The sequence below is a fragment of the Coenobita brevimanus genome, chromosome 17, assembly GCF_032717465.1.
Source record: "Coenobita brevimanus isolate Jiangsu-jjx chromosome 17, ASM3271746v2, whole genome shotgun sequence".
NCBI classification, from domain to species: Eukaryota; Metazoa; Arthropoda; class Malacostraca; order Decapoda; family Coenobitidae; genus Coenobita; species Coenobita brevimanus.
Window position 1 is genome coordinate 30431130 of NC_136970.1, and position 72089 is coordinate 30503218.

The following is a 72089-nucleotide window of genomic DNA, read 5'->3' on the forward strand; positions in this document are numbered from 1 at the left end:
GTCTTATATAAAGTTGAAACGGGTGTAATGTTTGCAGGAAAGTACTGTATAAGTTGAGAAATAGTGTAAGTTGAAAGAAGTGATATCAAAACTACATCCACTGTGTAAATCTACGAAAATATGATGCTCAGTATAACACTCTGGTCAGTAAATATGTGATAGCAAGAATATAAAGTGGAAATGGGTGTAATGTTAGCAGGAAAGTAACGTATAAGTTGAAAAATAGTGTAAGTTGTAACAATTGATGTCACGAGTACACCCACTGTGTAAATCTGCGAAAATATTACGCTCAGTAGAACATTCTGGTCTGTAAGTATGTGATAGGAATGATATAAAGTGGAAAAGGGTGTAATGTTAGTAGGAAAGTAATTTATAAGTTGAATACTAGTGTAAGATGAAACAAATGATATCGCGATAACACTCACTGTGTAAATATGCGATAATATGACGCTCAGTAGAATAGTAAGGTCTCCAATTATGTGATAGCAATTATATCAAGTGGAAACATGTGTAATGTTAGTGGAGAAGTATTATATAAATACAAAAATAGGTTGTAAGTTGAAATAATACTCATAGCAACTTCACCCTCTGTGTTATTATGCGCTATTATTACGCTAAATATTTACGTAAGGCCTGAAACTATCTCAAAACAGTTCTCTAAAGTGGAAAAGTGTATAATGTTATTAGGAAAGTATTATGTAAGTTGAAAAAACACAATACGAGTTGAACCAACAGTCACAGCGAGTTCACTCACTACGTAAATAAGCGCTAACATTACACTAAATGTTATTGAAAGGCCTGTGAATACGTAAAAACAGTTCAATAAAATGTAAAACGGTATAATGTTATTGGAGATGTATTATGTCAGTAGAAAAAATGATATGTATCATTATTCAGCAATGTTAGCGATTCATCATGAACAGTTTGGCCGATTTTGCTCGGTTCGCACGATGGTACAATGCTTATTTCGCCTCTATTTTTGTATAAAAACCAATTTACTCTTGTATCACATGTTTTTATGTTTGTAATAAATACAGACTTATAATACCATAGAAAACGTGAGAGCCTCAGACCACCTACAGAGAACACGGTACCAGGTGTGACGAAGGTATACCTGTTTTAGACCACTTATGGACCCCGATGAACATTTTCTTCGTGATTGACCATTGTTTCTGACCAATAGCGAAAGTTTTAGCAAAAAAAATTTGGGTCCAAAAATGGTCGGGATTGGGGGGTACCAGTGGTGAAAAAGTGGTTGGGACGGGGCGGGTTAATTAAGCACCAAAAGGGATAAGATAAAGTTTGCAAGAAAACTAACTTAACTTTACTGTACACTATAACATACACAACCAAAGAAGAAACCAGGGTTCGTTTTACATGAGGGAGGATTCATATACGCCTCAGAATACAAATATAAAACTAGTTATTTCTTACCTAACCAGAATACACTCAGTGGAGGCTAAGTACTCACAAAGCTCGAGGAAACGTGGAGACTTCGAAGGTTAAATCCAGATATAAATCACACACTAGTGTAAATGGAGGGGTGAACCAAAAATGGGAAATAGTACACAAACAGTGTTTTGTAATCAAAGTCACGTATTAAGTAGTGTTGGGGAAAAGTGCAACACAATGTGACAAAAGTGTAAAGTGACAATAAATGTGTACAAATGTGTACGAATGGCAAAATGTGTACAGGGATGTGTGTACAAAAAGAGACAAAAATGTGTACAGGGATGTGTGTACAAAAAGACAAAAATGTGTACAGGGATGTATGTACAAAAAGAGACAAAATCTGTCTCTTCACACTTTCCTGGAGCTTATAAAGGAGACTTACTCCACCTTTCTGAGCTAATTAACCACTAGGCTGTCTTAAAAATAATCTCTGTCCATACAGAAACAATAGAGGCACCTGCTACCAATGAGGGCCTCATACACTCCACACAGAACCAATTGTATGCCATCAAGAACGTGACGAAAGCGCCATTTAGGCTTCTAATTGGCAAACATCCCTACTTTGCTCCTCCCACATTATTATGTCACACCCACAGTTCAAGGACAAGAGGAACTTTCTGGGTTATTTGTGAGAAAAACATCTGGTGTGTTATCAGTTGAGAAGGCAAAAATTTGCCACTGGGTAAACACAGCAGGGGACTCAGGTTACCCTTACAGCCCGCAAAACTGATAAGAAAAAGATTTTTGTTCTTAACGGCTCGCTTCTCTCTCCTTTCATTATCATCTTATCTTCTATAATATATATATATATATATATATATATATATATATATATATATATATATATATATATATATATATATATATATATATATATATATATATATATATATATATATATATATCCCATTGGATCCGAGGGGTGCTGTGCGAGGCATTGCACTGAGAGGGTACTAAGCATACCACCCTCCGCCTATCGGCTTATCGTCACGAAACTCATAGGTCCCTGCCCCGGGGTTCCCTACTTCATAAAGACTTGAAAAATCCCAGTTCTGTCCAATACTCGGGACACTGGACTCCAATGGGTTATATATATATATATATATATATATATATATATATATATATATATATATATATATATATATATATATCAGCTGCTGAATGACAGCAATTAATGCTTTGGGACGATGTTAACCAAACTTTCCTATTTGGGCAAGTTGTGTGAAGCGATGTAAAAATTTAGATGTGTCTGAAATTACCTGCAGAGTCGAAGTAATTTTTGGAACATACTTTGGTATTTAAAAGCTAGATGTTCGAGAAACAAAAATATTCATCCAATAGTATTGGAATTCTGGTTGATGTGTCTCGCCAGGCACACTGTATACTTATCACAAACTATATTATGGCTCAGTATTAAGTGCAGTATATACCCTGATTGTGTCAGCAGACATTCAGATGCATAAGAAATCATGCCCATATTGATGGGCACAATAATACATATTGTTTATGATCATGGGTGTTCAAAAGGATGCAGCGGTTAATATTCAGTTGTATGAATTCATAACCGATTCTGTACTCAGAGACCTTCCCACTCATTGACAGTGTTATTGGTTGGCACAACCAGCATGATTAACTCTGATTAGCGCTTCTATTTTGGCTTAAAAGAGAATGATTTTCTTATGTTCTTGAAGTGTCGTAATCTGTTTGCTTCGTCTTTAATACTTTAGTACCTGAGCTAGCAAATTTGCCTTGCTCTCTTTTACTACTTGGAAATGCCCCCTGGCTTATGCTACGTTTCCATATTGTGATCACCATTAGATAAGAATTATTTTATTCCATGATTATACCAGTACACAAGTAGTATGGCAGGATAATCGTTTATTCAGTGTGTGTGTGTGTGTGTGTGTGTGTGTGTGTGTGTGTGTGTGTGTGTGTGTGTGTGTGTTTAACAGCATAATTCAAGCAGATCAAATTTAATCAACCTGGGTTGGAGGTCTAAAGGTCAAACAGTTAAGTCTTAGGACAATTTGGCCATTGGTCAAGTGTAAGGTCAGCGCAGTTTTTGTCTGATTTATTTCAGACTTGGTACTCCGGTTAAGAGTAAAACGAGGACGATGAGATTCAACTTTAAAACCATCAAAGGCAACGGTAATAAACCTACATTTAAGGTCAAGACCACACCACAAAATCGATTTACAGGGCAATAATCAAAATAAAACCAACTTCATAGAATGGTTGAGGATTAGCCACGGACGAAAGCAGTCGATTCTGAAACTAGACAGAGGACAAAATCTCAGGTCAAGATCAAAGTGCGACTCTTGTGTGCCTGTGAACAAAATGACTAAAACTGTTTTGAAATGATTTGACTCCAACTTACTGGAGGGGTTGAGAATCATTCAGGGAGTTGACTTTCTTTTTCTAAGGGTAAAGGTCAATGTCACATGCCGAGGTCAGCTTAACAGATTTGATCCAATATAAACCAAACTCAATGGGAAGGTTGTAATAAAATCTGACAGTAAAGCACCTCGAACCCACCCACTCAGATGAGGGTGCTTTACGATATGAGATTCCTACCACCTGTGATTAATATACGTACATTACTGGACAACGTTTGGGTAATGCAAGGACTCGATAATGAGAGCAATCAACGAATGAGGTTACAGGACAGGGTCTATTGTTCGACCCTAGACTTAGTTTAAATTCCATCTACATCAAACTTGGTAAAATTGTTAAGGCCCAGTGAAGGATGAAGCGAGCTTATTTTGGAAACAATGAATCAAAGGTGAAGTGGAAAAGGCGAGGTCAACTTAAACAGTTTTATGTCGATATGAGGCAAACTAGGTGGAACGGTTGAACCGTAGGCAAGGATGAGGTAATTCACTTTTAAGAACAATCATTTGTAGGTTTAGGTCAAAACACACATTCAAATGTTCGGCCCGTTATTGCAGGACGTGGATGTCGTACTCTCTATGTGCTCCCTGTTGTTTCTTGTCTTAACAGTTCATTGCCCTGTTTACAAGCAAGCAGTCTAGTTGCATCTTTGGAAAACTGGACAATCCCTATGATTTACAGTATTTTCATATATTTGTTGTATTAGTTGAAAGCCGGGTACAATTATTCCCCCGTACAAAGGAATGGGAGAAAAGAGAAATGTGTGGTAATCATAATGGCATTTGTTTTCTTAGTGCAACAGGAAAAGTATATGGTAGGATCCTTATCGACAGCGTTAGGGAAATAACAGAGGAATTAGTTGGAGAAGAACAGGGAGGTTTTAGAAAGGGAAGAGGTTGTGTAGATCAGATATTCATTCTTAGATCTTTAGTGGAAAAGTTTCTCGACAAAGGAATGAAGTTGTATGCGACCTTCATGGATTTTTTTTTTTAATGCAAAGAAGAAGGAAAGGCTGAGCCCGGATACCAGTTTCTTGCAAGAAAAACAAAAACAACACAAAAGTGAACCAAATTCAAGATCCGTTCATTTCGAGATGCCTGGACACACTGCGTTTGAAAGACTGGAGATCATAGGAAGCAGGAAATACAGACAGAGGGAGACAGTTCCAGAGCTGAGCCGTTGCATAAATGAAGGACTGGGAGTAACGGTTAACTCTTGCATTAGAGAGTTGGACAGAAAGGGATGAGAGTTTGTTGCTAGATGGGTGCTCTGCACTCGTCGTAGAGGAGTAGGGATGCAAGCAGACAATTCAGAGGATCAGTGACCATTGAAGTAGCGATAGAAAAGAGATAAAGAGGCAACAGTGTGGCGAAGAGACAGGTTGAAGGAAGCCAGTAAGAGGAAGAGAGTTGATGAGACGAAAAGCCTTCGACTCTACCCTATTGAGAAGAGCTGTATGTGGGGAGCCTCCCCACACATGGAAATTGTACTCTAAACACGGGAAAATAAAACCCATGTATAAAGTCAACAACTGTGCAGGGATAAAGAAGGCACGGAGTCGGCTTAGCACACCTAATCTCTTGGAAGCAGATTTTACAAGAGATGTAATATGATCTTTCCAAGATAAGTTCAAAGTGAATGAAACCCCAAGCAAGTTTAAGGATGACGCAGGATTGAGCTGGATATTATTAAACATTAGTGGGTACTCCTGTGGAAAATTTTAATGGGTTGATAGGTGTAAAAACTGAGTCTTTGATGCATTAAAAACAAGATTCTTTTTTACCCTAGTCAGAGATACGAGACAAGTCAGACATTAGGTGTGCCATAGCCTCATCCGTTGTTTGCTGAAGTAACTGCTGAGATGGTCTTGAGGAAACCAAGTGGAAAGGTGAAGGGTGGAATCATCAGTGTATGAGTGGATAGGGTTAGATGTACAGCTTAGAAGATCAATAATAAATAAAAGAAAGAGAGTTGGTGATAGGACAGAACCCTATGGAACATCACTGTTGATAAATCTAGATTGAAGAACGATGGCAGTCTACAAGAGCAGGTATAGAATGACCAGAAAGGAAGCTGTAGATGAAGGCACAGAAAGAAGGATAGAAACCATAAGAGGGCAGTTTGGAAATTAAAGATTTATGCCGGACTCATCGAAAGCCTTTGAGATGTCAAATGCAATGGCAAAGCTTTCGCCAAAGTCCCGAAAGGAGGATGACCAGGAGCCTGAAAGGTAGGTGAGAAGATTGGCAGAGGAGTGTCCCTGACTGAACTAATACTGACGATCAGAAAGAAGGTTGTGATAGGAAAAAAGCTTTAAATTTTTTCTGTTAAGAATAGACTCAAAAACTTGAAACACAGGATGTTAAAGCAATTGGACGATAGTTAGAGGGTTGGGAGCGGTCACCCTTCTTTGGGACTGGCTGAATGATAGCAAACTTCCAGCAAGAAGGAAAGGTACAATTTGAAAGACAAAGGCGAAACAGTTTACCTAGGCGGGGTGTAAACACAGAAGCACAGTTCTTGAGGACAATAGGAGGGATTCCATCAGACTCATATGCCTTGTTAGTATTGAGGCCAGTGATGGCAGAAAATACATCAGCTGAAGAAATTTTAATGTCAGCCATGAGGAAGTCAGAGGAGGGAAGTGATGGAGGAACAGCACCGGAATCGTCTAAGGTGGAATTGGAGGAGAAAGTCTGAGCGAAGAGATCTGCTTTATCAGTAGAAGAAATAGCTACAGAGCCATCAGAGTAGAAAAGAGGAGGGAAGGATGATGAGGTAAAGTTGTTAGAAAGGTTCTTGGCAAGGTGCCAGAAGGAGCGGGAAGAATTCGAGTTGGAGAGTTGAGAGCATTTAGCACGGATGAATTTATTTGGAGAAAGCATATGACAGGGTGGATAGACAAGGATTGTGGAAAGTATTAAGATATTATGAAGTAGATGGAAAGTTGCTGAATGCCTTGAAGAGTACAGTATGTATGAGTGTGCTAAGGCTGCACTGCGTGTGAGTAGTGAACTGAGTGAATTCTTTTATTTGAAGGTTGGATTGAAACAGGGATGTGTCATGTCTCCATGGTTGTTCAATCTGTAGATGAATGGGGTAGTGAGAGAGGGCAGTGTTTGGAAACTCCCTGTACTATTGTTTGCAGATGAATCTGTGTTGTTAAGTGAAGATGAAGGGGAACTGCAAGGCTTGGTGGATGAGTTTGGGAGAGAGTGTATGAAACGGAATCTAAAAGTGAATGTAGGGAAGAATAAAGTTATGGTCTTCGAGAGAAGTGAAGCCAGTGAACGTACAGTGAGGTTGGATTAGGAGGAAATGGAATATGTGTATGCATTTAAGTACTTGGGTTGTGTGATGAGTAAGGATGGAAGTCTAGAGGGTGAAGTGCTTGGAAGGGTACAACAAGGAAGAAAGGTTGCTGGTTCCTTGAAAGCAGCGATAGGAAACAGGGAAGTGAGCATGAAAGTGAAAAAGTTACTACATGACAGTATTGTGATACCAACTCTAACGTATGGAAGTGAAGCTTGGACCTTGTTGGAGGGACATAATTCAAGAGTGACAGCAGTGGAATGAGTTATTTGAGAGGAGCTTATGGAGTCACATGGAGAGACAGACTGACAAATGAGGAAGTGAAGGAGCGTTGTGGTGTGGATGGGACTGTGATAGGAAACGTTAGGAGAAACATACTGAGGTGGATTGGCTGTGTGGAGAGGATGGAGAGTGAGAGACTGACGAGGAGAGTGTATTTGAGTGAGGTGGAGGGAGGGGGAGGCCAAGGATGAGATGGAGGGATGGAATGGAGAGGTACATGAGAGAAGGGTGTGTGAGCTGGGAGCAGGGCAGTGAAATGGCATTTGACAGGGCTACATGGAGGCGATTTGTTTGTGGCCACCCCTTACGGGATTAAGGCGTCTGAAAATAGATAGATAGATAAATAGTTGTATTAGTAACAAACAGAAAGTAATTTAGGTACAGTATACCATAAAGTATTTATATTCTTCCCAGTAGGTGCCGGAAATTGTGAGGGGGTGTGGGTTATCCTATCTACTGTACATATTGGTCCAAGTGGGCCCTCAAACATTTTACTGACACAGGGGGTCCGCGAAGATAAAACGGCTGCAAAACACATCCTGCAGATTGCCACTCAACTTCATATGCTACCTTGTGGATGTTAATGACGTTTGTCAAAGTTTTTTGGTGATATGCCATTAAATACAACCCACATTGTCTTCATGTTACCATTTACAGCTTCAGGTTAGTAATGGACTTTATTGCTCTCGTTCACTGGTGTAACGATACTGACATAATGAAGCCGATGCTACTGTAAATGACATCACCATTAGGGTAGACACTAGGGTCCGATTCTAAATGGCATTTTATGCTTCATAACTCTTGTATAGATGACAGTTTAAACCTTGTGACGGAGGCTGGTTCAGACCACGGGTTGGGGATTATTTTATCCCGGATTATACCCCAGGGTTTATCCATATTCAAGTCGCTGGATTATATCACAGATAATCAGTGACTTAGTAATCCGAGATTTAACCTCAGACTGAAGCACGCATTTCTACACGGTAATCACAGCCAATCAGCATGTGTTTCTTAAACAAACTGGGATTTGAATGTGGTGGGAAAACTAGCCTCTAAAAAAAAATAATCAGAGTCAGTCCGTCCCCAGTTAGTGCATTAATATGGAAAAAAAAAAAAGCCAGTATATAAAGCAATAACGCTATAACACAAATGTATTTTTAAAAATTTATAACTTCATGAAGAATGCAGTTAGTAAGCTTTAGTGGAGTGCATAAAAATTTACTATTTGAAGTTCATTATTTCTGTTTTACCACGTCAGCTATCACCATCTGCCATACGTGGATTTAAGAACCATTCGTCTTATTTTGACAGTCATGATCAGTTATTCATTACTGATACATGTGCAGGTGACATGTAGAGGTGTGTGGTACGTAGGAGGGCTACTGGGCCTTGAAAGCAGGCTGTGAAGCCTATGCTCAGAGTCGGTCACATAAAAAAAAAAAAAAAAAAAAAGTATGAAGTTGAAGCAAACTGTTTAAACCATTTCGATCTAAATCCACTACGGGGTAAGGAGGATTTCTAAACAGCCTTTTTATATGTGGACTACCATTACTTATGCTTCTTTGTATCAAAACAAATATAAATTTCTGATAAAACATGCGTTTATTGGGTACTAGAAAAGTACACTATATTCGTTAATGAAAATGATTATATTGCAAGAAGATGGTAGGCACCATTTGTTCAGCTGGCTGTTTTATTATACAGAGGTGGGGTAGACTTTTTCCGCCCAATGTTCACCGTGTGACTGTGGAAGCGCTCTAGGCAGCGTTGCCACTTACCAGATTTTTCAAACGGGGAATGAGCCAAAGAGGCCAACTGCTCTGTTTAAAAAGGTAAAAAAATGTACAGTAAAAAAGACTAGCCTACAAATATTCCACTCTTCAGCCTAGAGAAATATTAAGGAAAAGAGGATACATGTGTTAAGAGGCGGGATTTGCCAGTTACGTGCTCCAGAATCTTCTCAGCATTTCCCATAAGGTAGCTCCGGTACAGGTACGAGTCAGAGTTGCCAGTTTGCCTGATGTTTGTGAGCGTAGTTTTTACGTGAGTTGTACATTAATTTTTGTGCTCATTTTCTTTATAATGTTTTATTTACCGGTATGTGATTCGTTGTTAAATTATGTAACTGAAATTAAGTTTGTGCGGTAAATAATTTATAGTGTTATGTAATGTAAGAAAACTCTAGCATGTTTTGGTTGTCTCCAAGTTGGTAACTGTGTTCTCTGGAATACACAAGAACTGTGGAAAAATGTAGATAATTCTAGAACAATGCAAGCTTATATATGAATGAGGAGGAGACTAGAGCAAGTTTTAGTCGGTTTTCAGTTCAGTTTGAGTGTAGTGCATTGTCAGTGCAGTGAAGTTTGTGTATTTTCGGTACTTGTGAAAACAGTGAAGTGTTGGCAAACAGTGAAGTGTTACTAAAGTTCGTATATCATCAGTACTCGTGAAAATGGTGAAGTGTTGTCAAGCATTAAGTGCAATTGCAGTCAGTAAAGTTTGTATAGCTCCAGTGCTTGTGAGAATAGAGAAGTGAAGTTGGAAAGAATTAAGTGCAATTATTTGGAAAATAAAGACAGTGAACTTAAGAAGCCAGTGTTTATTTACAATGCCTGAGGTGATCTTGTGTACTGTACACCTAAAGGCTTACCATAGAAAGAACAAATCACTGGGCAACGTCCTTCCTATGTTGGAGCCTGTGGCACTGTGGGGATGGGGACGTAACACTTGTGTCAGGAGTGGGATTATTCAGGGCTGCAGTGAGGCTAACCTTCGACACAGAAGCAGCTGTGCAGACAAGGTCTCGAGCTGGACAGGGTGTACTGACACCTCTGCGATTCAGACTTTTACGTGGTCAAAAGGGGCAGAGATCAGGTCACTTGTGATGACCACTGTGTGCTGGAACGGTCGGGAACTCAGATTGATGGAGACTCTCTCCCAATAGCGGTCTCTTCGGTTGCGTTTATTACTTTTCAAGTGGCCAAGTTAAGAATGGTAGCATGCCAATATGACGGGTCAGTCTCCAACTCGGCCAACCCAAGCCCAACCTTCGCAATTTCCCCCAAATGCTTCTATGGTTACACATTAACAAACTACTAGGTAAGCTCTATACCACCAGTTCTCAAGGGTTATACAAACAATAAAGTTCAAGTGGGAGGAAATGTGTATTAACAAGACCAAAAAAATTAGTAGAAATCTTCCCATCTACTAGCCTTACAGATTAAACCTGAATCAGTTGGCACTTTATAAAAAAAAAAAATTATATATGGTCCTAATGTCAAATTCCACAAAACTTAGCACCTTCGTCCCAGGCTCAGTCCAGTGTGGCTCCCCATAACCAGCCCTCAGAGCTCATAGTTCACTGGTCCAATCTTCTCATATTCTTGGCCTTGACTTCCACACTGGGACCTTGACCTTGACTCACTCACTGGGACCAACCGCCACACTTCGACCCGCTAGAAGTTAATATGTATAATGAATAACTATTCTCCCTAATGCAAGTAATCCCCTCATATGATCAAGAAAGTCTCATAATAAGGATACATGAGTTACAATACTTGACATCTCAGTTAATAACAGAATAACACATGGCACTACAGACACAGAGGTCTGTGCAAAATAATACTTATTGTAGGGATAACATGGAAGAAAAAGTACTATAACAAATAAGCATGATGAACTCTAACCATGAAACTCATCATTGCATCGATATCATGGTGCCTCACATAGTAATTATGTGAACATTAACCCACAACTAACACAGCCTAATAAGTACTGAATTGCAAAGTCATCTCAACACATATTAACAATTTACAGTTCCAGGGCACATGATATTTGGCCCACAAAAATCACCCATTTATCTGAGGCTCGTATTCCAGTTACACACTAAATAATAATATAAAGTACAGTACACAAATATATGGGAAATACCTCACTATTCAGCTCACGGAATACATAAGAAGTGAGCGGGAACTCTGGACTCGGGCAATGGCGTCACCTCTCATGATCAAACACTTCCTGAGAAATGACAACATTTAACACTACCCGAGTCTATTTCTTTATTTCGTCACTATTATCAGTCGTGGAGTATCACTTATTCATGCTTCAACCTACCAAACATAACATTAACCCGCCCCGTCCCGACGACGTATGGGTACGTCACCACGATTTGCATTTGCCAGTCCCAGCGACGTACCAGTACGTCGTGCAATTGCAATGTGCATAATTTCGACAATTTTCAAATTTCGCGCTTGATTTGCGGTACGTACCCTCGCCTGACCTTCCCTTACCTGCCACCAGGCGGGGACACTCGGCGACCTTGCGCGACCCGCGCTAGCCCGCCACTCGTCCACTCACCTGGTAGCCACGGTCCTGCTCAGACATGGCTAAGAGAGGTCTCTCAGAGAGCGAAATTCAAGTCGCCCTGGACACCTTTACCGGCAACAGTGATTCCCCACTGGATGACGAGGAGATGGACAAAGATTATGTGCAGCCAGAGGAGGAAGAAACCACCAGCAGTGACGAGGAAGTTCCGTCACCAAGGAAGCGGCAGTACGTGACTTACCATGCTGCTAGAGAGGGGCAGGAGGCAAAGAAGGCACGTGGTATGTCATATCCCTATCCCCAGCGTGCCTTGGAAGCCGAATTCGAGGTCGAGGACGAGGACGAGGACGAGGACGGAGACGTGGGACGTGCTGCCACGTGGTATGGGCGGGAGGTGATTACGCATCGTGGCCCAGAGCGCACACCACGTCGTCTAAGCAGGTATGGGCCTAGCATTCTGTTTGGGGCGGTAGGAAGTGAAGTGGAGGGAGTGGGGAGTGAAATGGACATTCCTGGGATTAGGGAAAGTGAGAGTGAGGTGGGTGAGTCATTGCTCTCCCTACGCAGTGTGAGGCGGCAGAGTGGATCACGTGGGCCAGTGCGGGTGCGTTCCTTATCACGTGGGGTTGTGAGGGAGGGGGAAGGTGGGGAGGAACCACTCCAAAGCACGTCTTATGCTCCCCAATATCCCCTAACACGTGGTCGAGCAAGGTTGCGTGAGAGAGCACGTGGTGTGGTAATGGAGGGGGAAGGTGGGGAGGAACCACTCCCCAGCACGTCTTCTGCTCCCCAATATCAAACTATTTCATCCCCACAGCCCCCTAATGTTCCTCAAGGCCGTAAGGGTAAGGGAAAGGGAAAGGGTAAAGGGAAGAGGAGTGACAGTGGGGAAGCCCTCCGTACTCCTTCTCCCCAACCTCCCCAACCAGGATCTCCTCCCCACCCAGACGAAGGCGGTGATGGGGACGAGGGATTTGTGTCGTGGGATTGGGAGGATGGGAGTGATTTTTCTCCCCTCATTCACCCCTTCACTGAGCAGGGGCGATCTGGCTGCATTGCACCAGGTATTCACTGTAATTCAAGCAGGCTGGATTTTTTCCACCTGTTTTTCAGTGAGGCCTTCGTTGATCAGATCGTGCTTCAAACAAAGCGGCCAGCGGCTAGAAAGTGAAAGATTGGGAACAAGGAGTAGGCATTCAATGATTTATGATTACCCTGTCTCCATTCCAGAAATGTTCTTATTTTTTGCCCTTGTCCTTTTGATGGGTATAATAAGAAAAAATAGAATTCCTGCTTACTGGACTAGGGACCCTGTTATGTTTACCCCCATATTTGGTCAAGTGATGAGCCGTAATCGGTTTCAACAAATTCTAAGTCGCCTCCATTTTTATGATGCTAATGACCCTGCAAATGCAAACAACACGGACAAAATGAGGCGAATTAGGCTGGTCTTTGATCACCTCAGGCAAACCTTTCGATCCTCATTCTATCCCTATAGAGATCTCGTCATAGACGAGAGTCTCGTGTTGTGGAGAGGCAATATTTCATTCAGACAGTATATACCCAGCAAAAGGCACCGTTTTGGGTTCAAGATCTTTGTTATGTGTGACTGTAGGACTGGATACGTGCAAGACATAGTCTTGTACACCGGTGCACAGACAGACATAATAGAAGATCGAAGTATAGGACTTTCTGGAGCAGTGGTAAAGACGATGATACAAGACTACCTTCATCGTGGTCACGTTCTCTATCTCGACAACTGGTACACTAGCCCTCTTCTCGCTCGTTATCTTCACAGACATGAAACGGGAGTCTGTGGAACCGTAAAGGTGAACCGGCGTCACATGGTCAAGGTAGGGCGGAAACTTGCAAGGAGTGAGGTTGTCTTCTTCAAAGCAAACAACATCCTTGCAACAATGTGGAACCACAACAGAGAAGTAAGCCTCTTGTCCACGGTTCACCGCCCCTTGATGCACCGTACTGATTCTGTTGATTACCATAGCGAGAGCAGGCGTCGTGTTTGGAAACCTGAATGTGTCATGGACTATAATATAAACATGCGCCTCGTGGACCAGTCAGACTCCATGATATCGACGGTAGAGTGTGCCAGGACCACGATGAAGTGGTATAAGAAACTGTTCTTTCACTTGCTAGATATCACTGCTCTGAATTGCCACCACCTTCACGCCATGACCACAGGAGTTCAGGAAATCTCTGAAGGGTTTGTGAGGGAGCTCACACGAGAAATCTTTGCAAAATATGCGGTTGAAAGGCCCCAACAGCGCCTCCGCACTGCCCCTATTACCCACACTCCCCAGAGAATATCCGCCCGCCATTTCCCCACTCCTATCCCGCCCCAGCCCAACAGACCTAGGCCCCAGCGCAGGTGTCACGTGTGCAGTCATTCCCAGGTGAGACTCACGACACAGAGGAAGGACACCCGCTATGAGTGCGTGCAGTGTGACGTGGGTCTGTGTATTCACCCATGTTTTAGTGAATACCACACGTTGCTGCAATTTTAGCATGGTGTGATTGCGAAAGGACGCAGAAATTATGATGTAAATGCGACAGACAGACGCTCTGTGAAAATATCAGTCATGTGGATCGCCAAATATTAGTATAAAGTGCCTACGGGTAGAACATAAGTGCAAACATTGGGTGTAAGTATATAAATCTGCCCTAAGTTGAAACTTACATAGAGAGGGTTGTTTGATGCGATATTCTGTCGCTCAGTGCAATAAATACGGCCCCTTATTATAAATTTTCTATTATGTGACATTCTTACGGGTATAATATAAGTTCAAATTATTGTATATGATGATGTATTTCCTAAGTCAAATATTCATAGCGTGTCTATAAAGATAAGATTTCCTGACGCCTAGTCGAATGATAAGGCACGTATTAGTCAAAATAAAAGTCAGCAAGTGATAAAGTGAATAATTAGTATATAAGTGTGTGCGTGAATTAGTATATAAGTGTGTGAGTATTATGTATGACGTAACATTCCTTGCGAGGGTATTTTCAGGCGATATTCTCACGCTCACTTGAATAAATAATGGCAGTAAGTATGTACAGTGCATTGGAGGGGTGTAAACGTGTGTAATGTAAGTGGGAAAATATAATTGGAGTGAATAAATAAAGTAGATGATGAAACACGAGTGTTTGAGATCGTGGTTGCTACGTGAATAGGCGCTAGCATATCGCTAAATGCCCTCGTAATGAATGAAAATAATTGAAAACCTTCACAGTGGTGGGGGAAAGGTTCTATGTAAATGGGAAAATAATTGGAAAGTGATAAAACAATTTGGTATGTTGAAATACGAGTCATAGCGAGTGCGCTTACTAAGCTGATGTGCGCTAAACTTATGCTGCATGTCATCAAAATGAATGAAAACATCTGAAATCACTTACAAACAGTTGTAATTAGTAAATTGTCATTGAAACAGAAGTATACAAGTAGAAAAAATGATCGGTAGACTCATAACAGAAAATTAGCAGATAGCATGTTACGACTCGGACCTAACTCGCTATGCTCGCGCGATGGTACAATGCTTATTTTTCCTATATATGTGTCTGAAATACATTATATTGTTACTGTTATTGTTTATTAGTACAAATTCAATAAATGTAGAGGTGTTGTGTGTTGTTTGTCCCATTACTCCTTACCATAGAAAACGTTTACGCATATCCAGCCCATTACAGAATACGATACCTGCGGGGGGAAACCGCACCTGTATAGACCACTTATAGACTGCAGAGACCACTTTCTTCAAGATTTTCCATAGTTTCTCGACCTAAGCGGAAGTTTCATAAGAAAAAAATTTTTTCCAAAAAGGCTCGGGACTGGGGGATGTCATAGGTGCGGAAAGGCTCGGGACGTGACGGGTTAAATTACTTACAGAATTCCTTGGGGGAATGGGAGGGAGGATGACGATGATACTGACCATCTGCCACGTTTCACGGCCGGTGAGCGAGTGAAACAGGCAAACACTACGTGATGGAAAGGGGGAGGGGGGGGGACTGCTTACGCAGTTTAAAATTTTCATTAGTATAGACTCGTGATAGACTCATTGTAATGCCTTTCCCCTTACAATCGATTGCCTGAAAAAAGTGACATTCTCTAGTTACAATAATTACTCACCAACACCACTCTCTTTATACCCTTACATCGAAATACAATAAAAATCATCGTGCCTTACATCCCTTTGCGTATGCGTACCTTGTGCTGGATTACATGACCATAGGCACATGTTCCTTCTCACTCGAGTTTTTATATTATAAAGAGACTTAATACTAGTAAGTTACAGTAGAAAAAAAATTACTTAGCAACTAGGTAACTTAATCTACGTTCTGATCATGTCCTCATGGAAACAACTATACCCTGGCCACTCTCTCTCTCACTTAACCGAACTTTTGGTCGTAAAATAAGCTAGATACAACTCACTATCACTTCCAGGCACTACAAGGGGGAGGAAATATCCCTGGCGACAATTGTAAAGCTATTACAGGAACAGAAGAAAGAACTCAAAGAACAGTTACAAGCACAAAGTGCTCAACTACAGGCACAGAGTGAAGAACAGAAAGAGCTCAGGAACAAAATCAAAGAGCAGTTGCAAGAACAGAGTGAACAACTAAAGGCACAACGGGAAGATCAAAACGAAAGATATGAAGAACTTCAAGAGGCATTACAGGAGCAACAGAGGGAAGTACAACAGAGGGTGCAAAGACAGCTAGATGCATTCATGGGGGAAATGAAGGGGGAAGTAGATGCCAAGCTAGAGCAGCAGAAGTATGACATAAGCAATAATGTGATGGAGTGCAGACAGCATGTAGATGACCAGCTGATGCGTGTAGACAACCAGTTGAAGACAATTAGTGAGGGATTTGTGATGGAGTGCAGACAGCATGTAGATGACCAGTTGATGCACGTAGTCGACCTTGTGAAGATAATTAATGAGAAAATTGAGGCTGTAGATAAATATTTCACTGCTGAGCCCCAGGTTAGTGTACAGGGACCATATGAAAGGGAGGGACAGTGTATAGTGAATCTCGATGGATCCCAAGCATGAAAAGATAGCATTACAGGGTTCAACAATCATAATGTAGAAGTTTTAAGTCCTGGACTTAATTATGATGCCCCAGTTTTAAGCCCTAAATCAATGAAGTGCATGGCTATAATGGGAGTCCAATTAAAAAGAAACCTCAGGAATTTGATGGTAGAGTATCTTGGGAAGTTTACCGTGAACAGTTTGAGTTACTTGCAGATCAGAATGGATTGAATGATAGGCAGAGATCAGTGCAGCTTGCTACTAGCCTTAAGTGTGCTGCAAAGGAAATCTTGCGGCAGATGTCAGTGACGAAGAGGAAAAGTTATCAGCCTCTGGTTGAAGTGCTGGAGTGCAGATATGGAACCATCTACCAGGCTGAGGTTTACAGAGCAAGATTCAGCTGCTGTGTATGGGCTTGAGGAGAATCCCTACAGCAACTTGCTTATTACCTGGAGGGTATGGCATATAAGGCGTACCCTGGAGGAGCACCTAACCTGTTAGCTATTCTTCTGAAAGGCGTAGGTATGGGATGTGGAAATTTTTAAAGAAAGGTGCTGGTACTGTGAAAAGCCAGGACATCGGAAAGTGGATTGGAAGAAGTGGTAGAGAACAGGAGAAGATCAGAGGAGGTTGCTGCTTGTGGGGGAAGCTGGGACACAAGAAGGTGGATTGTTACAAATGGAAGGAGCAAGAACGGAAAAGTGCAAGGAAATCTCAGCTTGCAACAAATGGGTGTTGGACATGTGGTGAGGTGGGACACTTCAGTTATGTGTGTCCAACTGAGAAGGATGAGGGTGTGAAGGCTGGTGACGAGAGGCAACAACCAGCCAGTTTTTCCCAAGAAGCTCCACCACTGAAGAAATGCAGAAGAACCTTGATGAAAAGTGTGCGAGAGGACGGAAGAATAGACGGCACGCAGTGTATTAGAACTGGGAATCTTGGCAAGAATTGCCGCCGTATGGTTGTTACAGGGCCAGCACCAGATGCACAAGACCTGAAGAAGATGCAGATGGAGGATATAGATTTACAACAAGTGCTGGAATGGCTGCAGCGGACTACAGTGTGACAATCTTGGGAAGAAGTTTCCAGATTAAACCCTGCAACCAAGAGCTACTGGAGTCAGTGGGACCTACTTTGTTTGAACAATGGACAACTGGAGCATCGGTAGAAGACACCCGATGGCCTCAGCAAGTATTGACAACTGGTGGTTCCAAAGGAGATGAGGTCTGAGATCTTGAATGAGTCTCATGACTGCAACAGAGGTTCTACTAGACTGGCATGCGCCAGGATGTTGAAGAGTGGTGTCGGCCATGTGATGTGTGTAGTGCCAAGAAGGGACCCAAGAAACGTGGTTGCTCCCCTCTTTAGCTGTACCAGGTGGGTGCACTGATGGAAAGAGTCGCAGTGGACATTGCTGGACCTTTGCCACTCATTGAAAGAGGAAACCGGTATATATGTGTCGCCAGGGACTACTTCACAAAGTAGCCTGAAGCCTATGCTATCCCAGATCAAGAGGCTGCTACTACTGCTCAGGTGTTGGTTGATCAGTTCTTCTGCCATTTGGGGATGCCACAAGAGCTAGATTCAGACCAGGGTAGAAACTTCGAGTCTACTGTGGTCTGTGAGTGCTGCAAGTTATTGGGAGAAGACCAGGATGACCCCACTAAAGCCACAGTCAGATGGGATGGTGGAGAAATTCAATTGGACCCTAGGACAAGAAGTGGCCAAGTCTGCGTAGATGGACAAACAGAATGGAACCAGAAATTACCTGCAGTGCTAATGCCATATCGGTCTACATCCACACACACCAAAAAAAAAACAGCAGAAGACAGGGTGTGTGTGCTGGGCGGCCTCTCAGGACCCCGCAGGCCCTGTCTTCCCCCTGACTATGGAAAAGCTCACCCCCACCAACCGGGCTAATGTATGGCTCAGCCTTTGCTATAGGTGGAGGGAACCTTAAACCGAACGAACGAATGGTCTGCATCCCACGAGTCTACTGGCTACACTCCTGCAAAACTTATGTTGGGCCATAAGTTATGCTTACCTATTGACTTGTTAATGGGAAGACCACCTGGTGATGAGCTGCCTACAGACACCTCCAGCTATGCTAAACATCTTCAGGAAAGGCTGGCTGTGGTACATCATGAAGTGCGAGGAGCCCTCAAGTTTTCAGGAGAAGTGATGAAGTGTATGATGCCAAGGCAAGTGAGGTGAGCTTCAAGGATGGTGACCAAGTTTGGTTATACAATCCTCAGCGAAAACAGGGATAGACACTGAAGCTGTAAAGACTGTGGGATGGGCCTTACTGTGTTGGATCACCTATCAGATGTAACGTATCAGATTCGGGGAGGCAGGAAGTCTCGCCAAAGGTGGTACACGTGAATCGTCTGTGGCAGTACCATGGGCCTGGATGGTACAGCTGGGACTTCTCCAAAGAATCGTGCTTTCCCGCAGCCAAGGATGTTGAGGATGACCCCGGAGCTGGAGTGCAAGATGATGGTGACAGTTTCTCGAGGGAAGAAGTGAATCAGAAAGAGGACCAAGACCTTCCAGAAGGAGTGGACTGTGTGGGGGAACAAGGACATTGTTGGAAGCGACATAGAAGTGGACCTCATAGTTTGAAGGATTATTTTGTGTATAGTTTGATGATTCATTAGGAATAATTATGCTTGTATAAACTGTGTAGTTTTGTTAGGATGACAAAGAACTAGGCAGGGGGTAGTGTTAACCCTGGAACAGTAAACCTATTTGCGCCTATACATCATTAGAACACCTGGGTCTCACAGACCCACAAAAAAAATACTAGTGTTTTATTTATTGAATCCTTGACCATTCTACAACCTTGTCAGCTCAATTTACTATGCAATAATGAATATATAATTAAAATTAACTTATTTTATGTATTTTAGGCAATTAAAAAATCTTTACCATAAAGTTCAGTCTCTGTTTACATGGACCCTATAATAAAAGAAATGATACAATGATGCTTGCACTGCTGTCAAAGCTAGTGGTATGGTCTTCATGGTGTGGAGAGGGCAATGGAAATGGTGCAGAAATATGCATCACATAACAGTAAATTACAGCCCCGCTAATCCACTATACCTGGGTCTCACAGACCCAGCTGCTAGTGTGTTATACACCAAAACAGAGAGAGACCTGGAAAACCACACACTCTCCCTTAGCATTGGCACCCAAATCTAGGAAGCTATTGAGGACAGGGATCCCTGGCATCTAGAAGTTCCTAACCAAAAATTGGCCGGGTCTCTCAGACCCGGGTGTACTGTTCTAAGGTTATGAAGCGGGATTTACCAGTTTGATGCTCGGGAAGCTTCTCGGCATTTCCCGTATGGTACTGTAGTTCCAGTACCAGTATGAGTTAGAGTTGACAGTTTGCCTGCTGTTTGCGAGCATAGTTATTTCATAAGTTGTACATTAATTTTTGTGCTCATTTTCTTTATAATGTTTTATTTACCGGTATGTGAGTGTTTGTTAAATTATGTAATTGAAATTAAGTTTCCATGGTAAATAATTTACAGTATTATGTAATGTAAAAAAAACTCTTACATGTTTTGGATGTCTCTGAGTTAGTAACTGTGCTCTCTCTCTCGCTGGAATACACCAGAACTGTGGAAAAATGTAGATAAATCTAGAACAAAGCAAGCTTATATTAGGATGGGGAGGAGACTAAAGCAAGTTTTAGTCGGTTTTCAGTTCAAGTGGCAGTGCAGTGAAGTTTGTATATTTTTGGTACTTGTGAAAACAGTGAAGTGTTACTGAAGTTCGTGCAGTATATCATCGGTACTCGTGAAAATGGTGAAATATTGTCAAGCTTTAAGACAGTGTAATTGTAGTTAGTAAAGTTTGTATAGCTCCAGTGCTTGTGAGAATAGTGAAGTGAAGTTGGAAAGCACTAAGTGTAATTATCTGGAAAATAAAGCCAGTGAACTTAAGAAGCTAGTGTTTATTTACAATGCCTGAGCTGATCTTGTGTACTGTACACCTAAAGGCTGACCACAGGAAGAACAACTCACTGGGCAATGTCCTTCCTATACTGGACTACTGCTGTTGGAGCCTGTGGCAGTGTTGGGATAGGGACGTAGCACACGTATGAATGCATTTTTATGCTTCTCAAAGTATTAAAATTCAGAGAGGGAAAAAAATCTGGAAATCATAGCTATATGAATAAACATTATATTCCATTTAAGCCTGCACATAATGGGCAATGGCATTAGTGGCATATTTATAATAAACCCCTACTTCCATTTACATAACAAACTCTTTTCAGGTACTGAATCTTTAACCCATCGCATCCCAACGACGTATGGATACATCACAACTTTTTATCATGCTGAGACCCAGTGACATACTGGTACATTCTGCAATTGCGAGGTCCGTTGTTTGCACATTTTTCAAGTTTCGTGGGTGATTTTTGGTAGGCATATGTGGGAGACCTTCCTCTACCAGCTGCCAGGTGGCAACACTGTCTGATCGCGAGTGACCCCCGCATGCCATTGTCTCGGCAACTCACCTGTTAGCAGTGGCCCGGCCAGTAAAGACATGTTGCGCCGCAGTCTTTCAAACGAGGAAATTCAAGCTGTCCTTGATGCTTTCATAGGTGAGAGAGATTCCCCAATCAATGATGATGTGAAAGACAAAGATTACATGGCGCAAGAGGAAGAAACAAGCAGCAGTGATGAGGAGGTACTGTCGCCAAAGAAGGTGTGGTATGTTGATGTGTTCGGTGAGTAAAACATCACCTATACTGTTGTGTGAAAACCAGTCTAATCTTGTACAACACATAAATTCGTACCAAATGAATAAATATCTACCTGTTCTGAGTGGTTTGTAATGGTTACCCTTACCGTAGAAAACGTGACACAGCAGCAAGTGGCCATAGAAGATGGTACCAGGTGTTTGCAGGGACACCTGTATAGCACACTTATAAACTCAGGTAAGCACCTTTTTTTGTATTTTCCATTGTTTCTCATAAAAAGAGGAGGTTTGAGCCAAAAAAAAAAAAAGGAGTTTTCAAAAGTATGCCGGGATTGGGGAGAGGGGTCATTGGTGACATATCTGCCAGGACGTGGCGGGTTAAATGAACATGAAATTTCATGAAACGAACTTAAGATTTATTTCACTACAAAACATACCGATAATCAGATCACCTGATTTGTAGTTGTATAACCTGCTTACCCTTATATGTCACAAACATATTCATAAATGCCATCCCTAGGTTCATATTATACTGTCAGTGTGCTGAGTAATTTAATTAACTGAATATTTAATTTGATAGAACAAAAGAATTGAATCTCTTCTCTCACCATAAAACATATCAAAAATCAAATCACCTGCACTACGTGCATAATTATATGTACGTGATCATGCACGTCCCTGTGACTGTATTTCTCTTAAACACAAATGAAAAATATGTTAGCCTACTTATAATCCTGGAATACTTTTAAAATGTACCCTTCAGTGCAGTTACATGAATACTTTTATCAAAAGCTGTTCCATTATTCCATTATTCATTATATCGGTAAAAATTTAGACCACTATCTTTGATCTTGGTTACAATGACCTTGGTAACTAAGGAAGTGAATCTACAGTTCAAACATAATCAGTTACATCGTCACTTAAATGACTGTTTTTTTCGTTCACCTTGATACATGTTGGCAGATGAAAATTGGCAGAATATATCAGAGGATACGAAAAAATCCTTGCAACACAAAACCACTAAAGAATACGTGGGTTCTGTTATGAATATGGCTGCTAGTATTCTTGTACTCATTCTTTTTTTTTTTTTAGTTTTAGCTTAACTGTATAAACATGGGAGAAGATGCATTCAACAACAGCATCATTGACTGATGTGACAAGAGTGGACAAATGGTGTTTTGCCAGATCTAGAAAAGGTTTGCTACATATTGTACCAGTGATCACCTACACCTATCCAGAAGTGAACAATCTCATCTGATATTTTGTTGTCAAATACACCCTCTTCACTCAAATTTGCATGTAATATATTGAAATACTGCTATTCAGTAGCATCAAATTTGTGTGCTCGAAGTTAAGAGTGGTAGATCCATAAATGCAGTCCTACCTGTCTGACTCAGAAATTTGTATGTATGGAGGCTACTGTTATTTATATATATATATATATATATATATATATATATATATATATATATATATATATATATATATATATATATATATATATATATATATATAGACAGTATATTCCCGGTAGTAGTCGTATCTCAATTGATAGATTCCATGAGAAAGTTGTGAAAACAGGCCTTGACTTCCTGCATGGACGTTAGGAAAAGAATGGATTTTATAAGAAAATTTTATTGCTAAGTTGAAACTTATATCAATAAGTCATGCAAGTTTAAACATTAAATGACATAATAGCCATTTATACAACACCGTAGAAGCTGAAGTCAGACGTCAGACCTTGACTACATGTCACAGATCACCATAATAACGAGATCAAATAAACACATTATTCACCTTAATGTGAAACTTTATTTGTTTTTCTACGGGAAATCATTTTGTATCGCGGAATTAAAAAAAAATAAAAGCCAGTATACGAGTACCGTAACAGTAAGGTTACCAGGGAAGTAGCGAAGGGGGGAGGGGCGGAGGAATCAGCAGCCCCCTCCCCCCTTGAGGGTCCTGATATAGTTTGGGGCTAAAAAAAATAATAATAAATCTTTAAGAATTAATAAATAATAAAATAAATATAACACTTTCGAGAGAGAGAGAGAGAGAGAGAGAGAGAGAGAGAGAGAGAGAGAGAGAGAGAGAGAATCGTGCTAGTCAGCGTCATGCAGACATAATTTTCGATCGGTTCTGAAAGGGAAAAGCAAGAAGACTGAATCTCCTCTCATGAATGTACAATACTGCCATGGCATGCAGAATTGCTGGTAGCATATTTATGTAACTAGGTTTTTTTTTATAACGGTTATTGAGTATCAGTAAGAACAAAACTACATTTATTTGTCTGAGTTTGACAATATCTTATGCTTTTGTTAATCAGTGTTTCCTTCTAATTACCATAATCACAACTATGATTTCTTAAGCAATATCTGTTCAAAATACGAAAACGATCAGCTCAAATGAGTGCTAGAGTTTTTACTGCCTGTGATCAAAATAGAAAACGTCTCTCTCTCTCTCTCTCTCTCTCTCTCTCTCTCTCTCTCTCTCTCTCTCTCTCTCTCTCTCTCTCTATCTATCTATCTATCTATATATATATATAGATATATATCATCATCAGCCATAACTAGTTCACTGCTGAACAAAGGCCTCCCCCAACCTTTTCCACGAATTCATTGACTGAGCCCATCTTTACTACATTTTCCATGCAAATTTCTCTATCTCATCTCTCCATCTCTTGTCTGGCCTTTTTCTGCTACGCTTGCAATCTCTTGGTGTCCAGTCTGTCAGCCTCTTGTTCCATCGGTTATCCCTTATCCCACCTCCATTTCTGTTCTTTTAAACTTCTATAATATCTCTGACTTTAGTCTGCTCTCTCACCCAAGTTGATCTTTTCCCAAGTTGATATTCCCAACATTGACCTTTCCATTGCTCTCTGAGAACGGATTAATTTATTTTCCATTGATTTTGTTAGTTTCCAGGTCTCACAACCATACGTCATAGCTGGAATTATACATTCGTTATATACTTTTCGTTTCATACAAACTGGCAAGCTACTTTTCATAATGTCTCTATGTTTACCGAAAGCTTTCCATCCAATTGTAATGCGTTTTTTTATTTCGTTATCATGATCTTTCGTTAATTTTAGTACTTGTCCCAAGTAGCTGTACTCCTCAACTTCTTCAAGAATTTCATCGCTTATTCTTATGACGCTCTTTGGTGTTTGTAGATTAAACATTACTTTAGTTTTACTTCGGTTCATCTTCAGTCCTACTTTCAGAGTTTCTCTGTTCAGGTCATTTAACATTTCTTGCAATGCCTCCGCTGTTTCTGAGATTAGGACAATGTCATCTGCAAAAATGGTTTAGCTTTTCTCAATCAATGTTCACTCCTTTGTTTTCTCAGTGTAGCTTTCTGAAAATACTTTCTAGGCATGCTGTAAATAATTTTGGTGAAATTGTTTCTCCCTGACGCACGCCCTTCTCAATCTTAATTTTTTCTGAGTCCTTATGTAATTTAACTATAGCAGTTCCCTCTTTATATATGTTTTCGAGCAGGTTTACAATGTTCTCATTCACTCCGTGTTCTCGCAATAAATTTATAATTGCTATGTGCTCCACTGAGTCAAAAGCCTTTTCTTAATCAATAAAACCTAAGCACAGTGGTTTATTATATTCTATAGTTTTCTCAATTAGCTGGTTCATTGTATGTAGATGATCAATGGTCGAATACCCGCTTCGGAATCCTGCCTGTTCACGAGGTTGGTTTTCCTCCAAAGTTGTTATTCTGTTCGTAAGGACTTTAGTGATGAGTTTGTAAATGACTGATAACAAGCTAATGGGTCGATAGTTACTAAGATCTTTTGAATCACCTTTTTTGTAGAGTAAAATAACTATTGCATTAGACAATGTTTTGGAAATTTTCTTCTGTTTTATACAGTGGGTAAATAAGTGAGCAAGCCTATTTTGTACATCTACTCCTGCATCCAACAGTAAATCTGTTACTATTCCATCTTCTCCCGGAGCCTTTCCTCTTTTCATATTTTTAAGACAAATATTTACTTCGTCTAGTATTACCTCAGGTATTTCACTTGTGTCAACCGAAAAGTTAGCTATTGGTAGTACTGTCTTTGACGCATACAGCTCTTTGTAAAATTGTTCAACTCTCTTGACCATCTTATCTCTGCATTTAATGATTTCACCGTTTTTTTTCTTTCAGTGATACAATTTGTTGCTTTCCTAGTGCCATTTTACTTCTGACCTGTTTCAGACTTCTTCCATTTTTGATGGTTTCTTTGATCTGATCCATGTTTCTCTTTCTTTTTTCTTCTCTTTGTCTTTGTTGATAAGCTTATTTAATTCTGCTCGTTCTATTTCATCTGTCTTTGTCTTTACTTTCGTTTCCTTTCGCTTTTTCATAAGCTCGAGTGTCTTTTCTGAATACTTCTTGGCTTTGGTTGTATTAGGTTTTCCTACTGCCTTTGCTGATTCTCTTAGCACTTTTGTTAGTCTGTCATTCAGCTTATCAGTGTCACATTCAGCATTACTTAGAGCCTGAAATCTGTTCCTTATTTCCAACTGAAAGGCTGCTTTGTTTTCGTTTACTATTATTGGGCATATCTTTTTATCTTTAATCATCTTCTTTCATTTCTGAAATTGAATCTGGCTGTGCAACCCACCATTCTATGATCACTACCTATATTTACTTTGTTGATAACTGTGACATTTGTGATCGTGTTATTCTTATCTGCTATAATGAAGTCGATTTCATGCTTTGTTTCTCCATTTGGGCTTCTCCAGGTCCACTTTCTTCCTGTTCTTTTGTGGAAGAATGTGTTCATTATTCTCATGTTAAACATTTCAGCAAAACTTACAAGCATTTCTCCTCTTTCATTCCTTTCTCCCACTCCAAATTTTCCCATATATATATATATATATATATATATATATATATATATATATATATATATATATATATATATATATATATATATATATATATATATATATATATTTAGTTTAAAATATTTGTTTTCTTAGAACAGCAAGTGGTTCTTAATATGTTATATGATATTTGAAGCAACGTTGGGTCTGGTTAGTACTTGGATGGGTGACCACCTGGGAACACCAGATGCTGTTGGCATCCCTTCGTGTCAAGTGGGGTTGGTGGAGGATTAGTGCCCCTCCCTGTAAAACAATTAACTCTAAGCCCTTGGCCACCCCGTTTGGGATACATGGCGTCTGACAATGGATGGATGGATGGATATTTGAATCTTGAGGTACCAAGAGATTTGTGAAGTATTGGAAATTATATTGCTTTCCTTTAGAACACAATAAAATGTTATTGTTATCACCTTTTGTCAGATTAATTTTGACATTTCCAGGTTCCAGCTAACTTAGCTAGGATTGTTATGCTCTCAAAGGCGAGGAAAATCCACATGAGGCTCCCAGGTGCATTATTGTTCTTTTATTCCATAAAGATCATTAAAAAAGCTTCTTTTGTCATCCAAAATCATTTTCTTGCTCTATTTTTCACCATTTTCATTATGAGTTATCTTCTAAATATTCCAATATATACTTTCATAGGCCGCAGAAAGCCCCTAAATGTACTTAATTTTCAAAAAATTTCCTGAGGGTGGTGGTGGCTCACAGTGCTCCCCCCACACCCTCCAGCTGCAGAGGCTCACTTCAATCGCTTCCCACTAACTTTTCAAGAATCTATAGACATCTTTCTCCCGCTCCCCCTTGTGAACTTTCTGGCTATGCCCCTGAAGCTTGCTGAGGCGAAACTGGATGTCAGTCAGCCATACTTTGTGAAAAGGTCAAAAATATGTCAGATATTGTAATTTAGGCCAAACTAAATAACTGTAAACCAAGTGCTTAAAATGAAACCAAAATTGAGTTTTTTGGCCCCAAGAAGGCCAACTTTACAATCCTGGCTCTGGCGGCTGCAGAGAATTAATCACGCATTGGTGCCAAATATATGATCTGGGAAAGTACTAAACTGAATTTCAAAGAGTGATGAACTATAGGTGAACAGTTCACAGTTTCGCAGTATACTGGATTTCAAAATGCACTAGATGTAGAATAGAGCCTAAGGACAGAATGTATGCACAAATGACTGAAAAGCAAGGCATGGTAAGGATAGGCTTTTTTTGTGCAGCTTTGGTCTGCGTAGCTTTCTCAAACCAAGATTTACGCTTTATTTTCACTGTATTGTCACTCATCTCGCCCAACATTCTCCTCTCCACAAACTTTTCAGTCTGTTTAAGTGTTTGGAAAGAATAATCTCTTATTTATGGTGACATGGAAAGAATAATATTTCTTAATCTTTTAACTGAAAGAAAAAATTGTTATTAATGTTGACATTTGCCAACTAGATCTCCTGTCAGTCCACCCACTCGAGGCGGTATAAGCCGCGGATCGACTAATCCTTGGATTAAGCACCACAGCGGCCTAAAACCCCTGCTGAATATAGGTGATCTAGGATTATAGTGTAGTCCAAGGTTTAATCCTGGGATCAGGTTCAAAACAGAGACTTGAATTTGGGCCTTAGCATTTATTATGCCTAATAACCAATTTCTTTTGTAATGGTATGATTATATTTCTAGTGCTGATGGTTTGCATCAGTTACAAATAACAAGGTACTGAATTATACTGTGCAGAAAAAATGGCCGAGGAAAAGCCATTACGAAATATTCAAAGAACCTTCACTAAGATGCCTGGTTACTTGTTGTTAACAGTTAACTTAATAAGCTTTTTAAAGAACTTTAATTCAAAAGATACATTCAAGAGGCCTGATTAGTTGACCTAATTCCTATATCAAGCAAAGAGTATCGTGTAAGGTAACATAATAACATAATAAGGATCAAAACTATAAAACACACACACAAAAAAAAAAAAATGGCATCATCAGTGACCTTATGGTCGTGCTTTGTCAGTTAATCCAATGTATGTCAGGCCTGTCTATCTGTGGATGTCTTGCTGACTTGGGCGATGATAACACTGGAACTGCATATAAGATGAACTACACTGCTCTCAAGTCAGTTGAAAACCAAGGACAGAATTGCATGAATATGGAGTTTAGCTAATACAGAACGTCTACTCACATGCTGTATTACAGAATGAATGCTGATATTACTACACTTTGCTCTGTCATAATATGACCAAGGCATTGCTGTATATTTTCTGTGGGCATTTTGCAATTTCATTTCTGATAAAATTTGCAAAGAACTTTTCAGTGGGTTGCTCTAAAGCCTGTCTAGTGTATACGTTGCGTAACCAATGTCGAGCTTGTGTTTGTGTAAAAATGTTATGTTCCAAACTTAATCACATCCTATGATTAGTTTCCCACCAGTTAAGATTAGCCTCCCACTCCCCTTCATGTTTCAGATAATTCGGTTATTCTGTAATACACTTTAGGCTACACAGGTAGCGTAAAGGCTTTTCGTCTCATTAACTTTCCTTCCCCTACTGGCTCCCTTCAACCTCTGTCTCCTCACAGTGCTGTTGCATCCTTATCTCTTTTCTGTCGTTGCTTCACTGGTCACTGCTCCTCTGAACTGTCTGCTTGCATTCTTCTATCATTACAGCAGGCACATAGCACCCATTCAGCAACAAATTCTTGTCTTTCTTCAGTCCAGATCATTAAGGCAAGAGTTAAGCGTTACTTCTAGTCCTTGATGAATGCAACTCTGGAACTATCTCCATCTGTCTGTATTTCCTACTACCTATGTTCTCCAGTCTTTCAGACACAGTGTGTCTGGCCATTTCAAAATGAGGTGATCTCGAAATTGGCTCTCTGTTGACTTGCTTTTGTGTTTTCTTGGAGAGAACGATTTGTCGGCTATGGCCTTTGGTTCCTTCTTCCTTGCATTAAAAAAACCTGCGAAAATCGTATTGGACTTTATGAAGTGCTTTGAATAAACTTGCAAAAATATTAGAAAACCAATTCAACCGACGACTTAAAAAACTGCAAATTTGCAGAGTAAGTTCCCGTAATATTTGGGAGACCAACGACACATACGTTTGTATCAGAAACCCATCAACGGATAAGTACACCCACGCACCAAAGTTTCTGTACCCCCTCGGTGGAAGGAAGTGGAAGTCAGAGTTAGAGAGAGGGCAGGCGAACGGACAACCATGAGTGGTAGTTCGATACTGAGCTACGAGGCGAATGATGAGAAACTTAATGAAATCGGATTCGAAAATTTCCATGTTATTCACCTGCAAAACATTATGCGTTCGTAACATATATAACATATAAAATTCTGTTATCATGGAGTCCTGTGAAACTGGTCCAGACACAACCCATCTATTTCGGATTCTATCTATCTATCTATATATTGCAAGACGCCTCAATCCCGTTCAGGGTGGCCACAAACAAATCGCTTCCACGTCGCCCTGTCCCCCTCCATTTCACTGCCCCGCTTCCAACTCACACCGCCCTCTCTCATATACCTCTCCACCCCATCCCTCCATCTCATCCTCGGCCTCCCCCTCTCTCTTCCCCCCTCCACCTTACTCACATACACTCTCTTCGTCAGTCTTTCACCCTCCATCCTCTCCACATGGCCAAACCACCTCAGTGTATTCCTCCTAACACTTCCTATCACATCCACATCCACACCACAACGCTTCTTTATATCCTCATTTGTCAGCCTGTCTCTCCATGTGACTCCACAGGGTCCTCTTAAATAATTCATTTCCACTGCTCTCACTCTTGATTTGTGTCCTTCCAACAACGTCCAAGCTTCACTTCCATACGTTAGAGTTGGTATCACAATACTATAATGTAGTAACTTTTTCACTTCCATCCTCACTTCTCTGCTTCTTATCACTGCTTTCAAGGAACCAGCAACCTTTCTTCCCTGCTGTACCCTTTCAAGCACTTCACCCTCCAAACCTCCTCCCTTACTCATCACACTACCCAAATACTTAAACGTACTCACATTTTCCAATTCCTCACCATCCAGCCTCGCTGTATATTCACTGACTTCACCTCTCTCAAAGACCATCACTTTACTCTTCCCTACATTCACCTTTAGATTCCTTTTCTTACACACTCTCCCAAACTCATCCACCTAACCTTGCAGCTCTCCTTCGTCTTCACTCAAAAACACAGGATCATCTGCAAACAAGAGTACAGGGAGTTTCCAAACACTACCCTCTCTCACCAGGGCCACTTCAACATCCACTACCCTATCTTGTACCTCTTTTATTACCCCATCCATGTACAGATTGAACAACCATGGAGACATGACACATCCCTCTTTCAACCCAACCTTCAAAGAGAAAAATTCACTCAGTTCACCATCCACACGCACTGCAGCCTTAGCACCATCATACATACTCTTCACAGCATTCAACAACTTCCCGTCTACTCCATATATTCTTAATACTTTCCACAAACCTTGTCTATCCACCCTGTCATATGCTTTCTCCAAATCCATGAAAGCCGCATACAACTTCTTTCCCTTCTCTAGAAACTTTTCCACTGAAGATCTAAGAATGAGTATCTGATCTACACAACCTCTTCCCTTCCTAAAGCCTCCCAGTTCTTCTCCAACTAATTTCTCTGTTCTTTCTCTAACTCTGTCAATAAGTATCCTACCATACACTTTTCCTATTATACTAAGAAGACAGATGCCCCTATCATTACCACACACTTCTTTTTCCCCTTTTCCTTTGTGCAAGGGAATAATTATACCTGACTTCCAATCCTCTGGGACTCTACGTTCCTCCCAGGCCAATCTGCACATTTTCCACATCCATTCTTCTGCTATCTCTCCCCCATGCTTCAGCATTTCACCACACACTCCATCAATTCCTGGGGCTTTCCCCGATTTAACTTTCTTCATTTCTTCCACACCTTCTATCCTACTGATTTCTTCCTGTCTTCTCACCTTCCTCCTCCTCCCAGCCATTCCCCAGCCACTTATACTCGCATTACTTCCATCTTCTATGTTCAACAATTCCTTAAAGTGTTCTCTCCATCTGCTCACTTTTTCTCCCTTCTCCACTAGTAATCTACCATTTTTATCTTTCACTCCCCTTCTAACTTCACTTCCACCCTGTCTTACTCTTTTCACCTCTTTCCAGAACATTTTCTTACAGTCCCTCCACCTTACACTCAAGTTCCTTCCATATTCCTCATCCGCTCTCCTCTTACTCTCTCTTACTAATCTTTTCACCTCTTTCTTTCTACATATAACTCTCTCTTCCGCCTCTCAACTTCTTCCATGCCCCTATTTTTCATCCATTCATTGTATGCTTCCTTCTTTTGTGCCACAGCCTGTCTCATCTCTTCATTCCACCACGCTGTTCCTTGCACACCCCTCCGTCTTCTCTTCATCCCACACACCACATCACATGCTGCACCGGGCCAGTTGTAAATAAGCTGCGACTTGTCATTATCACTGCAGTGATAATTTTTGTGAATATGTTATTAACGGATTGTCTAAAGCTATAATATACAGTAGAATGATTGTGGAAATAATGCTGATCCCAACAGTGGCTGTGCGGATAGTTATGTTAAAATTGTTTTATGTGGACGAATAAACCACACTGTGATGGGCAGCGGAGAGCATTCACCAATAATTAATTATAACCAGATGAAATTAGTGCCAAACAACACAAAATATTATGAGACAACGAAGATACAGCTGTGGTATCCTGCTCCGCCTTGTAATCCAGGCCTTAACTGTTGCTTCACCTCATACGCGCATTATTTTCCTTCAGTCGCTGCCTCTTTTATTACTCTTACTTCCCGGTACCCTCTTGCTGCGAGCCGTCATATTCCTTAGAGGGTTTCTAATTGTCCGGTCCTATAGCCCCTACTGTATTACATTATTCGTCACATCATTACTCCCACACAAACAACGTTAGCACAAGACTGCTGAATCTGTTACTACCATTACTGGCACTGCCACTACAAGGCCTAACCCCCCTTTTCCCCCTAACTGTGTCTAATTTCCCTTACAATACTAGTACTGCTACTCCTGCTACTAATCCACTATAAATCTGTATAATAATACATATGATTGTCCTTATGTCTGCGTGTATCTGCCAACCACATTGTCCCTGTCCCATTGTCGACAACTCATCACCGCTACCCCAGTTGCACCTCTTTCTCTGCCAACCACCATCGACCCTACTCCTCCCCCACTCCGACACCACGCTGCCCCTCAACTCATCCCAGGGCCACTTGGCCTTTTATCCACCCTTTTACCGGTGATTATACGTGGTATACAGTAATAATAATAATTAAAATAACAGTAACGACAGCATATATGTGTAGTGTTCCTAACATTGCATATAAAAACTGAAGACCCAAAGTGCCTATTTTTACGGAGCACTGATGTATTTACCACAACCGACCACAAACCGTTTTTATCATTACCACTGGACCTTCCGTATAGCACTTCACCATAGTAATACGACCCATTGTAGTTCTTTGTGGGATCACTACAGCTATTTAGGAAAAATAACATAGTGCACGACATGCCTACAACCCACTAAAATACACGTGACGTTTCACTGACATCCATCAAATAGCCTGGGAGGAATTAGTGGACAAACAACGACTGGACATAAAATGAGGCCGAACGTCTGGCATCGGTATATGACGACCTGACAAAATTGTTACCAGCCAGCTTTGCAGGTGTCATCATAGTTATAGCAATACTAATATTAATACTAATACTAATACTACTACTAATAGCCGTAGTAGTAATAATCACATGGTTATAGGCACGATATAGAGGGGGACAAACACCAAAATCTCCCTGATAAAACACGTGAACACATCTTTGACATATGAAACCAAACAGTGCCATATTATGCTGTAATGGTAGGGTTATAGTAATACTAAATTAATGTTTGACAGCAACCCAACCTTCTGTCATGGCAAACGGATACTGTATTGCGTCAGGATATGCTGTTTCAGTGTTTGTCCTCTGTATCGTGACTAATAACATGTCATTATTATTATGATTATTATTACTAGTAGTAGTAGTAGTAGTAGTAGAAGTAGTAGTAGTAATAGTAGTAGTAGTCGTAGTTGTAGTATTGTTGTTATTATTATTATTGAGTGTGTGTGTGTGGATGAAAGGATGCGAAGATGTGTAATGGATTCAGGAGTTAATAGAGGTTGGGGGAGTGGACTTTCTGACCACTACTTGGTGGTGGCCAGAATTAGAATTCAAGTAAGATGGAGGAATAGTAGAAGGGAAAGACGAGAGGAAGGAGTAGTTGCAAGGAGAGTGGAGAGGTTACAAGAGGATGAGAAAAAGGCAGAGTATAAGAGAGAAGTGGAGGAACGATTGGGCAAATATGAATTGGAGCAGATGGGAGACGTGGAAGGTGTGTGTAGGATATTTACAGAAGAAATATGTGCAGCATGTGATGATGTGTGTGGAAGGAAGAGAAGACGGAGGGGGGTGCAAGGAACAGCCTGGTGGACTGAAGAGGTGAAATAGGCAGTGGCGCAAAAGAAGAAAGAATACAATGAATGGATGAGGAATAGGGGCGTGGAAGAAGTTGAGAGGCGGAAGAGAGAGTTATATTTAAAAAGAAAGAGAGATGTGAAAAGATTAGTAAGAGAGAGTAAGAAGAGAGTGGATGAGGAATTTGGAAGGAATTTGAGTGTAAAGTGAAGGGACTATAAGAAAATGTTCTGGAAAGAGGTGAAAAGAGTAAGACAGGGTGAAAGTGAAGTTAGCAGGGGAGTGAAAGATAAAAATGGTAGATTACTAGTGGAGAAGGGAGAAAAAGTGAGCAGATGGAGAGAACACTTTAAGGAATTGTTGAACGTAAAGGATGGAAGTAATGCGAGTATAAGTGGCTGGGGAATGGCTGGAAGGAGGAGGGAGGTGAGAAGACAGGAAGAAATCAGTAGGATAGAAGTTGAGGAAGCAATGAAGAAAGTTAAATCGGGGAAAGCCCCAGGAATTGATGGAGTGTGTGGTGAAATGCTGAAGCATGGGGGAGAGATATTAGTAGAATGGATGTGGAAGATGTGCAGATTGGCCTGGGAGGAAGGTAGAGTCCCGGAGGATTGGAAATCAGGTATAATTATTCCTTTGTACAAGGAAAAGGGGAAAAAGAAGTGTGTGGTAATCATAGGGACATTTGTCTTCTTAGTATAATAGGAAAAGTGTATGGTAGGATACTTATTGACAAAGTTAGAGAAAGAACAGAGAAATTAGTTGGAGAAGAACAGGGACGCTTTAGGAAGGGAAGAGGTTGTGTAGATCAGATATTCATTCTTAGATCTTTAGTAGAAAAGTTTCTAGAGAAGGGAAAGAAGTTGTATGCGGCTTTCATGGATTTGGAGAAAGCATATGACACGGTGGATAGACAAGGATTGTGGAAAGTATTAAGAATATATGGAGTAGATGGGAAGTTGTTGAATGCTGTGAAGAGTATGTATGATGGTGCGAAGGCTGCAGTGCGTGTGGATGGTGAACTAAGTGAATTTTTCTCTTTGAAAGTTGGGTTGAAACAGGGAAGTGTCATGTCTCCATGGTTGTTCAATCTGTACATGGATGGGGTAATAAAAGAGGTAAAAGGTAGGGTAGTGGATGCTGAAGTGGCCCTGGTGAGAGAGGATAGTGTTTGGAAACTCCCTGTACTGTTGTTTGCAGATGATACTGTGTTGTTGAGTGAAGACGAAGGGGAGCTGCAAGGCTTGGTGGATGAGTTTGGGAGAGTGTGTAAGAAACGGAATCTAAAGGTGAATGTAGGGAAGAGTAAAGTGATGGTCTTTGAGAGAGGTGAAGTCAGTGAATGTACAGCGAGGTTGGATGGTGAGGAATTGGAAAATGTGAGTACGTTTAAGTACTTGGGTAGTGTGATGAGTAAGGATGGAGGTTTGGAGGGTGAAGTGCTTGAAAGGGTACAGCAGGGAAGAAAGGTTGCTGGTTCTCTGAAAGCAGTGATAAGAAACAGGGAAGTGAGCATGGAAGTGAAAAAGTTACATGACAGTATTGTGATACCAACTCTAACGTACGGAAGTGAAGCTTGGACGTTATTGGAAGGACACAAGTCAAGAGTGAGAGCAGTGGAAATGAGTTATTTAAGAGGAGCCTGTGGAGTCACATGGAGAGACAGGCTGACGAATGAGGATATAAAGGAGCGTTGTGATGTTGATGTGAATGTGATAGGAAGCGTTATGAGGAACACACTGAGGTGGTTTGGCCATGTGGAGAGGATGGAGAGTGAAAGACTTGCGAAGAGAGTGTATGTGAGTGAGGTGGAGGGGGGAAGAGGGAGGGGGAGGCCGAGGATGAGATGGAGGGATGGGGTGGAGAGGTATATGAGAGAGGGGGATGTGAGTTGGGAGCAGGGCAGTGAAATGGCAGGGGACAGGGCGACTTGGAGGCGATTTGTTTGTGGCCACCCAAACGGGATTGAGGCATCTGACAATAGATAGATAGATTATTATTATTATTATTATTAGTATTTTTTTTTTTAATCACTATAACCATGATGACACCTGCAAAGCTGGCTGGTAACAATTTTGTCAGGTCGTCATATACCGATGCCAGACGTTCGGCCTCATTTTATGTCCAGTCGTTGTTTGTCCACTAATTCCTCCCAGGCTATTTGATGGATGTCAGTGAAACGTCACGTGTATTTTAGTGGGTTGTAGGCATGTCGTGCACTATGTTATTTTTCCTAAACAGCTATAGTGATCCCACAAAGAACTACAATGGGTCGTATTACTATGGTGAAGTGCTATACGGAAGGTCCAGTGGTAATGATAAAAACGGTTTGTGGTCGGTTGTGGTAAATACATCAGTGCTCCGTAAAAATAGGCACTTTGGGTCTTCAGTTTTTATATGCAATGTTAGGAACACTACACATATATGCTGTCGTTACTGTTATTTTAATTATTATTATTACTGTATACCACGTATAATCACCGGTAAAAGGGTGGATAAAAGGCCAAGTGGCCCTGGGATGAGTTGAGGGGCAGCGTGGTGTCGGAGTGGGGGAGGAGTAGGGTCGATGGTGGTTGGCAGAGAAAGAGGTGCAACTGGGGTAGCGGTGATGAGTTGTCGACAATGGGACAGGGACAATGTGGTTGGCAGATACACGCGGACATAAGGACAATCATATGTATTATTATACAGATTTATAGTGGATTAGTAGCAGGAGTAGCAGTACTAGTATTGTAAGGGAAATTAGACACAGTTAGGGGGAAAAGGGGGGTTAGCCTTGTAGTGGCAGTGCCAGTAATGGTAGTAACAGATTCAGCAGTCTTGTGCTAACGTTGTTTGTGTGGGAGTAATGATGTGACGAATAATGTAATACAGTAGGGGCTATAGGACCGGACAATTAGAAACCCTCTAAGGAATATGACGGCTCGCAGCAAGAGGGTACCGGGAAGTAAGAGTAATAAAAGAGGCAGCGACTGAAGGAAAATAATGCGCATATGAGGTGAAGCAACAGTTAAGGCCTGGATTACAAGGCGGAGCAGGATACCACAGCTGTATCTTCGTTGTCTCATAATATTTTGTGTTGTTTGCCACTAATTTCATCTGGTTATAATTAATTATTGGTGAATGCTCTCCGCTGCCCATCACAGTGTGGTTTATTCGTCCATATAAAATAATTTGAACATAACTATCCGCACAACTACTGTGGGAATCAGTATTATTTCCACAATCATTGTATATTATAGCTTTAGACAATCCGTTAATAACATATTCACAAAAAATTTCGCTGCAGTGATAATGACAAGTCACAGCTTATTTACAACTGGCTCGGTGCTGATCTGTATGATTAGAATCCGAAACAGATGGGTTGTGTCTGGACCAGTTTGACAGGACTCCATGATAACATAGAAGTTTATATGCTATATATGTTACGAATGCATAATGTTTTGCAGGTGAATAACATGGAAGTTTTGAATCCAGTTTCATAAGTTTCTCATCATTCGCCTCGTAGCTCAGTATCGAACTACCACTCACGGTTGTCCGTTCGCCTGCCCTCTCTCTAACCCTGACTTCCACTTCCTTCCACCGAGGGGGTACAGAAACTTTGGTGCGTGGGTGTACGTACATACATCTGTGTCATACGCAAAGACTGTCACTTCCTCAGTTGCGCTTTCAGTAATTTCATTGCTTACAAACAACTCTTTTAGCCTTACGTAAATGAGAGCATTTACAGTGACCCCACAGTGCCAACTGTTACTCATGCGGACTAAGTATCGTGGAGTATATTGTTATGTAACAGAACTGTGATAAAAGTACAATACTGAAATTGTTAAAATCGTAAGCTACCTTACCAGATCGGTAACTGCATATTTTATTTTTGTGTTGTTCAAGTACCCGTACCTACACAAAATCAGGCTAGATTTTGTCCATGATCATTTATTCCAACGTTCTACTGGCACAAGAGTTTATTTCACTTCATAGTTGTTTCTGAAAGGAAAGAATGTCTAGGATTATACTGAGTGCTGAACCATGGCAGGTCTGACGTATGAGAAATTTCGTTAATCACAAAATATTACAGAAGTTCCGTAATGAAATTCTCTCTCTCTCTCTCTCTCTCTCTCTCTCTCTCTCTCTGGGGGTATATATATATATATATATATATATATATATGTGTGTGTGTGTGTGTGTGTGTGTGTGTGTGTGTGTGTGCTTTGGTTAGGCAATTAATACTCATACGTGCTGGTGAGCATGTAAGTTTTCCAATTATCTCAATTATTCGTTTTCTTTACGTAGTAAATACTCTATTTCCAGGTTTTAACCAAGATTTTGAACAGTTTAATCCCTTGAGAGTTCATATTATATCTCAGTCCATTATGACGTATTATTCAATATATTTTTGCTGGTACACTATTAGTTTCTAGTTTCCCCTTTGTAGAGGCCTTTCGAATGGAGGGGTTAGATGGAACCTACATTCCAACTGGATTTTCCTAAATTCAATAAAATTGTCTGAAACATTCAAAATAAACCAATAAACAAACTTTGTCCGACGGAAGTTAATGTATTAAGTCAATACATTTACGAGCAAATTTTCTTGTTGGAAAACCCCTCCACTGACATTGAAGTATTTATTGTGTCATCTTGTGGGCAAATTTTTAGTTCCCTGGAACACCTTCCCATGATCTTGTAAGAACAACCAGCTTTAAAGAGTCTGTATGAGGCAGAGAAACTCTAATGACTTTTACACATGCTGGCTTAGTCTCCCAGACAAACAGCTTCCGCTGATTGATATTAAATCAACTTCGCTGAACACTGGCATGGAAGTGATTTTAGTTTTTCTTTCTATCTTTTATTTTTTTTTTTTTTTTCTTTTTTTTTTTTTTTAAGCTCCAACTCACTTTACTTACACTACACAGCAACTGTAAATTGGATTTCCAGAGTGGAGGGAGGGTAACAGCCGTCGGTGTTGAAAACGATCTATAGGGACAACTTCAAAGACTGAAAGAAAATACATAGTATAGAGATCAAGAAAAGGAAAGGTAAAAATGGAGAGGGAGAAATAAAAGAGAGAGAGAGAGAGAGAGAGAGAGAGAGAGAGAGAGAGAGAGAGAGAGAGAAGAAAAAGAAATATAAAAATTTTAGCCTCTACATAGACACACATACAGTAACTGCTAAGATAAATTATAAAATCATACGTGGGATATAAGTAAAGCATGAATTATATATTATGTCGACAGATTTAGTGCTTCAAGGTACCAGCCCTGTTTGTTACACTGATGGTGATGATAAGTGCCTGATAATTGCGAAGAGAGTCTGCTAAGGTTTTTGCTTTCACTAACGTATTTTCTGTTTTATATTTGCTGGTGCTGAACGATTTGATCCAGCTCTGGATGGATGGAAGGTAATTCTTAGCGAATGGGTTACGAATGAGTTAATCACTTCTCTACGATGATGTGGCGGTATTATTTTTTTTCTTGCTGGTGCCAGATGATTTTAAGTAAGTTAGGAGAGCACCCGAGTAGAACATCGGTTAATGAAGGCTATATTATGTAATCCCTCCACTCATATCATTCTCATGCCGAATAAATTATATATAGAGAGAGCAGGAATATATTATATAATGCGAAGCCTTTCTTGAGTTTGTTGGATTTTTGTGATATTCTCACCGCGGAAGGAGGTGCTGGAACTGGCTGTCTTCACGTGGTGGCACTAATATATCCTGGTGGCTCAGCAGCTCATTTATTACAATCGAGCAAGCTATGTTTACCCTCAATAAAGTTTGGAAATGAGTGACCAGGAACGACCGTCACACTTAGCAGAAGATAATAACTTTACTCCTAGTGGAGTTGAAATTCTTTCTGCATGTGATACATTCATTTAATAACCTTTGTTATCAACTAAAACCTTACCCATAAAGGCGTAGGAACCCCTTGGAATCTCGAGTATCCAAGGGAGTGTTCGATTCTAACCGGTGAACGCCCCAATTACGAAATCAGATTAAAAAGGATTTCCCTTCGTAACAGTCTTTTCTGCCATCAGCTCTAGCACATAAATTTCGGAAATTCCGCCTATAAGTTTACATTAACTATTTTGCTGTTTTGATGGTGAAATCCCCAAAGGAAAACACCCCATTTCTGGCTTTAATCATCTCATCAATAACCAACAAGCGGTGGCAAGGCACGGTCAACCCCTTCCCCTCAGTCATTTTACTCGTAGTGCTGACGTATAAACATAACAGGATATCTAGTCAGAGTTGTTACATAACAAATTTGGAGTAAATCGCGTGAAAATTGACGATTTTATGCCCACCTGAAATGTTAGGCTCGAGCCATCTGACATTGACCTCCCTACTGCTAACTGGGGGGAGGGGGGGATGGCCTCCCTGATGTAATGAGGCATGTTATAGGATGCAGATGTGAAAGATGCACCTTTAGGTTTTGGTTTCATGTTAATATGACGAAACTGAAAGGAGTTATGACGAAAAAAAAAATTACTTTTTTAAATACATTTTTGGGGCCTACAGCTTAGGCCTTGGCTCAGTTTGGTCCATTGTTTAATCAGGTGATCAGAACATCATAGCCCATCAGCCCTGTAATTTTAGGCAAAATCTCACCAGTAGTTTTCACGTAATGTTAACAGAGAGACAGACAGATAGACTGACAGACAAAGAGACAAACCGAGTGAAAACAATACCCGTCCTCGTACCCCTTCAGGGCAGGGACGGGTAACAGATCTTTATTGTTTCAGTTTCGTTGATACGGCAGGTTGGTAGCGAAGATTGTGGATTTCAGCATTGTGCGCGTGATGAATTCTATGGCGCCTCGCTCTACACCAGCACTCGTGAACCACTTGAACCTATGTTGCTGTAATAAACCCTGAGCTATATTAAGAGCGTCGGTTTTTTTCTCTTCATAATATGTGCTCCGCAATACTCAATGAGCGAATCTAATTTCAACCAATAGCAAAAAATTATTCAGGGAAAAATCATCCTGGGGAAAATCCATGTTTCTTACTTTCATCCTGCAATTGATAGCCGACAGCGTGCCGTAGTTCGTTGAAACTACTTGGCCATTGTGAATATTCCACGTGGTTCGTGCGATGCGATGCTTCTAATATGCGGGAGTAGAGTTGAAAACAGCATGTGTGAGTTTCTTTCGTAGTAAGTCAATGCACTGTTGAATATTCAAACCTCATCTATGTTACAATGGTAACGACATAACTAAAGTTCTTGACTCGAATTCCATATACCAGAGGGATATTGTGATTGCATGGCGCTCGTTCGCTCGTCACGCGCTCACAAAGTGCACTTTACTGATACAAACATCCCTTAACTCCCTCCCCCTCTACCGAAAGGAGAATACTTGACTACAGGAGGGAAAAGGGGATCTGTAATCCAGCGGGACCACGTCCAGTCAAGCCAGGAGCACAACAACAGCCACAGGAGGTCTTTCTAAAGCCAAACGAAACTGTTTTATGATAACAGCAACACCCAAAATGAGTTGGAGAGGGACTTCTCATCTTCCAGTTGGTTTAGGAACTAAAGTGGATGGATGAAATGTGGGAGAAGGGAGGGAGGGAGAGTGATAATAAAGGAAGGAAAGACAGTGGGCAGAAGAAAAAGGATGTACGAAGAGAGGAAGACAGGGATGAGGAAGAAAGAAAGGAAGGAAGGAGCGAAGGAAGAAAGGAGGGAGGAAGGAAGAAAGGGACTTTTGGGGTGGAGAATAAAGGGGACATTTAAGGTCGAATGAGAGAAAACGAAGGAAACAGAAGGTAGAGGAAATGAGAGAGGGATGGAGGAAAGAATGACGGTGGGGAAGGGGAAGACAGGTAGAGAAAAACAGGAGTGAAAAGTAGATACGGAGGAAAAGAAAATTTAGACAGGAGAGAGAGAGAGAGAGAGAGAGAGAGACTAGAGAAAATGAAGTCAGGTGGAGAAAAGAAAGTGGGTGGAAGAAAAAACATGAGACCATGAGAGAAAAGGAAAAAGGATATAGTGAAAGAATTAGGGGGAAGCGAGAAGTGATGAATATACCAATAACAATACAGGAACACACACACACACACACACACACACACACACACACATACAGAGAGAGAGAGAGAGAGAGAGAGAGAGAGAGAGAGAGGCGATTGGTTGAGAGGAGAAAGAGGGAAGGAAAGAAAAAAAGACAGTGAGGCAGGTGGCGGAGAATTCAGTCTGACAAGAGGAAAAAATAAGGCATATAAAACGACGCTGAGGGATATTGCTCATCAGGGGAACAAAAGAAAAGAGAGGAAGAGAAAGAAAGGAGGAGGAGGAGGAGGAGGAGAAGGTGCTGGTGGTGGTGGAGGTGATGGTAGAGGAGGAGGACGAGGAGAGGAAAAAGAAAAGCGATAAACGAGGCTAATGTAACAGGAGGAGGAGGAAGGAAAGGCAATAAGAGAAGTAAAAGAAGAGGTGATGACTTACGACGAAAAGCTGACAGAGATGAGAAGATAAAATATATGGACAACGTAAAGAAATGAATGGAAGAAGAAGAGAAGAAGGTGATGATGGTGATGATGATGATAACGATAAACAAAAGTACAGAAGTAAAAGAACAAGAAACAGGAGGAGAGACTGAATCGAACGAAGAACTGGAGTAGGTGGAGGAAAAAAGAAAGATTTAAGTACTAGAACGGGGAGCAGAAACAGTGAAAAGATTAAGAGGAAAAAGAGGAAGACAAGGAGACAAGAGAGAGGAGATGAGATGGGATGGGACAAGAAAAGGAGCGAAAGTGAGGAAAGACAGATGAAGAAAGTTAAGCGATGAAGAAAGCTAAAATATGAAACACAAATATAAGATTGTCAACATTATGAAGGGAATGTAGGATAGTCTCCCGACAGTTATAGTGTACTGACATAGTTCCGTGCAAATTACAATAATTATTCGTGTGCCTAGGGATGTATCGGATCCTAAAATCTGTGTGTTTGTATGATTTGACGTTTGGCCCCATAGACTCCTTGAAAGGGCTATATAAAAGAACTTAGTGAAAAAAGCGTCTTCGGATATTTCCACAATGAACAACTCTACCAGTTCTGAAGCGAATTGGTGAAGAAATGAAGGAATGACACCATACTGAAAAAACTGAAAATGTTTAGGGAAACAAAGGAGAAAGAGCACAAACAAATACATTATGATCCCAACTATAGTGTGGAGACAATGTTGAGAGAGAGAGAGAGAGAGAGAGAGAGAGAGAGAGAGAGAGAGAGAGAGAGAGAGAGAGAGAGAGAGAGAGAGAGATTCTTATGTCAAATAACTCTAAACTAAAGAAACCGTATCAAAGCATATTGCAGAAATGTGTGTGTGTGTGTGTGTGTGTGTGTGTGTGTGTGTGTGTGTGTGTGTGTGTGTGTGTAAGCAAGTGTATGTCTGATTTTGTACCTACGTGTGTGTGCTAACGTAGGCATGTCTATATAGGGTATGTATTTTTTTTATGTGTCCGACACTGGGCATAGGCTTCACTGCCTGCTCCCAAGGCCCAGCAGTCCTCTTACATACTATACACCTCTGCATGTTACCACTTCGGCGCTAACACCCACCGTCCATGTTGAACACATGCTAGGGCTGTCTCATATAGGATTGGTGTACTGGTATTCTAATGCAAGTAGTTATAATAATGTGAAGGGGTAATTGTTCTTGTATATATGTATAATTCATTGCAAGTGCATAATCATAGTGACCACGACTGGCCACTCTTACAAACAGAATGTGCTGTGCAGGATGTATGGCCGTGTAGATATATGAGTATTAATGCATGTATGTGAAGGGATAATTTTGTTCCTTGTGAATGACCGTATGTCTATCTGTTTGTATGGATGTAATGGTAACCGTGTATACGTATGCATAGCGACCACAACCGGCCTGTATCAACACTACAGTAGGATGTGTTTGTGCTGGCACAGGCTATTGTTCCTATCAGAGTAATGCTTTGTTCCTCCCCCTCTCTCTCTCTCATTTCCATCTATTCTTCTCTCTCCCACTGTTATTTGTTCTCCAGTTTCCTTTCTTTCCGTAATTTTCCTTCAGTGTTCTTCACCCTCCATCTGTTTTACCATCTTTCTCAATTTTTCTCCTTTTTTACCCCATCATCCCTCATTCCTCCCGTTTACATATATTTTCACTTCTCTCTTCATTCCTCTCTTTCTGTCTTTTCCTTATCACCCACTCCTGCATTTTTCCACTTATATTCTCACTTCAGGTTTTCTTATTAATTCATTTTTTCTCATCTACATATATATATATATATATATATATATATATATATATATATATATATATATATATACAGCGGGCTCGCACAGTGCACGAGAGATTGGGCGGTCCTCGTCCTCGTGCACTGTGAAATCGCCCACTGAGAATACTTCGTACATAAACTATGGGAAAAATAATATTTGGGCAGTACCCCCCTCATGCCTGGACATTTTTGGGCCCTTAGAGACATAATGAAGGTCAAATTTCTCAGACATTGTACTACAGATATGGCCACAATAACAAAAATATGGGCAGTCACCTTAACAACAGTAGACAACAGGCCTGATGGACTTAGATAACAGGGGTTCCGAGGCACGGCAACACTTACAGCACACCTCCCACTGCACCAACAGTTCCCTCCACAGACTCCTCCTGAGCACCTTCCCCAGGAGCCTCTAACTCACTCACTTCGGTCATAAACCCCCCGAAGTCCAATGCTGACACATCTGATATTGCATCCTTTTCACTCTCAACAGGAACAGAATCAGGTGATGTAGCTGGTTCCTCACTTTCAATAACTTGAGCCCACTGTGTGCAACTTGTTATGAGCGTCTGTCTTCTCCTGTTTATTTCTTGCCTGTGCCTGTCTGTGTAGAAATGGAAAACTTCGTCGATACCAACGAGAATCTCCTCCATTCATAGCGTCTGCCATCCTGTTCCTTCACCTCTTCCATGAGGTTATCCACGGCAGCAAGGATCCTGCTTATTCTTGACATACACAGCTCTGTCCTCCCCTTCATCACACTAGGCTGCTCAACTTGACTCTGCCTGGTGTCAGGCTCTGTTTCAGCCTCGTCTAACCTTTTACTATCGGTGTATTTTCCCCAGAGTTTTTCACCAGTATTTTCCTTTACCCTGTAACAAGGTGTTATCCCAAAGTGTTATTCCTTAGTGTTATGATATTAGAGTAACCATTATCCTGTGATATCCCAATGTTGATACTGGAGTTTATATCTTTATTTGTTTGCCAAATGCCTATTAGTTTTAACACTGGAGTAAAGGAGTGCTTAACCCCTAAACCGCGGGGTTGTTTTTGCTTGACTTGCATGTCTCGCGGGCATATTTGCGCTCCGACAGACTCTCTAAATATATTTGCCAAAAATCAGTTATTAGTCCTAGAATATTAAAATTACATATGCTTATGGCACATACCTTCAGCTTTCTCCTGGGATGTTTGTTGAGCCTTCGTTGAGTACCGTACGACTTCTGTAGACCTCTGAAGTTGGGTAACGAAGGCTCCACTTTACACTTCCCAACAACCCGTAATATGATTACCACAGCCTGACATTATCATTAGAAACACTATTCTATGATTCTCAAATAGTTTGGAAACCATACTCAAAAAAAAAAAAAAAAAACTGAAAGGATTGAAAATTACGAGTGCGTATGACCTTCCCACTTACGCTCGTTCGCCGCTGGTGATCTGTCATTTATTATTCATAAAAACACTCACACTTTATATTTCTCTTACTATATAACACTTACTTTTATCTGCAGTCTTTATCCATAAGTTTCCTTCAGTAATAGTAGTTTATTGTCACTGTAGGCATTCAATTTCTCTTTCAGTAAAATACGTAGCATTCACTTTCTCATCCTGTATACTAGCGTTGAGAGTGAATCTGTCACTTTCACTTCCACTTTCATAACTCATAGTATTCATACATGCTAGAGTGAAACTTTCACTTTCATTACTCCTAGTATATATACTCGTATTCTTATATTACTACTCATTTACATTTCTACTTACATTCTCTATTTTATATATTCTCTATTTATATTCTCTATTTACATTATTTACATTTCCATTTTATTTACACTGTGTTATGCACTGTCACTTCCAGTAACTTATAAAACTATTTTCCACTGTTCACTTATATTTACATTCATTGCTTTCACTTGCTGTTTACACATTATTTACACATTACTTACATTTACACTTGCACTGTTTTACTCACGAGGAAGATCGTAGTCACTGTCCATCGTTTTCATTGATAAATTAGCCAGTTCACATTCCACAGCAGTCACTTAGCCCTTTACCCCTTTCCACACGAGGTTTAGTAGGGGGTAGAGGTCACAGGGCCCTTTGCATGCGACTAAAAAGCGGCGGATTTGGACAGGCGCGAATCCGACATGGTTTCACCTTGAAAGACGACAGTAAACTGAATACAGTGTTGTGGACTGGTGGCCTAGGGGGAGTACAATGCTGCCAATGTCAGCGTGGTGACAGCTGGTAATATATACGTTATAAAATGATTGGCAGGAAATCTAGACAATACATAATAAATTAGGTAGTTCCAGGTGAATGTAAATATCACTTAGGCTCTTCCCTTCCTTTCTTATATATATTCTTATTACGAGAATAGATTATACGGCATATTTCAAGGGGAAATAAACAGCGAAAATTAGCGAACGTGTGCACGTGAGGTGTTGTCAGGTGATAATTAGCCAATTCCAGGTGTATGGCACTATCACTTACCTTATTTCTTTTTTGTATATATTATTTGGTATAAGAATAGGGCATAGGGCTTATTTCAACGGATGAAATCAGTGGAAAATTCCAGGGAAGATTTACTTAGTGTAGCACGGCTGGCCAGGCGAGAGGAGAGGGTAATGGAGGGGAGGTAGGGAGGGGAGTCAAGAACGGGGAGAAATGGCTAAATTGTCAACAATGGATGGGAGTACAGATGAGATTAGGAGTGCTGACTAGTGTTGGACATTGGCAGTACTGATAGATGATACAAGCCACCACTTGAAAGCCCGGGCAAATTGAAAATAACACAGAATAACAAGAGTGACGCCCCACGGTGTGATCCCTTGCTCCCAAGCATCACGAAAGTGACGCCCCACAGTTAAGGGGTTAATAGTTATGACATCCATCACTCACCCCCTTGTGAATCTGCATAGTGTACTGATTAGTGATTTTTTTACATTATATGCATTACCTTTTACTGTGATCATTATTTCCCAATTCAGTGTTTACGACTCGGAAGGTACTTGTTTTCACGGTTAATTGCTTAGCGGTGGTGTGTTGTACCTGTCCGGGTCTTAACAGGATTATTGGCGACCGTGACAGGACGGATTGTGTGTACTAATTCAAGCATAGCGATTTTCCTCTAGTCTTAAATTTACTAGGAGTTGGTGTTAATCATGAACTTGTGTTTTCTCAGTCATGTTTTGAGAATTTACTATTTTGTGAAGCATTCTGAAGTGTTACTGGTGCCACAACAATTTATTCAGTATTGAACCTGTCTGTAGTGCCCCTGTTATTTTCCCTGCACTAATGTTTCGTGATCCTTATGTACAGCCGAATCCTGGAGAATCTAATGTAAAACCAAGTGATGAGATGGCAGGTTCCCAGGAATCTTTATATACTTGGTCTTTGATTAGCCAGGAGGTTGAAGTTCATTCTCAGGATAGGCCTACGTCCGCATTCCCATCTCGTGAATCTTTGACCCCCATGCACCATTCACTGCCCCCAGATTGGCCATATAGTGATTATGTTGAGTTGAGAGAGATACAACTAAACACTCATCTTGAACAACAAAAAATGAACCTTGAAGTGCAGTGGCTGGCTGTTCAACAGCGGGAGTTGGAGCTTAACCCGCCGCATCCCGGCAGATTTTTCACCAATGACCCCCCCCCCCAATCCCGTCAGATTTTTGAAAAGTTTTTTTTTTTGGCTAAAACCTCTGCTTTTTATAAGAAACATCAAAAATTCAGAGAGAAAGTGCTCAGTTGAGTTTAGAAATATGGTAGAAATAAGAGTACCTTTACTTTGTTACCATGTTCTCTCAGGGCAGGCTGAAGAGAAAACGTTTTCTATGGAAGGGGTAGCTATTTCAGACCATTCATAACTGGTTAGATATTCATTTATTTGGTACGAATTTTCATGTAGTACGAGAGTATATTGGTTTTCAGACAATAATATAGGCGATATAAGTGTTGTTCACTCACCAAAAACATCAGCATATGGCACCTTCTTTTATGACGTTACCACCTCATCACTTCTGCTTGTTTCTTCCTCTAGCTTATTTCTTCCATTGTCCTCCACCTCAGGAATCATTTTAGCCTTGAATTTCGGCATTGGAGAGATCATGGTGCGACATGTCTTTACTGGCCAGGTCACTGCTAACATGTGAGTTGCCGAGAAAATGGCGTGTGGAGGGCGAGGGGGGGGGTCAGGTGGGGCCAGGCATTATCCCCACCTGGCGTTGGGTAGAGGAAGGTCTCCCACATATGCCTACCAAAAATAACCTGTGAAACTTGAAAAATGTGCAAATGACGGACCTCACAATTGCAAAATGTATGGATACATCATCAGGTGTCACCGTGACAAAACGTGGTGATGTATCCATATGCCGTCGGGACGCCTCGGGCTAACCCGCCCCATCCCGACGTTTTCTGGGCAGTGGTACGCCCCAGTCCCAACATTTTTGGACCTTTTTTTTTTTTTGGCTCAAACATCCTTTTTTGGTGAGAAACATCGAAAATTCATAGAGAAATCGCTCACCTGGGGTTTAAAATACTTGATCCAGGTAGGAGTACCTCCTTACCTTACAGGGTTTTCTATGAGGCTGGCTGCAAAGAAAACGAGTTCTATGAGAGGATAACTATTTTACACCACTCATAAATGGTATTTATTTATTTATTTGGTACGAATTTATATGTAGTACGAGAGTATATTGGTTTTCAAACGGTAATATAGGCATTATAAGCATTGTTTCACTCACTAACTCATCACCATTCCTGACCTTTTTTTGCCACATTACCTGATCATCATTTCTGACTGTTTCTTCCTCTAATGTTTGTCCTCCACATTGTCATCGATTGGGGAATCACTCTGGCCCTGAATTTCGTACCGTGGCATGACATGGCTTTACTGGCCAGGTCACTGATAACAGGTGAATTGCTGAGAAAAGGTCATGCAGGATGGGGGAGGTCATGCTGGGTAAGGCATTGTCCCTGCCTGGCATCTTGTAGAGGAAGGTGTCCCGTGTATACGTGCCAAAAATCACTCGCTAAAATTGAAAATTGTGCAAATTAGGGACCTTGCAATGTCCTTGCAATGTTGCCGCATTAATTTACGTCTCCAGGATATGAGTGCACACCATGTGAGGACGTGAATTCACGTCTCCGGGACGGGGCGGGTTAAAGGCCAACACTCTTCGGCCCGTGCTAATCAGTGTAATGAAGGCAAAGACTTTGCCAACTGTTTTTCTGGTCACTTGAGGGTCCTTCCCCCATTTAATGAAGCACATGACCCTGAGTTTTTCACCTCTTTTGAGAAAATTGCCCGACGTTTGAGTGCCCTAAGTCTCAGTGGTCAAAGGTAAGGCCAGGAAAATGTAGGATGATTTGTCCTATGATCAATGCTAAAATTATTTCCTCTTAAAGGAACAAGTTTTGAAAGCATATGAATTAACCCCTGAAGCCTACTGACAACAATGCAGGGAGCTACAGAAGAAGTCAGAAGAAACCTACTTGGACTTTACCAAGAGGTTAGAACATGCTTACATTAAGTGGCAAAGGGCAATGAGAGTATCAACCATTTCACACCCTGCCATTTTCATTAAGTTGTATAATATGATGTTACTTGAACAATTTTTGAGTTAGCTTGAAAGACAAAATGAGCTCTATCTGAGAGATGAGAACTGTGATCAAGGTGATTAATAGTCAGCAGCCCCCGGAGCTGATACTTATGTGGTAAACCGGAGTGCTTCTTTGGGCGGCCCAGGTGACTGGAGTGGTTCTAAGCCATATAACCGTTCTTCCCACACTGACCAGGCTCAGCCTATTTCTTCTTTCTTCCCAGAGCCCACTTTTCCCAAATCACCAGCCTCACAATCCAGGGGTCAAATTCATTCCCTTATGTCTTACAGAGCTCCCCAGACCCTTACTTAGAAATCCTATGGCTCCCCTACCCATGCATGTATTTACTGTGGGAAGTCAAACCACCTAGTAAGTTGCTGTTGGTTAAAGCAAGGTAGACCTAACCCCCATAATAACGCCAGTGTTTTGAGTTTCACAGCTAATGATGACCTTGCTCATTTTCCTTCCTGTGACAACCTACTTTGAAGTCAGGAGCTGAGAAGAGTAATGAAAAGGAAACCCCTACTTGGTGTAATCCCCAGCAGCCAGATGGAAAGGTGTTTGGTGCTGCTAAGTCCAAGAATGCTAACATGATGTTGTTTCAATCCTTGCCCCTGGCTCTAGTGTTTCAGCTTGTCTCTCCTTTTTGTGCCCTGGTAAGGTAGTTTTTGATAATATTACTTTTGATTTCACCATACTTAGAGACACTGCAGCCACTGGCAATTTTTTGGTGAATCCAATGGGAGCACCTATAAAGACCACAGAAAATGTACTTATAAGATTTGTAGATGGGTTCTACACCTACCGTAAGGTCACAGTTGATATTGTTTGAGATCTTGTGAACTGTTAAGCAGCTGTTGGAGTAGCTAGTGGAGCATTTTCTTGTTCGAGGTGTGACTACTGTTAGGGAATGATGTAGTTAGAGCAAAGTTCCTTCCTAACCCAGTTGTATCAGAAGTTCCTGTGAGTGTGAGTGGTACAACTGAGTTGGGGAGTAAGCACCCTGAAGTCTTCACGGTGTGTGCATTAAAGATCTATGAAACGGGCAGCTGATTGTGATTCTGATGAAACCAAGACTGTAGATGTGAGCGTGAAGGGTGAGAGGGATGTCTGTTAAGAGTAAGGAAAAGGAGAATGCTGATAGATCCCCTAGTTCTTGAAAGTACCTTTATGGCTGATTTGAATAATGATGACCCCGTGCATTCCCTTGATGAGATCACCCCAGAGAGATTAAAGCAACTACAGGAGAGTGATTCTGTAGTCAGTTCATTGCGAAAAGTTGCAATGTCAGGGATTGAGAGTGAAAAGGAGAAGTGTGAATGCTTATATATGAGAGATGGAATATTGTGGAGAAGAAGGAGGCCCCTTTATGATAATGTTGAGGATGGGACATGGAACTTTCACCAGATAGTTGTACCTGAACAGTGACGTCAACAGCTTATCCAAGATGGCCCACAACATACTGATGGCTGGTCACTTAGGAGTACGCAAGACCCTGCAGAGACTGCATACACACTTCTACTGGCCCTGCTTGGCAGCAGATGTGGCACAGGCTGTTCACACATGTCACATGTGTAAAGTCACTGGGAAACCTAACCAGACCATCCCCGTGAGCCCTCTTGTGCCCATACCCGCCATTACCTCACCCTTCAAGAGGATCATCACTGACATAGTTAGACCTCTTCCCAAGACTTCCCCAGAGTATAGTTACCTTCTGACCCTGATGGACACAGCAACACGTTACCCTGAGGCGATACCCCTCCGAAAGATCCTTACAAATACAATAGTAAAGAAGCTGCTGCTCTTTACGAAGTTTGGTCTCCCCAGTGAAATGCAGACCGACCAAGGCAGCAACTTCAAGTCTAAGGTCTTCAAGCAGAGTTTGAAGGAGGTAGACATCACCCACATCACTTCTAGTGCCTACCATTCCCAGTCCCATGGTGCACTTGAATGTTACCATCAGACTTTGAATAGTATGCTCCGAAAGTATTGTGGAGAATCTGGTCAAGATTGGGATGAAGATGTACCGTTCCTGCTCTTTGCAACATGAGATGTTCCAACAGAGTCCCATGGATTCTCCCCAAAGGAGTTAGTGTTTGGACATCAAGTGAGAGGACCCCTGATGTCGGTGAGGGAGACTTGGAGTCCCTACTAATACAGTATACTGTGCTATGTTATGGAATTCAAGGAGAGACTTTCCTGCAGTTTGAAAGTTGCCAATGAGAAGCTTAAGAAGTTCCAACATGCTATGAAGGAGTCGTACAACAAGGATGCCTCAGAGAGAGAGCTCAATGAAGGTGATGATGTTCTGGTGTTTTTGCCCTTACTTACCTGTTGAGGGAATAGTGACGGAGTGCAGGCAGCATGTAGATAACCAGTTGAAGCACGTAGTCGATCATGTCAAGATAATTAGTGAGAGAATTGAGGTTGTAGAGAAATATTGCACTGATGAGCCTCAGGTTAGTGTACAGGAACCATATGAAAAAAATACACAGTGTATGGTGGATCTTGATGGATCCCAAGCATCTAAAGGTATCATTACAGGGTTGAAAAATCAGAATGCAGTAGTTTCAAGTCCTGGACTTAATTATGATACCCCACTTTTTAGGCCCCAAACCAGTGAAGTGCATGGCTATAATGGGGATACAATTTAAAATAAACCTCAGGAATTTGGTGGTAGAGTATCTTGGACAGCTTACTGTGTGCAGCGTCAGTTACTTGCTGATTAGAATGGTTGGGATGATAGGCAGAGGTCAGTGCAGCTTGCTTCTAGCCTTAAGAATGCCACCATGGAAATTCTGAGTCAGATATCAGTAGAAGAGAGGAACAGTTATCTGTGTGGAAGTACTGGAGCACAGATATAGAACCATGTACCAGATTGAGGTTTACAAGGCAAGATTCCAGAGCCGTGTACGGGCTTGAGGAGAATCCCTACAGCAGCTTGCTTGCTCATGACCTGGAGAGTATGGCATACAAGGTGCACCCTGGAGCATCACGTAACATGTTGGCTATTCTTCTGAGAGACCAGTTCATCAAAGCTGTTGATAGTGCAGAGTTGAAAGTGCAAGTGAAGCAGGCACAACCCAGAAGCATGCAAGAAGCACTAGCAAGAAGCACTAGAATTTGAGTCCTACGTCATTGCCAGTACGTCCACTTTTCAGGCAGGCCATAGTGCAGGATTCATGGCATGAAAGGGGCAGGTACATGAAACAGAAAAGTTTGAAGGAAGTTGCTGGTACTGTGAAGAGCCAGGACATAGGAAAGAGGACTGCTACAAGTGGAAGAAGAAACATAAGAAAACCAAAGGAGAGTGCTGGTTCTGCAGGAAGCCGAGACACAAGAAGGACGATTGTTACAAATGGAAGAAGGAGCAAGAACAGAGCAGTGCAAGGAAATCTACAACTGTAGCAAAAGCATGTTGGACATGTAGTGAGGTGGGACACTTCACTTCTGAGTGTCCGAAGAAGAAAAAGGAGGATAAGAAGAAGGCTGCAGAAGACTAGAAAGAAGTGGAAAACTAGTGGAGGCTGGTGTTAAGGGGCAACCACCAGCCGGCGTTTTCCAGGTAGCCCCACCACCGAGAAAATGCAAAAGAACTGCAATCGACAGTGTGCAAGTAGATGGATGAATACGCGGAAAGAAGTGTTCCCTGGTGATTGATTCAGCCTCAGAGCAGACTTTTGTGGGGCCTGTTGGGTTATATCATCTGTACCTGCATGAGCCATCAGGACAACTGTGTGGCATAAATGGCCACCACACAGAACTGAGGGGACCCCCAGGATGTCTGGACTGAAGTGGCAGGGTAAGAAGCTACACTTCCAGTCTACGTGGCCGACATGGAGGATCCTCCCCTTCTTGGTCTGGACTATCTGATGTCCATGGGATTTGAGCTGGACTTCTGCTCCATGAAGCTGGAGGTTCGAGGAAGGTCAGTTCCCATTATGGCAGTGAGATGTACCAGTTCTGGTGGTGAGGTGAGGGTGCTCCACACTACAGTGATAACCCCAAGATCAGAGCTATTGCTCCAGTGCAAGGTGAGTGGCTCTTTTGACAGCTGTCTAGGGGTAGTGGAGCCTGATGTACAGTGCAAGATGAAGGCTGGAGTGATGGTGGGGAGAACTCTGGTTGAAACAGGTGCAGGTGAAGTGCCAGTTGTGGTGGCCAATTTCTCCCGTGAGCCACAGAAGATCAACGAGAGAGAAATTCTCAGACTGTGCCAGGCGGTGGACCCTGAGTGGCACCAGAAGAAGGCCTGTAAAAGGAATGTAGTCAAAGAAGATGGTATGTGCCAGACCACTTACAAGACCTATTTTCAAGGTGTTTCCAGTGCCTGGATGACTAACAAGTGCTGAAGTTGAGGCTACTGCTGACGAAGTTTGCTGATGTCTTTTCCACCAGAGACCTAGACCTGGGGTGCACTGATCTGGTGGAGCATTGTATAAACACCAGGGATCACTGCCCGATTAGCCCACTGACTGCAGCATTTAGTTCAAAGGACTATTTGCTTGTGCAGGTTTCTCGCCAAAACTCAGGTTTCGCAAAACATCATGAAATACGAGTATATATCAGTGTTTCACCATATATCTGTGTATCCTCTAATGAACATTGTTTTGGCTAAAACGCCGTGGTAATGGTGAAGTTGTGAACAGAAGTTAGAGACATTGGTAACATAAAGCATCTTACATTTACTGTGAGAGAAACTGGAGCCCAAAATGGACCCTAAAATAAAATGAATAAGCCAATACAAACGTAAACCACATCAAGAAATGTGTGTACTTATTCAGTGCGTGGCTGATATGGACCGTGCAATGTAAGAAAAATATGTGGATATGGATATGGCATGGATATGAATGATAGGGTTATATTCCAGTCACACAGACACACAGACAACTGTACTGTACACGTGATAATGGCTCTCTAAAATTCTGTGGTATGTTATTGACACTATCTGTCGTGTGTGTGTGTGTGTGTGTGTGTGTGTGTGTGTGTGTGTGTGTGTGTGTCTGTGTGTCTGTGTGTCTGTGTGTGTGTGTGCTGAACAGCCACTAAACTGTATAAGCTGGTGCAAACATAAACAATGAGGAAAAAGGGGGAGTACTGAAGAAGCTGATGTGTACTGTGAAAAACTATTAAAAAAAAAAAAAACACTGGCTACACCAAGCCCCTTATGCAAAGCATCCGTGCTTTGGCGGACACACACACACACACACACACACACACACACACACACACACACACACACACACACACACACACACACACACACACACACACACACACACACACACACACACACACACACACACACACACACACACACACACACACACACACACACACACACACACACACACACACACACACACACACACACATACACACACACGCACGCACGCACGCACACGCAGTATAAGAAAAATATGAGGACATGGTTATGCAAACAAACCATAAGGGAAAAAAGAGCTTACTGATAAGAGGCTGATGTGTACCATAAAAATAAGGAAACAGAATATGTAAACACCACTGGTGGTAATAAATACGAGAGAGAGAGAGAGAGAGAGAGAGAGAGAGCACCAGTGGGAGATGGAAGAGACAGAGGCTAATGGTGTGAGGTCATGATCATCTCTACAGGTCGGGTGAGGGTAACAGAATGGTGAAAGAGGGAGTCACCGGAAACCAGGTGTGCAGAGTCAGTTGCACCTATTTCCTGGCTCAGATTAATCTATTACCATACTCATGAGATGTGATTATAGAAGATTACTAATAATCTGTTGTCGGATAAGGTCGAGGATACCTAATTTTCAAATATTGTAGCTGATAAAACGGCATTGTCACTTTAGCTGGGTTAAGTCTCAGATATCATGCATTCCTCGCACTCCTTTGACATTGTATTGTACTGAATTTTCTTGGACATGGATTTGGATGAAAGGGTTATGTTCAGGTCATACGGGCACACACACAGAACCGTGGATGGGATAATAGTTAGCTAAAATGGTTATTATTTTGTGGCAGCTCATATACGGGTGGTTTCACTAAAGCGGGATCAAGGTTCAGATAAAGTATCCTGCCTTCCTCACATCCGTTTCAAATTGTATTGTACTGAATGATTGTAATAGGCTTGGATATGGATAAAAGAGTATGTTCAAGTCATTGAAACACACAGAACTGCACATGGGAAAAGAGCGAGCTGTAAATCGCAAAATGGTTCAAGAAAGTAGGTACTGTATTATAATCTCATAATTTTTTTTTTTTCACTCAAAGGCAAATGGGAAACGGTTGAGGTAGCTCAGTGGTAAAGGATTGAGAGTGGTGAAAACGAGAGGTGGTAGGTTGATGGATCAGGGCTCTGGAATGTATGAGAGGTGTATTATTTTGTTTAATAATTGATTATTCTCTCTCTCTCTCTTATTTTTTTCTTACAAAATCGTGTCATTTACCCGAGGAAAATGACACGAGCTCATTTGCCTCAGGATAATGACAAAGGTTTGAACAAGCTGACATTAGTTTTTTTTTGGGGGGGTATAATTTCTTAGTTATTATTTTTATTATATATTCACTTATTTTTTATACATTAGAACTTTCCTAGCTATCAATATATAACATACAACATAACATGTAGTAGAATAGTACGGTCGTATGATTTGGAGGTAGAATTCTCCTGCGACTGCTCAGTACATCCACCCGCCATTATGACAGGTAGGTGACTGACCCAGGAGACGGTAAGAAGGGATTGACAGGTGTTGCTATGACCTACAAACTGTGACCCACTTTGGGAAGTAGGTCGGGCTAGATGTGGGTGTATCGCATGCACTCAGGAATGTCCAGGTATAGGTGTAGCGAAGCTTAAGGGTTAAACAGCCAGCGTGGATGATGACACCACCCCAACAGCATGAAAGAGGAGGTGATGGAGAACCTCCAAAGTCAAGGAGTGATAGAGAAGTCCAGCAGTACTTGGGCATCACCAGTGGTTCTGGTAAGGAAAAAGGACGGCTCAGTAAGGTGCTGTATAGATTGTCGAGTCCTGAATGAAGTGACAGTGAAGGATGCATACCCCTTGCCAAGGATTGATGACACCCTGGATGCTCTGTCGGGTGCCAAGTGGTTCTCCATCCTAGACATGAAGTTAGGATATCATCAGTGATATCATCAGGTCAAGGTTGCAGAGAAGGACAAGGAGAAAACAGCCTTTTCACACAGGCTGGGTGTATGGCAGTTTAAAGTGATGCCATTTGGCATATTCAGTGCCCCAGCTACTCTTGAGCTTCTCATGAATCGTGTACTGGAAGGCCTACATTGACAGACAGATCTCATCTATCTGGATGATGTAATTGTGTTTGGACAGACTTTCAACCAGAAATTGGAGAGGCTGATGGAGGTGTTCAATAGGATCCAAGTGGCGCACCTCAAGCTAAACCCCGAGAAGTGCTACTTGTTTCAGAAGGAAGTGAAGTACCTGAGACACATTGTAGGTGAGGGTGGCATCTGTACTGATCCAGAGAAGGTGGCAGCTGTGAAAAACTGGCTGGTTCCAACTTGTTTGAAGGAACTACAGAGTTTCCTGGGCTTGTGTACCTGCTACCGGCATTTTGTCAAGAACTTTGCAATGATAGCTGCACCTCTGCACAAGTTGTTGGGGAAGTTTGTGTGGACAGCAATGACTCAGAGGGCCTTCGATGAAATCAAGAATGTGTTGTCAAGCTCTCCAGTGTTGCAGTACCCAGACCAGAGTCAGCCGTTCATCCTGGACTGTGATGATAGTGATTATGATATTGGTGGAGTCCTGTCGTAGAAGGACGAGAATGAGCATGTAGTGGTGTATTACAGCAAGAAGCTCAGCCCACTGGAACAGAACTGCTGCGTGACCCATAAGGAGCTCTTGGTAGTGATGAAGAGCCTCGATTTCTTCCATCCCTACTTGTATGGGTCCTACTTCATCATCAGGACGGACCATGCAGCACATAAGTGGCTGAAGACGCTAAAGAATCTGGAAGGACAACTGAAACACTGGCTCAGGAAGCTGGACCAGCACAACTATGAGGTACAGCACCATCCTGGGTGGGTACATGGCAACGCAGACAGCCTGAGTCTCCAGCCTTGTGACCCAGAGTGCCGGCAGTGTAGTAAAAAAGATCATAGTAAGAAATACAGCTGTAGTGCAGTGACAAGGACAGCATCAGATGAAGACCTGAAGAGGATGCAGATGGAGGGTGCAGATTTACAACCAATGTTTGAGTGGCTGCAGTAGAGTATGGTGCGACCATCTTGGGAAGAGGTTTCCAGGTTCAGCCCTGTAACTAAGAGCTACTGGAGTACGTGGGACCTTCTCCGTTTGAACAACGGTCTACTGGAGCGTCATTGAGAGACACCTGATGGCCTCAACAAGTATTGGCAACTGGAGGTTCCGAAGAAGATGAGATCCAAGATCTTGGATGAGTCTCATAACCAGATCACTTGTGGGCACCTGGGAGTGAAAAAAAAAATCTAAGTCAGCTGCAACAGAGGTTCTACTGGACTGGCATGCATTAGGATGTTGAAGAGTGGTGCCAGGCCTGTGATGTGTTTTGTGCCAAGAAGGGATCCAAGAAACGTGTTTGTGCCCCTCTCCAGTTGTACTAAGTGGGTGCACATATGGAAAGAGTAGCAGTGGACATTGCAGGACCTCTGCCACTCACTGAAAGGGGAAACCAGTACATATGTTTCACCATGGACTACTTCACAGAGTTGCCAGAAGTGTATGTCATCCCTTATCAAGAGGCTGTGACTATTACTCAGGTGTTGGTTGACCAGTTTTTCTGTCATTTTGGGATGCCACAAGAGCTGCATTCAGGCCAGGGTAGAAACTTCGAGTCTTCTGTGTTCCATGAGTGCTACAAGTTATTGGAGATCAAGAAGACCTGGATGACCCAACTAGGGCCACAGTCAGATGGGATGGTGGAGAAATTTAACTGGACCCTGGGACAAGAACTGGCCAAGTACTGAGTAGATGGACAAATGGAATGGGACCAGAAATTACCTGCGTTGTTGATGGCTTATCAGTCTGCATTCCATGAGTCTACTGGCAACACACCTGCAGAACTGATGCTAGGCCACTCTTAATATTTAACCGTTGACTTGTTAATGGAAAGACCACCTGGTGAAGAGCTGCCTGCAGACACCTCCAGCTATGCGAAGCATCTTCAGGAAAGGCTGGCTGAGGTACATCATCAAGTGCAAGGAGCCCTTAAATTTTCAGGAGAGGTGATGAAGTGCAAATATGATGCCAAGGCAAGTGAGGTGAGCTTCAAAGATGGCGACAAGGTTCGGTTATACAATCCTCAGTGGAAGAAGGGACAGTCACCGAAACTGCAGAGCCCGTGGGATGGGCTTTGCACTGTGCTGGACCGCCTATCAGACATAACTACTGGATTCAGAGAGGCAGGAAATCTCACCCAAAAGGTGGTATACGTGAATCGTCTGTGGCAATACCATGAGCCAGAACAAGACAGCTGGGATGTGTCTGAAGAATCATGCTCTCCTGCAGCCGAGGATGTAGAGGAGGACCAAGGAGCTGAAGTACATGAGGATAATTTCCCAACAGAAGTGCATCAGGAATAGGATCAAGACAATCCAGGGGCAGTGGACTGTGTGGAGTAGCAGGGACGTCCTCAGAAGCAGCATAGGAGAAGACCTGATAAGGTGAAGGATTATTTTGTATATAATTAAATGTTTAATTTGGATTAAGAGTTATGTTTGTGTACATTGTGTAGTTATGTCGGGACGACAAAGGACTAGGGAGGGGGTAGTGCTAGGAAGTGGGAATTGCTAGTTAGACTGTGCTGGAGAATTCCTGATGATTCTAGTAGTACCATTACATGTCAGAGTTGCCAGTTAGCCTGCTGTTTTTGAGCTAATTATTTTGTTGTACATTTATTTTTGTGCTTTTTTTTCTGTATAATGTTTTATTTATGTGGTTGTAAAATTATGTAATCTGATCTCAGTTTGTATGCTAAAGAATTTAGAGTGTTGTGTAATGCATGAAAACGCTGGCATGTTTCGGATGTCTCCGAGTTGGTAACTGCTGTAACCATTGCTCCTTCGAGAATGCACGAGAACTGTGGAGTAGTAGTAGAACACTCTAGAATAGAGAATGCTTAAACAAGGGTGGGGAGGAGATTAGAGCAGTTTCAGTCAGTTTTTAGTTCAGTTTTTGTGTAGTTCAGTGGTAGTTAGTGATGTTTGTGTATCTTCGATATTTGTGAAAACAGTGAAGTTGGCAAGCATTAAGTGTAATTATTTGGAAACTAAAGACAGTGAACTTTAGAAGCCAGTGTTTATTTACAGCGCCTGTGCTGCTGTGTTGTTATACACTGAAAATCTGCCTCTACAAAGAACAACTCACTGGGCAGCGTCCTCCCTACACTGATCTACTGCTGTTGGAGCCTGTGGCTCCAACAGCAGTAGATCAGTATAGTTATCACATCCGTCACCCCCCTCCCCTTTTTAACCTGCACAGTGTATTGATCAGTGATTTTTCTACATTATATGCATTACCATTTAGTGTGGCTTTCCATTTATCCCCTATGATCATTATTTCCCCAATTCAGTCCTCGTTTACCACTCAGAAGGTACTTGTCTTCATGGTCAATTGCCTAGTGGTAATATAAATAAATTAATAAATATTTCCAGACAATCCTGTTGGAGAGAATTTTAAATTCCAACAATCACATAAATCCTTAATTAATACCTCTCACTACCAAGAGGTTTCCTAGGCAGGGCCAACAAGGGCAAAGTGAACTGGACTTCATCCTATTCAAGGATTAACCCCCAAAGTCTGAACCCTGTGCATGCAATGAGGCAGGGAAACAGGGGTCCTCTGGATGCTGTGAAGTCATGTGACTGCCTTCTCGCCATTGTTTGAATGACCTGCCAGGATTTTTTTCTTACACTATCCCCCTGACTCAACTGAGCACCAGGCTTGAACCGCTCAATCCTGTCTTGCCACCACAGTGATTTGGTGTGGTGGAGTTTCGTTCCGTTTTGTCCAATTTCTCATCTGCATACCCAGGCCAATTCACCTCCTTGCCTGCCAAGCACCATCTGCCCATGCACCCAGTTAAGAGAGGCCTAAGTGATGGTGCTATAAAGCATAAATTAAACAGTATGTGGAAGTACATACATATAATAAGTACATTTTGGAAAAGAAGTGAAATAACAATAAGGGACGGGTGATAAAATAAGTGTTTGTAAAGTAGGACATTTATTTTAGTCTATCCTCAAAACATATTTTGTGTGAGATATGGCCCTGTAGCTTTGCCATCGGGATTTCAGGCTGATCTTAAAGACTCCGTATTACTGCTGGATGCTATATTGGGAGCTTAGATGTTACACCCTCGGAATGTAGTTGATCTCTCTCTCTCTCATACAGGGTTTCAGGATACAGGTAGAGAGTTTCCTTTGTGTGTTATGCCCAATGTCACGACTGCACTGTTTACACATAGAACCGTCTCTCCTGCAGAATTCGCAAGAGGTATACTGGTCTCTGCATGGCTCAGGAAATTCAGCTTTGTCCGACCCAGATGCTTCAGCAACAAACATCCGCTTGTTTACATTTCTGACCCCCTCTGGGTAAAGCAGATGATTCCCAACATTTATTTACTGATACAAAAATTGGTAGAAGACAATAACTTAAACAGTAAAACAAAATTGATATTATAAGTGAATGATAAGAAAAATGATATGCCATTATACTAATAATAAGAGTACACTAATGAACATAGAGAACATCTAACCAACTTAATATGCATACATAAATGAATGATACTGTATTGATGTATGTTACAGTGATGAATAATAAAATTACACAACAGCTGGTTATTCAGGAATCACCATGGTATCGCGAGAGAATAAGGTCTCGCAATAACTAAATGATATTCACGTAGTTGCGTGTCCACACGTCGTGACACAAATCAACACTGTAGAGGAAAGCTGGAGTGGGCAATTTGGTTTGCCTATTTTATTATAGTCCCACTTAAATTTCTCCAGCTTCACCATCAGGTTGCAATATCTTCTCGTCACATTTATTTTTAACAAGTTTCACCGTTTTCCTTGTTTCATGGTGTAGCCTAATTTCATGGAGCCATTTTTCTATACGTTTAACAGTAATGGACCAAAAACGATCACTATGAATGCAAACAAAAATCCTACTATGGTGAATTCAGTTAGAGAATATACATATAAAATGAGGACCCCCAAAAGTGATGAAGTGAGATATCTGTGCTATACCATTCTCACAAGGAACAGCTATGATGGGAAGATATTAAAGGAAAACTCAGGACAAGAACGAAGGGTTTGAACTGCAGACGAACACGAATTGAAGAAATCAAACAGGACAAATGGTCGTGAGACGAATGAATTCAGAGAACAAAAAATGCACTATAAGGAGTGTCATTGTCAGATAGAGGGACATGAATTAGCTGGAAAAGATCAAGATGACTGCAGACCGAACAGGAATAGTAAAGGATAGTACAATTCCAGTCTTGAGTAGAAAACAGAGAATAAAGATTAAAGCTAGTGCAAGCCCGTTGTAATATTATGCGAATATCAGACAATGGGACAAAGTCTATGGTAACATGACAATTGATAATTTTTCTACTTGCAACATAAAATATTGGAAGATGATATACATACTTCTATCTATCTATCTATCTATTGCAGACGCCTCAATCCCGTTCGGGGTGGCCACAAACAAATCGCCTCCACGTCGCCCTGTCCCCCGCCATTTCACTGCCCTGCTCCCAACTCACACCCCCCTCTCTCATATACCTTTCCAACCCATCCCTCTATCTCATCATCGGCCTCCCCCTCCCTCTTCCCCCCTCCACCTCACTCACATACACTCTCTTCGTCAGTCTTTCACCCTCCATCTTCTCTACATGGCCAAACCACCTCAGTGTATTCATCCTAACGCTTCCTATCACATCCACATCCACACCACAACGCACCTTTATATCCTCATTTGTCTGCCTGTCTCTCCACGTGACTCCACAGGCTCCTCTTAAATAACTCATTTCCACTGCTCTCACTCTTGACTTGTGTCCTTCCAGCAACGTCCAAGCTTCACTTCCATACGTTAGAGTTGGTATCACAATACTGTCATGTAGTAACTTTTTCACTTCCATGCTCACTTCCCTGCTTCTTATCACTGCTTTCAAGAAACCAGCAACCTTTCATCCCTGCTGCACTCTTTCAAGCACTTCACCCTCCAAACCTCCATCCTTACTCATCACACTACCCAGGTACTTAAACGTACTCACATTTTCCAATTCCTCACCATCCAACCTCGCTGTACATTCACTGACTTCACCTCTCTCAAAGACCATCACTTTACTCTTCCCTACATTCACCTTTAGATTCCGTTTCTTACACACTCTCCCAAACTCATCCACCAAGCCTTGCAGCTCTCCTTCGTCTTCACTCAACAACACAGTATCATCTACAAGCAACAGTACAAGGAGTTTCCAAACACTGCCCTCTCTCAGCAGGGCCATTCCAACATCCACTACCCTACCTTGTACCTCTTTTATTACCCCATCCATGTATAGATTGAACAACCATGGAGACATGACACATCCCTGTTTCAACCCAACCTTCAAAGAGAAAAATTCACACAGTTCAACATCCACACGTACTGCAACCTTAGCACCATCATATATACTCTTCACAGCATTCAGCAACTTCCCATCTACTCCATATATTCTGAATACTTTCCACAATCCTTGTCTATCCACCCTGTCATATGCTTTCTCCAGATCCATGAAAGCCGCATACAACTTTTTTCCCTTCTCTAGAAACTTTTCCACTAAAGATCTAAGAATGAATATCTGATCTACACAACCTCTTCCCTTCCTAAAGCCTCCCAGTTCTTCTCCAACTAATTCCTCTATTCTTTCTCTAACTCTGTCAATAAGTATCCTACCGTATACTTTTTCTATTATAGTAAGAAGACAGATGCCCCTAAGATTACCACACACTTCTTTTTCCCCTTTTCCTTTGTACAAGGGAATAGTTATACCTGACTTCCAATCCTCCGGGATTCTACCTTCCTCCCAGGCCAATCTGCATATTTTCCACATCCATTCTATGACTATCTCTCCCCCACACTTCAGCATTTCACCACACACTCCATCAATTCCTGCGGCTTTCCCCAATTTAACTTTCTTCTTTGCTTCCACAACTTCTATCCTACTGATTTATTCTTGTCTTCTCACCTCCCTCCTTCTCCCAGCCATTCCCCACTGTTTTCAGAATTTTGTATAATTGCATACTTATGTCATTCTTATATGTAACTACCTAGTAACAGAGATGTAATAATATATGTAATAAAAGAAAATAATTCGGGAGCCGAATGCTAATCGCCCTCCAGAATATGCTGTTGGCCAAGTCCAAGATTTAGGCCATATCTTGATACCCTGAAGGTTTCATGTCGACAGCTCAAGCCGTTCATGAGATATAGTGGTGGTAAAGGCGGGCGATAAAAACTAGTTGACCTTTGGCAGCCATTTTGGTGACTGTGACCTCTTAATGCCCATTTTCGAACTCGTCCAAGATTTTGGCCCTATCTTGATGCAGTGAAGGCTTCATGTTGATAGTTCAAGTTGCTCATGAGATATAGTGGTGCTAAAGGCGGGCAATAAAAACTAGTTGACCTTTGGCAGCCATTTTGGTGGCCTTGACCTTGACCCCGAGAGGCCATTATTGAACGCGGCCAAGATTCTGGCCATTTCTTGATACTCTGAAGGTTTCATGTTGATAGCTCATGCCTTTCATAAGATATATGGGAACGGACACACACACACACACACACACACACACACACACACACAGGCAGGCAAAAACACCATCGCTTCTCCTTCTAAAGGCGGACGATAACAATACTACCTAGTGACAGAGATGTAACAGGTAACAGAGATGTTACAATATATATATATATATATATATATATATATATATATATATATATATATATTTTTACATAGCCTATGATTTCATCATCCTTTGTGTAATTCTAACGTACAGTGTGCTGCCTGTTTGATCACGAGCGTGTTCTACCTCTCTCCCCCCCTTCTGCCGTTATAGTAGAGTAAGTCGTTCTTTCTGTTGTTCAGAGCGGGATTGTCAACTCTTTGTCCCCATGGCTTCATTTGCACGTCCTTCTTACAAGTTGTATCAAGCTCTGCCGGCCCCTATATAATGAGCTCAGTCTCTACATTAATTGCCACTTAGATCTACTCCTCATTTTGTTCACATCTCTGTCCTCCCTGTACAGTTATTGTTGTGAGTGCTCAGGAAGTCTCCAACCATCTAGCAGCTGTGTAATTTGAGTATAACTGTTGTTGCATTTTTTCTTGTGCTGTGTAGCATAGGGCTAATTCTTAGGCCTAGTGAGGTTTTTTTGTGATTTATGTAAAGGTTCTTTTTGTCAGTCATTTTTGATAATATTTTGTATCTGTAATAATTCATCTTGCATTAACTAAGCATTACCCAGTGTATTTTCATTTTATCAGGGCTGACTTAGATAAATTTACTCTTGCTAATTTCGTGTTAATAGAGGCTATTGCAGTTAACCATATATTTAACCTGTTTTTTGCCATTACATTATCCTTATGAGTCCTGAATATTTTGTTGTTAGTTTGAGCATTAAACTTTAACTTGTAATTTTACCTAACTCTTTATTTTGAACCTGGACCTTTACGGGACAGTAGTGATTATTAGTATTCTCACTTAAAGTGTACATTATCTTTCTCTCTTCCGTAACATAAATTTGGCGACCTCATATCAGGATTTTCAGGATATTATCATAAGGATATTGCTTGATATTTTGTGACTGTGATTTATTCATGATGTCTACTATTACTACACTTGATGAAGCCAAAGATTTTTTTGTCAAATGTGCAAACAGTGTGTGATGCAGAAAACAGAACAAAGAATGAACTTAAGCTTGTTGCTCAACAATTGGGAATTGCTGTTCGCTCTCATCATTCTAAAGATCAAATTGTTGGCATGATTAATGAAAGCTTGTTTAATGTAACTCCTCCAAATGAGCAAACGCAGATTGAATTAGCTAAGTTACAGCTAGCCCTGCAGGAGGCTCGTGTGAAGGAAGCTGAATTTCAAGCACGTGCTAAGGAGGCTGAGTCTCAGGCTAAGGAGGCTTGTGTTAAGGAGGCTGAATTTCAAGCAAATGCTAAGGAGACGGAGTCTCAGGCTCGTATTCAGGAGGCACAGATACACGCACAAGTTGAACTTGCCAGGATTCAGGCAGACCATGAGTATCGCATGAAACAAGGTGGAACTGGATCATCTTGCTCTGATGATTTTGATGTGGCTAAAAATGTTAAACTTGTCCCTCCTTTTAATGAATCTGATTTAACAAAGTATTTTCAGTTGTTTGAGAGGGTAGCTACAGGTTTTAATTGGCCCAAGGAGTATTGGCCAGTACTCCTTCAAACTGTTCTCACCGGTAAAGCTCAAGTAACTTATGCATCTTTGCCTCAGGATCAATCTGATAATTATGATGTAGTTAAGAGCTTGATTCTTAAGGCCTATGAGCTTGTTCCTGAAGCCTATAGAGTAAAATTTTGGACAACTTATAAGCAAGATAAGCAATCCCATGTTGAGTATGCAAAAATCAAAGAAGATCTGTTAGAGCAGTGGTTAAATTCTAAGAATTCTGATTTTGGTAAATTGAAGCAGATGATTTTGCTGGAGGATTTCAAAAGGTGTATTTATAAAGATGTAAGCCTATATCTTGATGAGAAAAGAATACATAATTTGTCTGATGCTCCAGTTTTAGCTGATGAATATGTTCTCACTCACAAGAGATATTCTAGAGAAAAATGGAAAGCTGAGAGTAAGTACGTTGCCTCTACTCAGAGTACAGGTAACAGGAAAGAGAATAAAGATGATGTTTCTCAGGAAGTAAATACCAGCTTCACCTCTAGATTTCAGAAAAGTAAATGTACTTATTGTAGTAAGCTTGGTCATACTACGGAGAAATGTTTTCAGGAGACAGCGTGATGTGAACAAAAAGGAGTCTTTAAATATTCAGTCAATTGGTCTAGTGTCCACCCTTGAGAGTTCCCATAATTCTTTAACTGAGTTAACTGAACCTGCTTTGAGGGGTAACTTAAATTCTCATGATGGAGCTCCTCTTTTGAGCAGTAACGTGGGTGACACTCTCAAGAGTTCATGTGCTAATTTCCTGTCTGATGGTTTTGTCAGTCCTCTGGACAGTAATGACAGGAAATCAGTTAAAATATATCGTGATACAGGTGTTTGCCAATCCCTTATGCTGACCAGTGTTCTAGGCTCTAATGTTAATTCCTCTGATGAAACTGTAATCTTACAAGGTGTAGGGAATAATTACTTCTCTGTCCCTCTGTGCAGAGTGAATTTAGAGTCTGGTTTTGTTAATGGTTCCATTATGGTTGGGTTGGTTGAGACACTCCCAATGTCAGGTGTAACTTTCTTACTTGGAAATGATATTGGTGGAAGTCAAGTGTGTCCAGCTCCTCAGTTGTCTAGTGAGCCAGTGGCTGCGACCCAGGATTGTGATGTCCCTGATGTATTCCCTGCATGTGCTGTCACTAGGGCTAAGTCTAAAGTTACTGGTGATTTAGAGGATAATGATGATGATGATGTTATCCTAGCTGACACTTTTCTTGCTAATTTGGACCACTCACCAGATGAGGCAGTACCCCGTAGTGTTGATAATTTGTCTTGTCAAGAGTTGGTTGAGTTGCAGGTTGCTGACCCTGAGTTGAAAGGTCTAGCTAACTCTGCTTGCAGTGAGGAAGAGTCAGCTGGTGCTTCTACTTGTAATTTTATAAAGTCAGGAGTACTTATGAGGAAGTGGAGACCCCCAACAGCATCAGCCGACTATGAGTGGGAGGTTGTACATCAAGTTGTCATCCCTCGTGTTTGTAGGCAGGATATCATTAGAGTGGCTCATGATTCCAGTTTGGCAGGACACCTTGGAGTGAGGAAGACTGTGGCACGCATTTTGAAACACTTCTACTGGCCAGGTATCTTCAGGGATGTTTCCTGGTATTGTAAGTCTTGTCACACCTGTCAAGTTGTGGGGAAGTGTAATCAGACCGAAAAGGTTGCACCTCTAGTTCCCATTCCTCCTTTTGAGGCGCCATTCACCCGTGTGTTGGTGGATATTGTGGGCCCTCTTCCTAAGACTTCTTCAGGATTTTCTTATGTGTTGACCATGATTGATATGGCTACTCGTTATCCTGAAGCCATTCCACTTAGAAATATCTCAGCAAAGAACGTGGTTAAGGAAATGCTAGGGTTCTTCACAAAGTTTGGTCTGCCCAAGGAGGTACAGTCAGACTGAGGAAGTAATTTCATGTCAAACGTTTTCAAGCAGTCTCTGAAAGAGTTGGGCATCACCCAGATCACGTCTTCAGCTTACCATCCCCAGACCCAAGGAGCGTTGGAGAGATATCATCAAACACTCAAATCGATGCTCAAGAAATACTGTTTGGAACATCAGAAAGACTGGGATAAAGGTCTTCCATTCGTTGTGTTTGCTGCAAGAGAATCTCCAAATGAATCACTGGGCTTCTCACCTTTTGAACTACTGTTTGGCCATGAAGTAAGAGGACCCCTTAAGTTACTCAAGGAATGCTGGCTGTCAGAGGAAGATGACGTCAACCTGCTGGAGTATGTGATGAAGTTCAAAGAACGGCTGTCCACTGCTTTACAGCTGGCGAGAGAGAATTTGGGAGCTGCTCAGGAGAAGATGAAGACTTGGTATGATAAGAAGTCCAGGTTACGCCACTTTCAGCCAGGAGAGCAGGTTTTGATTCTGCTACCGGTTCATGGGCAACCTCTTCAAGCCAAGTTTAGTGGTCCTTATTTCGTGGAGAAGAAACTCAGTGATGTCAACTATGTCATCGCCACACCAGATCGTAGAAAGAACAAGCAACTTTGTCACATCAACATGCTAAAGTTATATCACAGGCGGGACGAAAATAATCCAGTCTGCACGGTAGCTGTTCCACCCGAGTCTGCAAGTGAAGCTCTCCCACGCAGCATGAGCCTGAGTGATAGTTTGGGGAAGAATCCTGATATCATGAATGATCTCCAGACTAAGCTTTCTCATCTAGCTCCCGAGGAAAGGCAGGAGTTTTCGGCATTACTGCAGGAGTACCCGCAAGTGTTCCGTGCTACTCCAGGAGGAACCACTGTGTTGATGCATGATGTCGATGTTGGAGACGCAAAGCCAATTAAATTGCCTCCTTACCGTGTGAACCCAGTGAAAGTTCCTCTCATTCAGAAGGAGCTTGGCTACCTGTTGGACCACAAGATGATTGAGCCCTGTCAGAGCGATTGGAGTTCTCCTGTCACTCTAGTCCCTAAGCCAGGTGGGTCACAGCAGCTTTGCATTGACTACAGACGTGTTAATCAGATAACCAAAACAGACACTTACCCTCTCCCTCGCGTGGAAGATTGCATAGACAAGATCGGAAAGGCTAAGTACATAAGTAAGTTTGATTTGTTAAAGGGATACTGGCAAGTACCTATGACTGAACGTGCTAGGGAGATCTCATGTTTTGTAACACTAGGAAAGGCTTTTGCATGTTCTGTAATGCCATATGGTATGAAGAATGCACCAGCCACATTTCAGAAGCTCATGAATGTTGTAACAGAGGGTTTGGCAGGGTGTGTTGTTTATATTGATGATGTATTAATCTTCAGTGACAACTGGAAAGATCACCTATGCCATGTCAGTAAATTTCTTGACCGCTTGGTTCAGGCTAATCTTGTAGCTAATTTATCAAAGTGTGAGTTTGGTCAAGCTAAAGTTCAGTACCTTGGGTACGTAATTGGTGATGGACATGTTGCACCACCAGCAGCTAAGGTTCAGGTTATAAGTGATCTTCCCAGACCTAAAAGTAGGAAAGAGCTACAAAGATTTTTGGGAATGGTAGGTTATTACTGGAGATTTGTTCTTAACTTTTCTATTCTTGTATCACCACTTACAGACCTACTGAAAAAGGGAGTTAAATTTGTCTGGACCGATAACTGTGAATCCTCTTTCAGCAAACTTAAAGCTATCCTATTAAGTCAGCCAGTGCTCGCTACTCCAAATTTTGCTAAGCCTTTTAAGATGGCTGTTGATGCAAGTGATACAGGAGCTGGGGCTCTTTTGCTGCAAGAGGATGATCAGGGTATTGAACACCCCGTATCTTATTACAGTAAGAAGTTCACTCCACCTCAAAAGAACTACTCAACTATTGAGAAAGAGCTTTTGGCCTTGATTTTGGGTTTACAGCATTTTTCATTTTATTTGTGTTCTGGTTTTGACCCCATAGTCATTTATATCGATGATAACCCACTAAAATTCCTTAGTAAGTTTAAAGATAAAAATCAGAGATTGACAAGATGGAGTCTACTTCTTCAGGAGTATTCATGAGACATACAACATGTCAAGGGGAAAGAAAATGTTATTGCAGATTGCTTATCTAGACTTTAGACAGATTGTTTTAGAGTAATAAGAAATTTCCTTTGTAAATTTCTTTTTTCTTTGTGGGGAGGTGTTACATAGCCTATGATTTCATCATCCTTTGTGTAATTCTAACGTACAGTGTGCTGCCTGTATGATCACGAGCGTGTTCTACCTCACTCCCCCCCTTCTGCCGTTATAGTAGAGAAAGTCGTTCTTTCTGTTGTTCAGAGCGGGATTGTCAACTCTTTGTCCCCATGGCTTCATTTGCGCGTCCTTCTTACAAGTTGTATCAAGCTCTGCCGGCCCCTATATAATGAGCTCAGTCTCTACATTAATTGCCACTTAGATCTACTCCTCATTTTGTTCACATCTCTGTCCTCCCCTGTACAGTTTTTGTTGTGAGTGCTCAGGAAGTCTCCAACCATCTAGCAGCTGTGTAATTTGAGTATAACTGTTGTTGCATTTTTTCTTGTGCTGTGTAGCATAGGGTTAATTCTTAGGCCTAGTGAGGTTTTTTTGTGATTTATGTAAAGGTTCTTTTTGTCAGTCATTTTTGATAATAGTTTGTATCTGTAATAATTTATCTTGCATTAACTGAGCATTACCCAGTGTATTTTCATTTTATCAGGGCTGACTTAGATAAATTTACTCTTGCTAATTTCGTGTTAATAGAGGCTATTGCAGTTAACCATATATTTAACCTGTTTTTTGCCATTACATTATCCTTATGAGTCCTGAATGTTTTGTTGTTAGTTTGAGCATTAAACTTTAACTTGTAATTTTACCTAACTCTTTATTTTGAACCTGGACCTTTACGGGACAGTAGTGATTATTAGTATTCTCACTTAAAGTGTACATTATCTTTCTCTGTTCCGTAACAATATATATATATATATATATATATATATATATATATATATATATATATATATATATATATATATATATATATATACTGTATTTATGATAATACGACCTAGTAAATGATGTAACATTACATGTATTAATACTACCTAGTAATAGATATGTAACAATATATGTAATTATACCACCTAGTAAGAGAGATGTAATAATACTATCTTTAGAGATGAACAAGAACAGCAAGTGCCAGGAAGGCTTTCCACTCTCTCAACATCTTTCAAATCAACTAAGTGGTCCTGACAGGAACAGACTCAAGTAACATGGGGGCGAGCTGTTGAGCGAAGCTTTTTTCTGTACTCATTAACAGACAGAATAGAAGGTGATGATGGGGTAGCAAGGGCAGAAGGCGAAAAATGAAGATGAAGAAGAAGATGCATAATTATCCTGATTTTCTTCACATTCGGATACCTGGGAGTTCTCTTAAGATCGTTTGCCTCAACCCACTTACTCTCAGATGACAATAGGTCTTTAATTTTAGATTTGTTACCATTACGAGATATCACACGATGTGCGCCTGTAAATTTATCATCTAATTTAGAACTACGCGTACATGAATGAGCAAATACTAAGGCCCTAACGTTAATGTTGATAGGTGATGCAGACTTATGCTGGTGAGGTATACTGTATACTCATTTGATAAGGCCATATTAGCCTTTACATACTCCTGAATCCGTAACAGAATCTGTAGCGTCGTCAATGGTATACACACCAGGTAAATTATCATCATACTTAGCAGTAAGAGAGAATGGTATATCCAGGCACATCTTTGCAACCGATGGGTACACCAGGAAACCGCCAATCTTTGTACCATTTATAAGTTTTAGTGGAGCAGTTGTTATGTTTAATAAGTAAAGGTAACACAAATTATCCTCCAACACGGAACTCAATGCTGATTC